Below are 50842 nucleotides of genomic sequence, written 5' to 3'. Positions count from 1 at the left end.
CTTTTAACTCAGATTAATTAATTTAATTAATTAATTCACACATAATTTTTTACCCACCTTAAATTTTTATTAAATATCCAAAGTTTTATTGGTGAGATAATTTAAATTAATTATTAAAATCTAGATTAAAATTTTCGAATTTATACTTTTAAGTTCATAACATTTAGTAATTTACGTATAAATAAAATTTTAATATAAATCGATATTTTATTTGAAAAATAAACGTTAATTAAATACAAATCAGAAGATAAAAAAAAAGGTTTATTTAGATGTTAAAGAAAAAGCACAGACTTATTTAAATGAAACAGTGTTTTTTTCATATTTAAACTGTATCAAATTATTCAGTTTAAAGTTTACATTTTCCTTTTCATATTTTCAAATTACTATTTGTTTTTTATAAAATAAAATAAGAGTATGGGCATCTTAGACGAGGGGATATCACGTGTTTCTAGTCAAGGAAGTGCTGAAATCACACGTTTTTTGCCATAAAAAGAGTAGATAGAAGATTTTATTTTCTGCCTTTATTTTATTTATAACTGATTTAAGAAACATTTGGATTTTGAATTCAAGATTCTTCTTTTTAAATGGCTTGAACCTTTACTGTTTGAATGCAACTTTCTTTTAATGTCTTGAAACCTCTTCCTGCAATCTTGAACCCTAGGGCTTGTGTCTCCAGTTTTGGACACTTGCGAAAATCATTTTGTTTTATTTTCTTTTAAGTTTTTTTTTTAAAGAGATGCCAACACTTGGACAACATGGAAAACACTTTTTTGACTTTTCAGATTTAGTGAGTGTATTTAAGGAATTTCTTTTTTAGAATAAATTATTTTTTTACTTCTGATATTATTATAAAATTATAAATGATGTAATAAAAATTATCACAATGGTGTGTTTTAAATAAGAGATTTGGGGTAATAACGGTGTTAAATGTTTTTATTATAGTTGCATTATTTGTTTTTAATATACTCTCATGCAAATGTGCATATTAAATTTTTATTTTGTATGTATATAAAAAATGAATATATCAATTTATTTTTATATTAAATAAATATTGTATATGTAACATATAAACATAAAATAATATTTTATTAATAATGGTAATAGTTATTTATAAAAATTAAATCAAATTTAAATATCATATATAAAATTATATAAAATCAAAATTTATGTATAAAATTACACATTGAATTAAAATTTATGTTTTTTTTTTAATTTCTTTAAGATGAAAGAAAGAAAAGTTGCTGAAAACTTTAAATACAAATATAAGACATATATTAAAACTATTGTATAATCGTATGCAAACATAGCTAAAAAAATTCGCATACAGACAAACTTATAGTATAATATTTATTTACTAAACAAATCGAATTTTTATAGTGCTTTCTTTTTAAAATTTATGAGATTTAATAATATTAGAAACAAATACTGCTATTCAAATTTAATTCCAATTTTCCATTGCCCTTGGACTAGTCCGATCGAAGAAAGAAAGCTCTAAAAGACAAAAGAAAATAAAGATCGATGGTGTAGAATGTTACAAGGTTACAGTAGGTCTGGAAGCACCAGAACTTGACAGACAAAATGTTACAACAAAACGGACAACTTAAAAAAAAAAAGTAATATTTTTAAATATTTGGATCAGATTCATTCTCCAAGAGGGGGAATGGTTTAGAACATTAAATCAGCTTTCTTCTTCATCTTAAAAAGACTGATCCAACACTTTCCGGGGAAGTCATCATTGCTACACATTTGAACTGTCATGATAGAAAGAAAGAAAAACCAAATTTATTAGAATGATGGTCAAAATAATACATGCATGTATCATTGAATAAAATTTTGGCTTCCAAATAATATCATGTGAATACAGAAATTATGTTATTCGTTTTTTCATTTTCTTAAAGTAACCATGTACAAGATTTGTAGCTCATACATCCACACATGGATAGGAATATAAACTCTTCAAAATATATGAAAATTGAAAGAAAAAAATAAGTATATTTATCTTAGATAAACTTGTTCATAAAACTTAAACTTATAATTCAATCCACTTAAATAATCCATATCATTATTTTAAAAACAATAAAATGTTTAAAATAAGAAAACGGTTCACTTACATCAGTATAAAATTAAAGTAATTTTAGACCCTTTCGTATCCCTTTATACAATTAATATTTTAATGATCCAACCGTTATATTTTATATTTCATTTATATGTCAATTTGATGTAAATTAAAATTTTCTAACTATTTTTTTTACATAAATAACTTTCAATCGTTCAATAAATATTAATATATCAGCTGTTTTAGATCAATATGATAGAGATATAGGATCGATTCAAAATTTTAAATACATGACAAGTACAATTATATTGATAAATTGAACGGTTGGATTATTAAAATATTAATAGTAAATTTTACACATATATAAGTGGATGCCTCCCCTAAAAAATATATTATTTTATATTCATATTCATATATTTTATAATTAAATTTAAAATAAAAATATTTTTTTTAAATTATAAATTTTAAAATTGAGCCAGCCCCCAGCCCGGCCCAATCCACCACAGGTCTAATCTTGGATACAAACCAAGTTGCATGCATAAAATTTTACCTTCTGTTGCCTATACTTCTCGCGTATAGCATTCAGGGAGCAACCATTAGTGTTGAGCTGCAGATCTTCCAATGCAAGAACCGTATTTTTCAGCTCTGATGCTTTATAACTAGTGTAATGCTCCAGGGTTGGGTTCTGCTTAAAGAAAAAAAGACAGAAAATGTCTCCTTCAGAAACTCTATAATCATGTAAAGATGAAAAAGATAACTTAATGAGGGATCAACTATTGCATACCCATGGATGGTCTGATTGATTGAGAGTCCATCTGGCAAGGAAAACAGCAGATGCAGCGATGTTTGAAGGTAAGAACTTTAAGAAGCTGTACTCAAGAAGAGTCAACTCTGCTAAATACTTGGCTAAGAACTCTAGTTCTAAACAAGGAACCTGTACATCAAGTTGATGGAAACATAAATCAGGTTTTTCTCATATTACTTTTTTCAAGTTTTATAGAGAAATGTAGATACTGATTTCCCAGATATAATACCTTGTAACTTGCTTGTGCTGCTTGAATGAATCTCCTGGAAAAACAAAAAATTAGGCTTATGGTTTACTTAATTATTTGGTGGTATTCAAAGTAGAGTTAGAAGATGGTGTTAGTTACCTGAGAAATGTTTTTGTGGTTGGAACTGACAACTGAAAATACAAGAAGTTTAGAACTTTGCTCTCCATTTTCAGCACCTATCATGCAATTAGAATCAGGAACCTTGCAGCCATGTTACTCGGATATGGATATATTTTCGGCAGAGGTATTTCATATATGGAGGGTAATATATATTCCCATATTCATGTCTGAATGAGATGTCGGAATACCACCAAATACATAGAATGTAACAAATATACAGCATGTAAGGAACCGTTTTTAGAATTTTAGGGAATTCCTCGTAAAATGACTCAATCTAAACCATAGACCAGAGCGGCTTTTATTTTTAATTACATGAATGAATAAAAGTGTTATTGAGACTAAGAAATGTGTTGAGAGTTGGGCATAATTTACAAGGAGGCCTTATAGAGTTAAACTTACATGAGGAATAGACCTCACCAGTGGTTAGCTTTTCCACAAGGCAAGTTCCTTTGGGAATACTTGTGGTTTCCTAACAAACAAAAAAATCCTCTGCAAGTTGTTTAGTTTTGCAGTAAGATTTTAATGCCAGAGTAATTGTTATTTAGTTATGTCCTTCCACAAAATACAATGTCCTTTTGGCGAACTTAGATCCATCATGCTACCTTCTATTTGAAAGAAAGAGTGCCCAAAAGTTACAGAACTGTTGAGATGCGCTCAGAATACCAAGATGAGAATTTTCCAGCATCGACTAAAATGAAAGTGTTAACTATTTGTTAATGTGCAGTATAATGACTAAAGCTCTGAAGGAGGTCTTAAGAAGGTTGATTTGATGGGAGTCAAGGGAAGTCTAGAAGTCTAGAATAACGAGGATTGACATTTTCAAAATGTCTTTAAATTTTGAATTTTTGTTTTTATCTCATTTATTTTTAAATCTAATTTTCTGATTCTATCTTTTGTTTTAACATTTGATTTTTTTTTATCCTATTAGTTGTTGAGGACTCTGATTACTCCCTAGATGTATATCCCAACTTATGTCAATCAATACAGAATTCACTCACTCACATTTTTACTTTACTCTTTACATTAAGCATGTGGTCTAAGAAGCAGAAAATGATGGCAAAGCACAAGTCAATGACTGCTATTTGCAAGATTAAGCAACTAAAGAAGATTATACCTCTTCTCTTGTGTAGGTATTATCAGTGATGAAGCAAAATTCTTCCACTCTTGGTGCACAAATCTCTTCATACTTTCTTCAAACCATAAAAGAAAAGCAGTCAGAATCCCTAAAGAAAGACTCCGAGAGATAATAATAACCAATGATGCAAATGTTAGCAAACTCATTCAAGTGTTGGGTGCGTGTATGAACCTCAACAGATATGTAACTTTTCAACCTACCAGAGATCCAAAGAGAAAAATAAAATCTCCCTTTCTCACGCATGCATATCCAAGATAGAATTGAGTACACACGAGAGAGACCAGATTCATTAATGTTGTTGACATCATCATGATCAACAGTTACTATCGTCAGAACAGATTTATAAAACGTAGTTCTTTGCTGATAAGAATTGTACTAATGATATTTGAATTTTTGTGAAACTTATTCCATTATGTACTAGGAGCAGAAGCAAACTAAAGAACTTACGAGGCAATTAGCATGCAAGCAACGCCAAGTAGCTGGAGCCTTTGTTTTTCTATAAAATTGTGAGAAAGAAAACGATCAATGAGGCTCACGGTGAGGTAAAGCGTGTCTGGGACTAACTTATATTCTTCAGAAACCTGAAACCGTATGAAAAACAATAAATAGCAAGCACTTCAACTAGACCAAAATTTAGCTCATCCTAACAATAGTGGGAAAAAAACCAACTCTTTATACACTCAAGCACATCTTATCCAGCGTTCAAGAAGGGGAGATGCAGCCATATTGACTTACCTCAACTAACCAGTCAACCAAAATTCCTCGCATGCTTGGGGTAATATCCCGCTGCAACTGTTCCATATAATTTGTTGAGGGTCTTTGGTTAAGCTGCAGAGAGTACAATCTCAAGAAATAAGCATCAACTATTTTGCTGGTAGAGCAAAACTTTGCGAGCTAAGCGACATTCCTTCTTTGTAAAAACAGATGTACAAGTGTTTTCCAAAATAAGATAGATTAGTAATATTTTAATAATGAAAAAAGGCAGCAGCTTCAAATAAAATTTACTGAATAATAAGATAGAATAGTGTTCACCATGAAACTAGAGTGCTATTACCAGAAAGTATGGCAATCACATTTGGCATTAAGTGAATGAAAATTGCACCACCAACCTCAGTAACACGCATGTTATTGTATATGTCTGGGGCATACAAGCCACATGCTTGAGGATCTTTTAGGTTGGAATCAATATCCACGACATCTTTCGAGGCTCCTAGTTTCTTGCAAGCCTCGTTTTGATCTGCATTATCCAATCAAAGGCAACATTTTTAGGGGCTAACTGCCAACGTGACTTCTACACAGCCATACATACAATGAGGTTATCCACTCTACTAATACCAGTCTCATATTAGCCAGTTTAGTATTTATCATGAAACTCATAAAAATGCCCAATTTTCACAAAAGGGTTCCGTCCGTTAACATGAATGAACATTTTGATCCAAAAACAGAATAGTTTTTCTTATTGCCTGTTAACCTTAGAGCAGTGTTGACACCTTATTCTTCCAAAACGGAGGTAAGACATTTCTTAGATACCCGATGGTTTTATTTTCAAATAGAGGTATGCCATTACATGGAGAATTTTAAATAGAGCACAAACCTATTTTCTGATGGCTTTGCTCTTCAACATCCATTGCGGAAATATGTTTTGGAGGCATTGCATCTGCAGTAGCACGTTCTTTTGCACAACACTTAGATTCCAGTAATTCTCTTTCCTCCGGTATTACTGGTAAAGTGATTTCTTGCGTTTCCACCATCCTTATTTTCGATAAGGAATCAGCTAATTTAGCTTTCACATCCTCTTCAGCTGATGGGATTTCCATGGCAATATCCTCAAACATTTCTGTGTTCTTCTCATTATGGTCTGTAATGGTCTGCTTGGTGATCTGTCAACCAGCAATATCAACAGGCACTCTTAGTTTGGATTGCACGTAGTAAGCAAAGAGTATTTTGTTGCTAGGAGAATAAATAGAAGAAAAAATCATTCCTCCACTTGTGGCCGTTATCAGGATGAAGTGATGGACTTAATCTTCTCAGTTGTTTAATATGTATATTAATCGAGCATATAATATTTTGTACACTGAAAATTTTCTGACTGAACTCCATGACAACAAAAAAAGGAAGAAATTTGATTTTCTCACCCGATTTTTAGTTGCATTTGTGCAGTCCATGTACAAAGTGTCATCGCCGACATTGGTTACATTTTTAAGCACTGCCCTTCTTTTAGGCTGAAGGCCAACAGTAGCAGGCACAGAAGCCTTGTTCTCATCTGATGCTGCTCTTTTGGAGTTCAATCGAAGAACACGTTTCTGTTCCTGTTTGAAAGATGGTTTTGAGGAGGAGCATATTCCTCCAGCCGCCCGCAAGGCTTTATACCTTGCTCGCGTAATTCTTCCTGTAGGCTCTTCAACTTCTTCGGTAGGTTCATTTTCTTTATTCATACTTGCTTGCCTTTTCCCAGAGCGATGTATGATTTTCAAATTGAAAAGTTTGTCATTGAACCTGCATTCTAACACCAAATTGTTGTCAAATAGTGAGAAGAATGAGCACATTAGAAAATAACTTTTTTTTTTAAAAAGCAAAAACTATGACTTCAATTAGTCTATATTTATATTCCTTTTTTTGAATAAGCCATGTTTATATTTCTAATTTTTTCTCCGGTACAAAATATATATATAATATATCGACCCCAAAACCCTTATATAATACATAAAGCACTTCTTACGGACAGTAGAAATATGAATTTCTCAAGGATTTAAATTGGCGCCGCAACATGATTTACTGTTGGTATTTTGCAGTTTTGGCTCTCTTTCCGTCACCGATATTCCTATAAACCTATGATTCATGAGAGGCCGCCATTTTCCATTTTCATAAAACTTATCGATCCAAAAAACCTTAGCTTCATGCATAAAGTTGCTACTTGTTTTTGAGACTAGAGATTTTTTTTCCTGGAGGATTTAAAGAGGAGTTGCAACATAATGTTACTGTGTGTGTTGCAGTTTTGCTCTTTCTCCGGTACCGATTTGTATAAATGAAGACCTAAAGCGTCTTAAGAAATCGCTATTTTCTATTTTCACAGATTTGAATTTGAGACCTTTAAAAATCCAAATCAAGATAAGATTTAAGCTACGAATCTTTTGCAATAACATCCTGATAAAAGAATGAATCATTGTGCAATTCAAAGTTCAAAATGACGGTGCCATTTGAACAATCATATTTTCTCAATACATGAATTAGAAAAATTCCATAGCTGATTTTTGTTTTAAGGTAGCAAAACAGAGGATTCATGCATTTTCTTCATTTTCTTTATGGTAATAAAGAAACCAGAAACTCAAAAACCTAATTCTTAAACAAGTACATTTTATCATATCTTTTCTTCAAAAAATCAGCAACTCATGTCCAAGCAAAACCAAGCAAAAAGAAAAACTAAATATTCATGACAAAACACGTAATGCAAATTGAAATTCGACTACAATTCAATATTAAAAATGAAAAAAAAAACGAAACTCGTATTCGAAGATACAGAGACGAGCTTACTTACTTGTGCTTCGACGAACTCCGAGATCGAAAACGAAGAGGTTCGGATAGGTCGAGAGAGGAACTTTAAAAAAAAATTCTCACTTTGTTTGTATGCTTTTATTTGTATTTCCTTTTTTCGTATTATCTCAGAGAAAAGGGAAAAGCGATACGTGAGTGAGCTGTTGTTTTCACAGAGTGTGCTTGATATAAAAGGAGAGAGGAGAGCGTAGGAGCTTGAGCGGGACACTGCTACAGTTTAAACTTCTTTAAATTTCTTTTGTTATTTCCACTCCTTTCTTCCATCTTCCACGCATTATTTTTTGACTTTTTGATTCTTTTGAGTTTTGACCCATGTGTAATTTTTCTTTTTAGGTAATTATTTTTTGGTTGCCTGTCTTTGTACAGTAGTAAATTATGAAATCTGATTTGTATTTCCTCCGCCATGCAATTTCAAAAATAAAATTAAAAATCAATGGATTTTTTTTAATTTTGCTACAAAAATAATTTTAAAAAGCATAAAATTGTGCTAAATAATTTTAAAGCTTTGGTAAGTGAAGATTTCAAATCTTTATAGTCCTTTTTTATGTTCTTTTTAAATTTAGAAAAAAAAATTAAACAGATTCTTAGTTCTCAAATTCCAATTGATGTAAAGAAAATGGTATTTTAATCAATAAGGAAATCTAATGAAATATTGTATTCTCTTACATATTAATACAGTAATTTTTTCTAAAAGCTTTTTTTTTTTTAGAAATTTCCATATTGGATCTAATTAATACAATTAACTAATTTTTTATTCTTCATATTTATTTTAAAGTTATTTTTAAAGTTTTTAAGTCAATTTTTTTAAAAGACATTTTCTTTTTAAGTAATTACATATCGGATTTGATTAATACAATTAACTCATTCAATTTTTTTTATTCTTCATGTCTGTTTTATAGTTTATGTTCAAGGTTTCAAGCCAACTTTTAAAAGGCATTTTCTTTTTAAGTAATTACATATCGGATCCGATTAATACAATTAACTCATTCAATTTTTTTATTATTCATGTCTATTTTATAGTTCTAGTTCATATTCAAGGTTTCAATTCAATTTTTTTAAAAGGCATCTTCTTTTTTAAGTAATTACATATCGGATATGATTAATACAATTAACTCATTCAATTTTTACATTCTTCAGCCTATTTTATAGTTCATATTCAATGTTTCAATTCAATTTTTTTAAAAGGCATTTTCTTTTTTAAGTAATTACATATTGGATCCGATTAATAGAATTATCTCATTCAATTTTTTTTATTCTTCAGGTCTATTTTATAGTTCATATTCAAGGTTTTAAGTCAATTTTTTTAAAAGGCATTTTCTTTTTTAAGTAATTACATATTGGATTAGATTAATACAATTATCTCATTCAATTTTTTTTCATGTCTATTTTATAGTTCATGTTCAGGATTTGAAATTGTCCTTTTCAATAACATAATCTCTAATATTCAAACATACATTTTCTCTTAAAAGGTGTATTACCATTACATATTGGATTAGATTAATACAATTATCTCATTCAATTTTTTTTCATGTCTATTTTATAGTTCATGTTCAGGATTTGAAATTGTCCTTTTCAATAACATAATCTCTAATATTCAAACATACATTTTCTCTTAAAAGGTGTATTACTATTCCACTCAACACTTGCAACTATATATAAAACATGTATAGATATGTTAAAATAAATTTGTAGCAATAATATAAAAGGTACCGTCAGGGCGAAGCTAGAATTTTCTTTTAGGGGTTCAAAATTACATTTTAATTTTTACTATAGTAAAAATATAATTTCGTCATTTTAATAACTTATATATTTATAAATTTTAAAGGATTAAATTAATTTTTTATTATTTTAAGAGAGCAAAATATAATATTATATTTACTAATTTAAATTTTTAAAAAAATTTAAAAGACCTAAATAAAAAAATTATTTTAGGGGATGAGCCCTACCAACCCCTTAGCTGCACCTCTAAGTGTCGTTATATTTTAATAGTTGAAAATATAACTATTTTGTAGTAAATAAATTAATTTATTGCTATAAATTATGAAAGATCAACAGATATTTCGACTAATGTTTGAAGGTTTTTTTGGTTGCGTACAATCAAATATCAAATGTTGAGCAGAAAATAATAAGAAGAAAAAGTAACGTAAGTTTAAGGTTAAAGATTGTAACATCTCAATAAAAAAAGGTTAAAGACTAATTAAACTCTTTTACTAAAGTAAAATCTAGATTTACTCGTGTACTGTAGATTTTACGTGACTTTGAAGTTTGGGATCTGAGAAACGAGGGAAAAGCTTGCTTAAATTCAAAATCAAAAATAAAATACCCGTGTTCTTGCTTCCTTTGATTTGTTGATTTGATAAAAAGGAACTCTGAAAAAACGGTGATTCTTACCAATGTCAAAATCAAAATCATTTCAGTGCTAGATGCTTTTGCCTCTTCTTTGCGGGTACTTTTTTTCCCAACTTAAATAATTGAATAAAATTCTAATAGAATAATAATATTTTTGTGTTTAGTTGAATAGAATGATATTATAATAGCATAAGGAAAAAAATTAAAATGACTATAAATCCCCTTAGCAGAATTTTTTACGTAAATGATTATTGTTATTGTTAATAAATTTTAATAAAATTATTATTAAAAATAATTTAATAAAAATTATAAATAATTTAACTATATTTTAACAAAATTATTATTAAATATAATTTAATAAAATTCTTAATATAATTATTATTATATGAATTAAAAAATCATAATATTTAATACTATAAAAATAATATATAATCTACTTTACTATTTTTAAACTGCAATACATATTTAATGTGCTAAAATATCATCAGTGAAACAAATAATTTAATTATTCTACAATAAAAAACAAAATATTAGAAGTAATAAATAACTTGAGAATTATATTTCACATCCAAACATAATATTCATATATTAACAAAAACTTACATTATTTCATTAGTATATATGTCATAATCCATATGTTATAAAATATTACAACATTGTAATGACATTTTATCATGTCATTATACCATCAAAATATTACAAACACAAAAAGTTACCAAAATATTATCAATACAACCATGATTTTTAATGGTCGGCAAGAAATCTTCTGACCCATTCCAATCGCACAGAAGAAGATAAACTAAAGAAAATGAGCATTTAGGTTTGATGATCTGGGATTTTGCTCAATGCGCGGTAGAGCTCATCCTCAGTTAAACCTTCAACTTCACATAATGTTGGATATAATGTTAGAGCTCTTTCTTGAATGGTCATTTCTGTCTTTTGTTGAATTAGCACTTCGGAGGCAATACTCCTACTAATTTCAACGCCAACAGTCTGTATGTTTTTCGCCAATAAAGTGGCAGCATCATGAAATGAAGTAGAAGAAATATGATCACTTGCATCAGAAATCTTTTTTTTCTTATTTGAAAATGTAAAATCACATTGGTTTCTAGCTGGTTGCGGTTGTGTAGCTGAAAGATCCATGTCATCCAAAGAAACATCAGCTTCGCATCCATAGAAATCGTTTCTCTCTTCATGAATATTTGTAGTAGCTACACCCTCAACATCTATTTCTTCAATAATATTAGCGGTTGTTTTAGCATCTTTCCCAGTGTTTCGATCTTTTGAGTAGATGGCAGTAAGTTGGTCATAATAAGGGAAACTACGATGTTTGAGTTGACCGGCTTTTTTATGACTCTATAAAAATGAAGAATTCATATTAGATATAAGTTTGGTTAAAATAAGATAATAAAGACTTGAAATAATTCTTACATTTATATATGAGTTCCACACCGCATCTTCAGCAACAACAAGCTGCCTATGCTCATCCCAACCAAAATCGCTATTATTTTTTCCACTAAGCATGTCATAAACGATTGACCAATCCCTTTTCAATGTCCTAACCCTCGATTCAAGATTAGGTTTAGCCTTCAACATGGCATTGGGTAAAACTTTTTCTAACATTTTTTCCAACTCATTTAAATAACTGGCTTTGAATCCCGTATTAGTGTTGAAGGTTCCAACATTGTGTAAGTCGACCATACAGGCAACCAACGCAGCATCTTCTTTTAGAACCCATTTTCTTTTGGTTCCTTGAGAATTTTGGGAAGAAACACTTAATTGTGAAAAACTTGACATAACTATCTTAAGAAAAAAAACAAATTAAAATTAAGTTCAATATTATGAATCAAAATGTCAACACTTTATAAAATTATAACACATGATGAATCAAAAGAAAATAAATTATAATTTAACAAGTCTAGTACAATACAAAAAACAATTCAAACACCACCAAAGTTTCATAAACTAGATACATGAAATAACATAAACAAATTAACGTTTACTATTTTTACCCTTAACCTAACTAATTTTTAGATGTTTGCCATTCATTAAACATTTGGTTGGCTAGTTCCATCCTCTAAGTAGCTCATGCATCCGATGGATGAATATTTACGATATTTGGTTCATCGTCATCTATCACGTTACTAGGTAATCCTTCTCCTTCTCCGCTTCAACAAGATCAAGACTCATATAGGTTCGAATAAAATTATGGAGCAAACAACATGCAATAATGATTCTATTGTGCACCCTCACAGCATAGAATGATGGACTCCTAAGTATTCCCCATTAAGCTTTAATAACCCAAAGCATCTTTCAATAACATTACGTGATGAAGCATGTTTCAAATTGAAAAATTATTCCGGAGTACTTGGTTGGTAACCCTGACGCCACTCATTCAAATGATATATTTGTCCTCTAAAAGGTGCAAGAAATCCCTCACAATTCGTGTATCTAGCATCAACTAGATAATAACAACCTATAAAAAAACTATTTGTCATGGTTAAATTCCCAAAAAAGTATAATCTTAAAAATTAATTCAAAATCCTCTAATTTTGCACTTTACCATGAGGAACTTTTAGTCCATGTTTCCTACTAATGGCATTTCGAAGAACCTGTCTATCAGCAACAGAACCTTCCCAACCAGGAAGAACATAAACAAAATATATATCAGGTGTACAAACACCTAACATATTTGTTGCTATGTCACTTTTTCGAGCTCAATATCTATGTTTATCAACTGTTGGAACCCTAATCTTGATGTGGGTTCCATCTAAAGCACCTAAGCAATTCTACATCACATGTATAAAACCTTGAGTTAGGATACTATATTTAAATCTAAATCAACTAAATTATGTACAAGTTATATATAGAACTCACTCTAATACCTTGAACCATTTCCACATTGGGTCTGTAGAATTAGCTGTAATTGGCTTTGCCTTTTTAAATAACACATCTTGTAAGCTTATGACAGCATTTAAAACATTGTGAAATGATCTGCTAACAGTTTCCTCAGACCTATTAAAGTGATGCTTGATAACTCGATTTTTAAGGTGATGAGAAATGATATGTAAAAACATTGCCACTTGCTCGTCAACAAGCATGTTCCTTGACGACTTCAATTCCCCTGAAGTTTGTAACATCTCACATAGTTAAAAAAAAAGTAATTCTATTCATCCTAACTTGTTCAATACTGTAATGACCCATTTTCAGTAAGTCGGAATAGTGGTTTCGTAACCACAAATCCGAGCTAGAAAGAAAATTTATTTTAATATTGTGGTATGGTCTATATTATGATAGGAAGGTTGCATGAAAATTTTGATAATAAAAATTTATTGATTATATGGTAAAATTTATTTAAATGGATTAAATAAAAAAATGCATTTCCGGGACTCCGTTTCGATAAATAGGATTCATAAATATTTATAAAGTTAGTTGTGTGTCTAATTATGTTTTGACTAGGTGAATTTGATTTAATTCGAAGTAATTAGGAAAAAGGGATTAGATTGAAATAAGTGTGAAAGTTTAATTATAAATTAAAGAAAGTAAAAAGAACTAAATAGGGAAATATACCATTGTTATAAATTTAGGCGGTTTAACATTGAAAAATCTAAGATGTTTTTTAATTTAAAATATATATTATATTATATTTACTTAATTAATAAGTATGTTATTTTATTATATAATATAATATAATATTATATTATTATATATATAAAACAAAAGAAAGAATAGAAAGAATAAAGAACAAAATCGAAACAGAGGAGAAACAGGGGAGAAAGAAAGAAAGAAAAAGTAAAGAAAGAAATTTAGGGTTTTTAAGGTTCAATTTCAAATTGGTAAGTCAAATTAAGTCATTTTCTTGAAATTTTTGAGTTTTTATGATTCTAAAACAAAATACTATTAGGTATATGCTGAAATTTTGAAAGTTAGTAGATTTTTTTATGTAGTTTATATTGAATTAGTGGATGAATTAGAGATTGAATTGATGGAAATTCAAACTAGGATTGGGAAAAGGATTAAATTGTGAAATAAGTTATAAGTTTAATGTAATGAGGATTAAATTGTAAGAATTTTGAAATTAGGGTTTATTAGTGAAAATTTGAGAGTTAAGTTAAGTTATAAGTAGAATTTAAGTAAAAATAAGGTATAGATTGTGATAGAAATCGAAATAATTTTAGTTATGAATTAAATTGAAATATGAGCTAAGGTAAGAAATTATGAAATGATTATATCATATATGTTTATTTTTATTGAATAATATAGGAAAGTCATTTGATTGTTTTTTTTCTAATATATAAATGTTATATGTTTTATATGAAATTGAAGAGAAAGAAAAGAAAGGAGAGGACCTAATTGAAGAAAAAGGAAAAGAGAAGGCTAAGGAGTGAAGGAATACATCATCTCAACCTTTTTGTTGTAAGTACTACAAGATTATTATTTTTTAAATTATTTTATTTAAATGCCTATATTATAGTATAGAATTATTTAGAAATAAAATAGAATAAAGTAAAATAAAAGATTATGGAACTATGAAATTTGTAAAGAAATTATAGATGGAAAATATAAGATGGTATATTGTTTAAACATTAAGTAAATATTCTGACAAAAGTATATATATATGTGAAAATGATGTGATAATTGTGAATTGTGAATTGTGCACTAAATTGTAATGATGGAGAAATGAGAAATCTTTTTTCGAAATAATTCTATAAAGTATTTAAATGAATGAGATTCAGTTTTAATGTCCAAGTAGATGGAATTTAGAACTACTAGGATATTAGTGGCATGTCATTAAGGAACTTTAGCGCGCTCTCTGATTATTAGCACGTTGGTGCTTTTTGATATTTAGCACGTTAGTGCTCTTTGTTTAGCACATCTGTGCTCTCTGTATGATACTTTAGTGCTCTCTGTTCATTAGTGCATAATAATGCACCTCTGTATTTGTTTCGTATATCCGGTGTGTTCTATAAAATCTACTTTGGGCTAAGATTATGATTTGTGGACAAAAGCGAATCATTAATGTGTTAAGGTAAGTTTTATGAAGTTTATATGTATGTAAATATGTAATAACAAACTGAGTTTGAAATATTTTATTTAGATTTATTTATCTGTTTATTCTTGTAGTGCTTACTAAGCTTTCACCGGCTTAACGCGTTTAATTTTAATGCGTAGGTACAGTTTGACTCTAAGAGGTAAAGTCAGATTAGAAGATCTCTCATCTCATCACATCTTCAAGAGCTTCAAAAGTAGTTACCATATTTTGAATTAAAATGACATGTACATAGGCAGTCAATTATGTTCCCATGTATTATGAACTAAAATATAAACTCTTGAACTTCTATCTATTTTGAGGTGCTTGAAATATTTTGGTATATATATGAAATGAGTTAATGAAACTATACGTATGTTTGCAAATATGGTTGGTAAGTTAAAATACTATGTATAAATGTTTTAATTGAACAATATCTAGCTATAATCGTTTTGACACTAAATGTAATAGTCTTATATCGGGTCTGTATGATTAGACCAGGTATAGGGTTGTTACAAATACAAGTCTCGTCACTAGCATATACAAGTCTTTTTACATAATCTCGTTTTGCATAAAAATCTAAAATATATGATCTAATCCTTACTCTATAAGTATGTAGGCTATGGATGACACCCAATGTAACTAAGAACCAACTCGCAACTGTACACATTTCCAACCATATTGTCAATGCAAGATCAATTCTTTTACGCCTCACACATTGTACTATTAAAGGCAAACGAGCCATTACTGCAAGATATTAAAGTGTTACATATCTTCAAATAGTAGTAAAAGGGTCACATTTCTCCAATACTAATTTCAATAACAGTAAAATAAAATCAAAGAATTTAATTGCCAAAGAACTTACAATGATTCAGTGAATACAAGACGCTCAACTGTGGGTGGAGGAAGCAATCAAACAAGCCAAAGAAGAAGAGGAAACAATAACACACTATCAAAGAAAAATGAACAATACAGATTAAAAATCTTTACAAAGCACAAAGTAGAAATTACAACTATCTTTGCAAGTAAAAAATCTTGAAATTCATTTCTGTATCAATCACCTAAAAAAGAAAGAAAATAAAAGAATGTGTTTTTGTGAATTTAATTAATTGATGACTGACGTTTAATAATTATTTTTAAAAAAATACGCATTTGATTAATATCAATTTAATAATTTTTATGAGAAAAGAAAATAAGGTCTTAATTTCTTTTATTTTGTATTAACTCAATTCGATTATAAGTATATAGTGTGTTAAATATATTAAAAATTATGTATTTTAAAATATTCAATTATTATTTTTATTTAAATAAAATCTAAAACTCCATATACATTACATTCTTACCATAACATGATTTGTTTGTAGCATTTTACTTTATTTATTTTTTCTGTTTCGTTTGTTGAGATAATTTTTATAGTGTTAATTACAATTTTTAATCAAACAATATAAGTAGTTATAATTTTTAATCAAACAATATAAGTAATATAAAACATTGTTTGAAGACCAAAATTAAATATAACATAAATTAAAGATATCGAAAATAAAAATAGTTTAATAATATATTAAAAGATTAAAATAATTTTAAATGAAACATATCAAAAATAAAAACATATCGAAATTTAAATATAACCAAAATGTTCTTGTTTAAAATAAAAAGATCAAATCCGAATTGTAAATGTAGTTTAACATGTATATATTGTCTTTCCCGTATTATTAGAAAAGAGTAATGGTATCATCATTCCAGTGGAGATATTGGTTTTTGTCCCTTTTCCTTGTTCATTTTTGTTGTTGTTGTTGACTCTTGGCATTTGGCAGCCTACGAGGGTGTGCTGCTCTTTACCTTGGCAGCCTCCTTTTCCATTAACAAGTTTCATCTTTCCAAAGTTGAACACATAACCAACTTATAATAAAGACATTGGGAGGGTATTGTTACCTTAGCACACCATTAAGTGATATTTTTCCCCTTCTTGTTGCTACCTTCAACCTACAATGATAACCAATAAATTAATTTCTTTTAGGAGTTACAGAGGATGATCAAATAGGTTCACAGATCCCTTACTTTAATGATGAATGACTCGATGTGCATAAACAAATGACTCAGCATTCTACCACTTAAAAGATTATTTGTTCAATGAGTGGATAGATTTACTTTAAAACTAGTTTCTATTGTTGAAAGATGCATAGAACACAAACATAAATCACTTTGAAGTTCTTACTTATAACTACATGCAATGAATGGAATGTTACTATAGAGGCTGGTCTATACTAGAAGCACCCTTTTATTGAATATGGGAACAAAATATGAACCATATACTAAAATTGAATAGGATGATTAATCTTTTCGTCTATCATGAACACACGAAAGCATAGATGTAAACTTTTATTTTATTTTATCACTTCTAGACATTGAGATAACCTGGAATAACGCTAATAAATTAAATCCTAAGTCCTAATTATAAAAGTAATTAGAAAAGTATTTCATCCAGTATTGGAAAAGTAAAGCTTTGATGATAAAGGGTGATCAGTGCTGTAAATTTGCTTAAAGCTGCTACTATGATGGTTTTACGGAAGAAATACCAAGAACAGATATATAAAGATATCGACAAGAGGCAAAAGAATCACGTAAGTTACGGATTAAATCTACTTTATGCAGTTGAGATTTACAATAACATGCATTATCTCAAGCCTTTGATATAAGAAATTATGAACTTCGCCATCTCTTTACCTTCAAACAATCAAATCGATAAGAAAATATTATCAAACTTTCAGGACAGTACTATAAAAAATCTACTATACATGTTAAAGATCCAGATCAAGAAATAGTGATCGGCATACCTAAATCCCATACTTGAAATTTGATGTTATTGTACTGCACTGTTTCGGCATACCTCCCTCTCACACGCTGAGCCAGCAAGGGCCCACTCAGCCCTTTCCCAAGCCGATTGGTTGTTCGATTCTCTCTCGTCCCAAGCAACCTTAATGCCCCCACTCGGCACGCAACTTGGGTAAGAAAAAAAAAAGACAGACAGGAAAATGAAAGGAACAGCAGAAGGAAAAATGTTTATCTGACCTTGGATGAAGGGGAGGAATGCCGGAGTCGAAGGAAGCAAGAAATGGCTGCCGTTTGAGTGTTTTTGAAGTTATAATTTGTGAGGATAAAATAGGGTTCATATGGCAACGAATGGGTAAACAGTGAAGAGGGAAGGGAATATAAATCCCCAAATATCTTTGCTTAAGCCCGGAATAGAATACATCCGTAATAGGGTATTCCCTTGAACCAAACATCTGTTTAAGTGGGCTTGCAGAATAGGCTTGTAATTGGAAGGTAATGGTTACCTTCAACCAAACATCCCCTAAGGCTAGATTATTTGATGGATTTGATATCGATTTATTTTAGATTTAAAATTTTTTTTGGATATAATTAATCTGGCATGATTAATTATTTATTTTTATTTAAATATAAAATTTTGATATATTTTTTATTTTATTTTATGTAGGTATTAAAACATTTATGTAAGTTTTTTTTACTTGGATTTATATTTAACTATAAATAAATTTATTAAATGTTTGGATATAATTACTCGTTGATTCAAATCAATTCTATTAAAAATCATTAAAATTTATAAAAATAAAAATAAAGTCAATTCAATTAAAATTTTTAGTTAATTCAATTTATTTATACCAGTTTGTGATTCAACTGGTTCAATACCGTTTTTTAAATTTATACCCTATTAGATTTTTAATTTAAGTAGTTCGATTCAAATATCATTGTTACAAATAAATTTTTATATTTATTTTTAAAATCTTAAATGATATTATTTAATTAATTTACATTGTAATAAGTGAATAAATATAAATATTTTTATTATAAAATATAAACTTAATAAATATAACATTTTTTTATTAATGGGATTTTAATGCAACAAACCTAAAGAGCAGACCAAATAAAACAGTTGACTTTAAACACAACAATGATGGAGATTTTAATTTCAAAGAGCAAATAATTTGGACTTCCAAAAGAAGAGAAAAATTACAGCAGTAATAATGAAAACTTATACTATATTTATTTATTTATTATTCACTTTTTGGAGGAGTAGGCATATCTGAAAAAGAAAGATTTATTACTACTAATAATTTTAACAAGCGGTGGCAACAGGCATGCGTTTAAAATGAGATAAACCATAATTTAAGGGAAATTACATGGTCCCCGCTCGCTCCACCTATTAATTTAAGAGATCAACTATCATCCAAGTACTTATATTAGGATTTCAATCATATTTTATTTCTTTATTTGAAAAAATTAAATTAAATTTTATATATTAAATTAATATATATATCATTGTCTAGCTATTTCATTCATTTATGTGTGGTAAAAGTTTTTGATTGAATTAGAGACACGGGTCAATTGAATATCAATTTAGTTAAAAAAAATATAAACACATGAAATAAGATTTGAACACATGTTCTTTTACAAAGTAAATTGTATTATTTTTATTGTTAAAAAACTATTTATTGTGCAATAGCATGAGGCGCACGTGTAAGTATTTTGTGATTCTATCAATCACGTTAGTTTTTAACAATAGATTTTAATGAAATTTTTAACAGAATGACTAACTTGCTATTTAATCTAACATACAAAAAATAATTTGTCCATTTCTAAATAAAGGGAACAAAATGTAATTTAACTTCTAATATAATGATTTCGTAATGTATTTAATTCCATATTTTTAAAAAGTAAGATTTAAGTAATTTAATTTTTGAATCCATATTCTTAAAAAGTAAGATTTAAATAATTTAATTTTGAATCCTAAAATTTAAAAATCAATTAATTTAAAACAAAAAACAAGTATTAAGCAATATACACATGAAGCTGTAGACAAAGGGAAAACACAGAGTTGATTTATGTTGGTTCATTTATGAGTGCTTGTTGGAAAAAAGCGACTGAATAATTAATAAGTTCAAAGTGACTCTCAACTACTTCCATTTTCAAACAAAGGGAAGCTTTCAACCATTTATGTCTCCCTCTCTTTTTTTCTTTTGGCTATTTAAAGCAAAACCCTTTTTATGACCACAACTTGTGCCAGTCCTAATCAATCTATTTTTTCAAACTCTATAGCTTCCAAATTCCTATCCATCAATAATTTAGCCCCCAAAATAACTACTTTAGGGAAATTAACTTTTAGTTTTTACTTTTTAAATGATTTGGATGGTACCTCAATTGGCATGAGTTTTGTTGTTAATGTAGGAGAAATGGGTCTGAGTGCGTTGAAACGTATTATTCTCCTATTTATGAGTTGAGAAAGAGTTATGAGTACTTCTAAACCTTATATACAAATAAATAAATAAAATCAAAACATATAATGAAATTACACATAAAAATTAAATGGTTTCGTGGTCTCCCAAACATTGCATTGAAACATACATTAATGGTTTGTTTGGGATTGTTTGTTGAGTGCTAAAAGTAGTTAAGTTGCTAAAGCAAATTTAAACAATTTAGGTTTCAAATGAAAAATTGCTTTTAGAATCAAATGGTGAAGTCGGAGATCTTTTAATTTTTGGAGTTTGAAATGTAAAAATATCATTTCAACTTTATTAAATTTCTTAAATTGCATAACTACTTAGATTTAATGCTCGCTCTAGTGAATATCTTGAGAAATAAAAAAAAGTTATTATCAAATTAATAGCAACTATAATATTACTATATCTAATATACGACTAATATACTTAAATTAAATTACATAAATATCATTTAAATTAATTTTAATAGTAATTGTTATTATATGATTTTTTTTAGTTTTCAATATCACATTTTAACTGTTAATCATAATATTTTACAATAACATTAAAACACCTAAAATTAACAATTCACATATTTAAAAAATATAATTTTTAAAAAATACTTTTTTCTATGGTAACAATAATGTCAAAGTAGCCCTAAGTAGAGGAGTGGAGAGTGTGCTTGTCTCTTGTGATTCATGTGCAAAATGAAATAAAAACCCAGTACATACTATAGTTGCTTTTTGACACCGTTGTCCAAGTGGCGCTGCCATTGTACCTATGAGTTCATAGTTGTGGGGTAAGGGGTCCACTGATTCAAGGCTCCCCCTTTTGGATCGCTAACATAAATTTTTGAATCTTGAAAAGTTGACACTTGATATTGTACAACAATGAACAAAAAAGCTGATTATGCTGGGCTGTGATTGGATGGGTTTAGATCTCTTGTTTGTTTCAAACTATAATTCATTGCTATTTCGTTTTACTTTTGGGAAGCTTCCCCCGTTGAAATTTGAAATGGGTTTAAATTGATGATACCTTACTGACAGTGTGTTTTCAGGATGTGATTTTCTAAATCATTCAACTGTTTATTTATTTTAATCACGCATTTTATTTATAGCTTTTTGAAACAACAAATTCCCATATATTATAACTTTTTCTTTATTTCAAAGCAATAAATTTCATTCTTGTAGTTCTCAAGTCTTATATGAATCAAAAGACTATATTACAACACAATTAATTATTTATTTAAAAATTTAAAATTTAAAATTCATCGTAACTAATTGACTTGTATAATTTCTCAATATAATTTTTTTTTAAGTTTTAATGTACAAGTTTGTTCTTGGTGGCATATGTGTATTCGTTACCATATGAGATTTCATTTCAAGATAATGTAACGAGTGTTAGGTGGGGAAAGAATATAATTCTTTGTTTGGTTGACATTGCTGGATCATTTGAACTCTAATTAGCTTCGTTGTCGTGTGCATATTACTTAGGACGTCTCCTGTGTAAAATATGATTCGATTTTGAAAACTGCATATCATATTTTGCGTAAGTGTCCCTTTGCGAGGGAGGTATGGATGTCCTTGTGAGTTGATAACATGCAATTCGATTTCTTAGCTGTTCTTTTCTAATAGTGGTTGGTACATAATTGTCGATTCGAGGAGTTGTCGAGTTTCTTGTTTCCACGGGGTACAATGTTTTTAGTTATTTTGTGGGGTTTACAGAAGCATTAGAACAAGTGAAATTTTCAAGGAATATTGGATTCACCACAACAAGTGCCAGCATATGCACAAAATTTCGCTTGAGATATTGAATGAGTGTGATTATCCCTAGTTTTGCGTATCCATCGGGGTCCTCACTGGGTTGCTTGGAAGCTTCCTCCGCTAGGTTATTTTTTGTTGTATAGTGATGGGGCAGTAAGGGCTAGCACGAGATTAGCTTCTATAGGCACGTTGTTGCGGAATGTTGTAGGTGTGTGGGTTCAAGGGTTCAAGGTGATGATTGGTGTTATCGATGGTTTGTAGGTAGAGTTACGAGATGTTCAGGAAGGTTTGCAGTTGACTAAGAATTTGGAGATTATTCAACTGATTATGGAACTAGACACACTTTGAGTGATGAATATATCATCTCGACCTTTTAAGGTTAACCATCTTTTGGAAACTCTAATGAATGATTGTTTAGTCTTAGTACGAAAGGACTGGGCGATGGATGTCCGTCGGAAAGGGAATCAATGTCCTGATCACCTTGCTAATTTAGCTCAAGCGGAAGCTAGTGCTAGTGTGTATTGATCTAATCTACCTTTAAGTTTATGACCGCTCTTGCACGAGAATTCCGGAAGGGGTAGTGATATGCGTATGTAGGTTTTTTTCTTTTTTCTGTTGTAAAAAAAACTTACATAATTTCTTAATTCTATATATAAATAGTTACACTGAAATCAAATTATTAAAAAACTTCAACACAAGCCATCCCGTCGTTCAAACTCAGATTGGGCCAGGCTCAAGTTAGGCTCAAAAGCACATCTCGGTTAAACAAAATAAATAAGTAGTTGAGTTCTTGAAAAAAAATCAGATAGTAGTTGGGCTGGGCTGGATCGAGATAGTTATTCGGTCCATAAGCAGCTGTATCCAAACATAAGTCTGCATAATAGTGTGTAAATATGCAAAATTGCAAAGAAAGTCAAAATCATTTAAATAATTAGAAGTTAACTGCTAGGATTATTCAAATTACAACCAACATTTGAATACGGCGAAGGCGCCAACAGCACCAAAAGGAGCAAACTTTTCTGGTGACAACAATAATATATTATTTTCTTTCCCAATTATAACCAAATAGCAAGGTAGCCTTCGACAAGCATGAAGAAGGTCTTCCAAAGCTTAAGGGTGCACTGGTTAATTGAATGATAAAATTTCTGCATGTTAATGTACTATCCCAATACATTGCACAGCACTGAAGATGCTTTGATATGAAAGTTTATGGCTCTACAATGCCTTACTTTCTAGAGAATCATCTATATAAGCCATACTTGATAAATTGCTGAATCACGTTATTTGCATTTTTTGTGCCTTTCCCACTTCAATAAAATGAGACTTAGAAACTACATTTCAAAATGTTTTCCTTGCTTCATGCTGATGCTTATGGTAAGGGTAAGTCATAGGACTTAGTTTCCTTTAGTTTCTTTCATTATGTACCACCCCAAAACATGTTACCATGATTAGATACTATTATAACCATTTGCTTTCTTCTCTGTGTAAAAACTTTGGTTTGGCCCCATTACATGCTAGTCAAGTCTCTTTTATTTTTTTTGGCCCTATATAGCCAACATAGTTTACTAATGTTACACTAGACTTATCAATTCATATATTTTCATAGGTTATATTGTGTTTAAGATGTTTCATATTTATATGATTTTTTTGCCAGCTAAGTCACAATTGTTGAAGTTAATATCACGAACAAAAGTTCAGGCATTATGTAATCCATCCTCTCCTTAATTTGTAATATTTGACAAGTTAATCATTTGTTTATATAGATTTTGACATATTTATATATTCGTCTCGTATTTTTTATATTTTATTTTGTGTCACATTTTCAACTTGACGGGGGACCTATTATGTAGTGTATATGGACCCTTTGAATGGGAAAGGTTCTTTGAGCATAAGAATTGTTGTTTTCTTTCACAAACTTTGTCCCAACAAAAAGAGAACCTGACCTGACTACTCATTTTATTTGACAGGTTTTTGTTATTTACTATTTAAGGTCAAATAATTTTTATTCAGTTATCTTACAGTAAAGCTGCCGGTAATTGGGCGTACACGAAGCTGGTTTTGCTTTGCATTTACATTGTGCCTTTGACAGATTATGCATTTTTACTTTGTATCAAGTGTCGTTTTCTGTCATGCAATGTGCAAAATGCAGGAAAACAGTAAGGCCAAACTTCGTTGTGCGATATTTTACGGAGACATGGTTATATATATTCTTTTTCAAATTTTTGATGTACTCGGACCTCGTAAAAGATCGTGTTATCATATCAATATCTAAATACTATAGATTGGGTACAGGAGTCGCACAACGGCTAAAAGGGATTTGAATTAGAAATTTTTAAGAGGTTAAAATATAATTTTATTATGTATTAATTTATGATTTTATAATTTTGAAAAAAAGATTAAACAGACTTTTTTTCATTTTGCGTGACCAAAATGTAATTTTGTCATATATAAATTTAATAATATAATATTTTTTAAATGGGCTTAAATGCAGTTTTTCACTTTTGGAGGGCCAGACCCTGCTTGTCCTCCTTTGCATTTGCCTCTGCCCCCCCCAGATTTTGGGAAAAAATCATTGTAACCTTTAAATTTTTGAAAATTTTAGTTAATCCCCCAAATTTTTAGAAATTCTGAGGTTTCCAATAGTTTTAAAATTTTAAATTACACCCTCCAAAATTTTTAAAATTTCTCATTAATCAGCTCACAATATTTAAAAAATTTAATTAAACCCTCCAATTTTTTAAATTTTTTTTTATTTTTTTGCAATTCTTACTAATCACTTAAAATATTAGACCCAAATTTTTTTGAAAATTTTAATTTGATCTCTTGAAATCTTTAAGTAAGTTTCCGGGAATATAATCGCGAGTTCCACCACTGAATATGAGACATTAACACTTAAAAAATGAAGAGTCTACATAATACTAATGAATTAGAGAGTCATATTTCCTTATTTGGTGCTACATTCTCTACATTAAGTTAGTAATTTATTTAGCAAAAAAATCAAAGTGTACTATTTTGGATCTAGTACTCGGAAAGTTTCATAATGTACAGAATTTTTTTTTTAATTTTCTTTTTGAAACATTGAGTGCTTATAATATTCTAGCCAAAGTTCACAACTCCTTCACAGTATGCCGATTAAATTTTAATTTGTTTTAATTTAAAAAAATTATTATTAAGTAATTATTATAATATTTACTACTTATTTAATTTTAAAATTTAATTGGCGTCCTGCGAAGGAGTTGTTAACTTTGAGGTGTTATGTGATTTGGAATGAATTGATTTCCTTAAAGTAAATCATTAAAACTTCACGTACAGGTGCAATTTTGGGTGTAACAGCCCAATTTTCAGTAGTGTCAGAACAGTGATTTGAGATCACTAAATTCGATGAAGAAGTTAGAAATATTTTTGAATTAGTGAATTTTGTGATTTAAAAGAAATTATTAGGTAAATTGGGTCGAAAACGAGGTATCGAGACCTCGATATTATAAACTGAGCCGTAAATATTTTTATAAATATTTACGGAGTGTCAATAGGATAATATTAAAGTTTCGTTAAGAAATTTTAATGTTTCGATAGTTAATTATGAAAAAGGATTAAATTGCAATAGGGATAAAAGTTTAATTATAGATTAAAGAAAAGTTAAAAGGACCAAATAGGCAATTATGCCTTTCTCCAAAGTTGAGGCGGCATAAGTATAAAAATCTGAGATTTTTATGTGTTAAAAAATATTATATTATAGTAATGATTATGTTTTTATATTATATTATTATTAATATATTATATTATATTATATATATACATAAAACAAAAGAAAGAATAGAAAAAAAAGAAAGAAAAGAAACAGAATAGAAGAGACGAAACAGAGAAAGAAACAGAGAGCAAAACGGGCAGAGAAGGAAGGAAAGAAAGAAAGAAAGAAAGAAAAAGAAAAAGGGAAATTTAAGGTTTTAAGGTTCCAAGCTCAATTGGTAAGTCAAATTAAGTCTTTTTCTTATAATTTTTGAGTTTTTGGAATCCTAGAGATAATACTACTTGATTTATGTTGATATTTTGAAAGTTAGTAGATTGTTAGACATGAGTTATGTTGAATTAATTGATGAACTAGAGGTTAAAATGATTGAATTTTAAGTTAGAAGTTAGTAAAAGATTGATTTGTAAAATAAAATATAAGTTTTGAATTGATAGGGCTTAAATTGGAAAAAAAATACCAATATTCATAAGTATATGTTAGAGTGTGATTTTGATATTGCCATAGAAGGGAAAAATGATCAGCATGTCATAAAACATAAGAAAATAGGATGAAGTTTAATTTACGAGCCTTGGGGCAAAAGTGCAAATATGTGAAAGTTTAGGGGTAAAAATATAATTTTGCAAAAGTTTGGGTCAAGGACTGTTTTAATAAATTTGAATATTAAATAAGTTAAATTTGCTATTATAGATCAAGAAGAACGAAATTCGGGAGTAGATCGGGGAAAAGAAAAAGTAAAGGACTAAATTGTAAAGTTTAGTCACATTTTGTATCAAGGTAAGTTTACAGTAAATAAATGCAATATTCTTTTATTTTACATTATTATTGTCAATTTCCAGCATTTATATATTTATGTTATGAAAATATTTAAAGTCGAATTTAAGGTGAAGTGACAGAGGAAAAGTGTTAGAAAGCTCCGGTTGAACCCTAGGAATGTTAGGATATTAGGGTTGACAGGACAGAACAGAAATGAGCCATGTAAGTCCATATTAGAAATATGGCTTTGGAGACAGGATTGAGCCATGTAAGTCCATATTATATATGGCATTGGAGACAGGAATAATTCATGTAAGTCCATGTTAAAGACATGGCATTGGCAGGATATTGATAGACAGGAACGACCCTAGTATCCTTAGTATTCCGAGTGGTTCAACGGGTCAGGGTACGAGTTAAATTACAGTGAATTAACAGCAAAGAAAAAGTAGATTATATTTATGAAAACGGAAAGGTCAGGTAAGAAAGAAGGTAAGGGAATAAAGAAGAAGATAGAAATTGAGAAGTAAAGAAATTTATGATGTTAGATGATATTATGCATAATTATCCATTATGTTGAATGTTGTGATTTATTTGCTTGTAAGCTTACTAAGCCTAGTGCTTAATCTCTTTATTTTCTTCTTCTTATAGTACTTATCTAGCCACTCGGGGATCGAAGGAAACGTCGGAGGCCGATCACACTATCAAAGAAATAACTCGGTATAATTAGACGTTTTGTTTTGTGTATGGCATGTATAGAAACTTAGCTACTTTTGGTATAATATGAGTAATGAGTGATGTGTAAGTAGTTGATGATGTATGGTTATTAAAATGATTAAGGATGAAGGTGTTTGTTGTTATGAAAGATTAGGTGATAAATTATGCATGGAAATCATAAAAGGATAAAATTTTGCAAAGAAACAGAATTCAGGCAGCACAGTGACGTGAATTTGAAAAATCACCCAAGATAGTATAAAATGAATTAGAGGGTGAATGATATATGGAATTAAAGCTTGTTGAGTCTATTTTCATGGAAAAATAACGGTGTAGGAAAAAAAATTTATATTTTAAGATATGTGAATTTTAGTAAGATAAGGTCAGAACTGTTTTTGGAGTCCCCTAATCTGAGTTTAGAAAATAATTACAAATTGTACAAAAATGGTTATGAGTTGAAATTTACATGCTTAGATTCCTTAATGAGTCTATTTACTATAGAAACAAGTAAGAACTTCATATGAAAATCCTATAGCGAGAAAACTTATTTTTAGTGACTAGAGGTCAGGGCAGTCTGGTGGTGACACAGGGGAGATTTTAACTAATAAACTGTACTAATTTGCTGAACAAAAAAATTCTAAAAATTTTATGGTGAGTAGATATATGAGTCTAGTTTCAGGGAAAATTTACGGGATTAAATTTCGAGTTCTTTAGCTCAAGTTATAATTAATTTAGTAACTGCTGCGCGACTAGACAGATTTGCTGCGAATAATGAAATAAATTTTCAAACCTAGTTTTTATGCTCCGAACTGGTAAGATAAGCCAAGTAATGCCTCGTGCTCGACTCCAGAAACGGTCTCGGGTAAGGGGTGTTACATTGGATATGTGATACACCATGCTGGTGGGGTCTTAAAAGGAATCTGGTCCAGTCAAACACTTTGGCAAAGCATATTATGGTCCATACAGGATTTTTTTTAAAAATAAAAATAAAATTATAAACTTTGATATTTGATTTCACAATTTTATTTATAAGAATAATTATATAAATCAGTTTGAGTTAAATCTTGAATTAATTTGTATCCTTGAAGAGAGGCAAATTAAGAAAAATAATTTATTAAAAATAAAACTTCCTATGAAACAACATTTCACTTTAAAGAAAACATTAACCATTTTAAAAAAGTAAATAAAGATAATGATAAATCTAACTTGATAAGAAAGTTTCTTCCTTTTTTACAGTGAGAGGAAGTACAAAGTTTTTAGCTTAGATTTTATGCTTCATAATTATTGAAAGATTTCGGATCCATCTTCTAGTAGTCGCAATATTTTATCCACCAACAATATCTTTTATACATTATTAATAAATTAAATAACATATTTTATTGAAATATTAAAAAATATAAATAATTTTATTTAAATAAAATGAAAATATCTGTCTACTAACAATATAAAAATTTAACACTCCTATATATCACTGTTTTTTAAAATAATGTATTTTAAGCAATTTGAGCTTAAAGAAAGGGTTAGTTTATAATACAAACCAACCTAAAAAGAGAACCTACGGATAAAATTTAATCGTAGATGTGAATACTTTTTTTTGTCGATGGTATATACTGTTCATTATTATAACTTAGCAATACCATTTCGATGCTATTGTCATGTCCGCCTATCGCCACCAAGTTACAAAAGCAAGCACAACTAGCCACTGAGCTAGTTGAATAGAAGATGAAAATAAGGAGGAGGCAAACCATCAAGTGTGGATTTAGCCCCCTCCCCCCCAAACTCAGATTTAATGTGTTGACACTAAGCCTTCATCCTTTTCCCACACGGTAACGAATTCGAGTGGTGAAGGCAACCACAACCACCCATAAGCTCGACTACAAAACAAGCAGAAAAACGCTTAAGATGAATCCCAAGAAAGTAAGGGAAATACAGAACCGGCAAAAAGCGTGATGAGGTCTTAGACTGCCTCCTGTTCCAAGGTTGAAATTAGAAGAAAACAATTGACAAAAATTAGTGACGATCGACTACGTAACCGACAACTAAAGTTTTAAAAAAATCTAAGGGTGGGTTTGAATGGGCGGTTGGGTGCGGTGCGGTGCGTTTAACTTACTTTTTGTCTCACGCTACAGTATCTAATTTTACCGCCACCGCTGTTTTTATACTAATCGCAAGTAAACGTACCGCCCATCCAAACCCACTCTAAGAGAGAAAATCTGAAACTATTTACCATAGGCTTGTGATATTGTGGGCACCCACAAATAAAAGACCTATGTAGCATACTTCAGTTATGCTATTATTTTTGAAAGGGAATTTGTTTATTACAGTTAAAGAAATTTAAAAATTATGTTCAACTGTGAAAAAGGGGTTGATGTAATAATTTGTCCACGGGACAACTTTCAAGTTCCAAGAAATTAATGAAACGGATATTCCCTTTAGTTATGACGTACTCCAAAGATCTAAAACACAATTAATATTTGAACACACGCTGACAAATAACATTCATTATTAACTTTCTAAAAAATCCAATCTAACTTTAATTAATTGCTTCATTACTCACCAATAATATTATTCTTTTATGCTAACACAATTAATTTACTTGCTAAAATTCAAACACTGTCTTTTAAGGTTAAAACTCCTTTTACTCTTCGTAATTTAATTAATCTTTTTAATTTAATGATTAACCTCACTTTAATACTTTTATGAATATCGTCGTTGGGGTGATTGACACAATTCTCCAATCCAATCAAATAATTAATGCATTATATATTTTTTAAATATTATTGTCAATGTTATATTGAATTTAGTGTCACTATTTATTTTTTTACTTTTTTATAATTTAAATAAGAGATAATAAATAAATTATAATTGGTATGATTTACATATGCTTTCGAAATGGGTTGATTATTTATTTACATCAAATTATAGAGAAAAATTTTAAAAATTAAAATATACTTTAAGTAAAATTTTCAAAACTAAATCGGTAGTCGAGCTAGTCAGGTTATGGATTCACATGGTTTGATTGAATAAATCAATAAAAAATATTTAAAAAATTAGTTCAATCAGATTTTTTTACCTTGGTTCAATCCATATTGGTTTGCGAGTGTCACTCTCTAAATTAACACCCTAATTGATTCAAACAACCGCGATTCTAAATCTTTACACTTCATGCATTTAGAATTCAGTCCTACTTTTATTTTCAAGAATTTAATTCATCTAATTTTTGGATTTATAAATTTACTTTCAAATTATATACATAATCATGTAACATTTTAATTGAAAAATTAACGATATTAACTATTTGAATTAATTAATTAATTATAAAAATATTAAACTAATTAATAACATTATAAACACATAGAAACCAAATTATATTAGACATTAAAATATAAGGATTAAATATCACATCTAAGCGTATTTGAAAGATCAAAACTGAAAATGATCTAAATGTAAAAAAAAAAAAACATGATTAGTATGTACCATATATGAGCAAGAGAAAAGTCTTTTAAACTTTACTTAGATTCAAGCCCTTTTATCACCTATTGTTCCTCTCATAAGTGTGTAAGGATTAAATTATATTTATTCGTATTAACACTTATCATTAGTATTAATAATTAAAATCATTAATTCAACGAATAATTCAATTCAAATTAAGTCGTCATACGCTTAATTTATTTAAGTGAAATTTAAACTTAAAATTTCAAAGTTGTCATGCAATATAAATATATTATTAAATATTATGAAAATATAACAAAGGTAAATAGAGTAATTACATTTTAAGCACAAAAATATCATGGATATATTCTTTATTAGATTCTTCTAAATTTAAGTTTAAGAATGTATAAAATTTTGTAGGATAAGTTGAAATTTATATTAAATTATTCTAATTTTAAATAATCAATCATGCATTATAATTGTATTTTGTAAACTCCTAACAAATACACTCACAAAATATCAATTTTGTACTCAGCTTTCTTCAAAGAAAAATTACTATTTGTGCGAAACACTAACAGTAATTTAAATAAACTTTTAATAATTAAATATATATTTATATATGTAAGAAGAAACTGGGAAGAAGGAAAAAACCCAACATTAAGACAAAGATCAATCCCCCAATAAAAACTGAGAGAACACAATAAAAAAAAGAAAGAAAAACTTTTGCTTTTTAATGCTCACTTTCTCTCTCTCTTCAGTCCTCATAAAAGGCCTTTGGTTCTGAGTGTCTCACACTCTCTGTCTTTTCCCCTTTTTTTATTATCTTTTTTCTTTAAAAATCGAGCTCTCTTTTCTCAGTTTCCCTTTCTCTTTTTGACAAAGAGAGAGAGAAGCTAGGCTATGGTGGAGGAGCAACAACTGCAGATGAATGATGATGATGATGTGGAGTCTATAATGGTGATGATGATGATGATGAAGATGGAATGGTTGCTGTTCTGAAAATGGCTGAACAAAGCAAAACTACCAACACCAACAATGCCAACACTACAAACACCCCAACTCATCTGCAACACCAACAAGTAAAACCAGCAGCAATGTTTCACGATTTCCTGGGAATGAAACCTTCTAATTCCTCTGTCGTTTTAGCCCCTAAAGCCACTGATGCAAGGTTTTCAGAGGCTTCACCGTCTCCTTCAGCCTCCGTCGCCGCTTCTTCCGGTGGTGGTGGTGCTGGCCGTGGACCCATCTCTTCCACCTCCGATCTGGGTTCTGGTTAGTTTCACTATTTTCCCCTTAAAGATTCTCTCTCTCTCTCTCTCTCTTTTTGCTTCATTTTCTTATATGCTAAAAGTGTAAATGGGGTTGTTTTGCTGAACTTGTGAGTAAATTTCACTAGGGTTTGGCTCATTAGGGAATGATGGAATAGGAAATTATGAATTTTGCAGTTTGATGGGTAGTTTTTGATTTTGGGTTTTGGACTCTGCTTGATTCTTCACATGTTCGATTTAGCTATTACAACAGGAAGTCTTTAGTCTTATGTTAAGGGTTGGTGTCTTTTATGATGGATTAGTTTCTTTGTGAGGTCAGCAGCCAATGGAGTTGGTAGCTCCTTCCGTAGGTCATCCCTACTGTCTCCATGCTTATATTTTCTCTGAATATTTTACTTTGAGCCAGACAGCTTTAAAAATAAGTGGTTGTAGTTTCATTTTCAGTGGAGAATTTTGTTGTTCTCTGATTTGTCTTACCTTTTGAAGGTAGGTTAAGCCTTTATGGTGTTTGATGACCGATGATTATGCTTTCTGTGTGATTCCTTGATTTGGTTCCTAATGTTGTTAGTTATTTGTTGTACATTTTGCTTGTAATAATATGCATTTTATATCGGCATGTCCACATTCCTAATCTTCAAGCTTGTTACATTTGCTCGTCATGTAATTGGGATTCAATCAATATAAAAGTTTGATCCATTTTCTCATCAATTAGTAGAAAGGCAGGCTGGTAATCATCTTGAGGGGATTCCATACTATGGTCCAAGGAGTGAAATATCCGGGCCAGATAAAAACAACAGTTTGGCTGGAAGTAAGAGAAGTTTTTCAGATTCGGCCTTTATGGGTCATGAATCTCTTGAGAGCTTGCATTTGATGAAGGTATATCATCTATATTGTATCTTATCTTGTTTTACTTCTTTTTTCTCAAAGTGAAAGTGAAGCTTTAGTTGTTATTAGTCGTTCATATGTACTAAATAATTTTCTTTATTGTTTGTATTTCAGATGCTTCGCAATGGGGCTGGAGGAGAGCGGCCTAGAAGGTCCAACGAGGACGAAGTATTCCTTGGTATGAAGTCAATGAGGCCTTCTTCTACATCTCTTATATTGCAGCCTCCCGCTGGTAGCAGACTTGAAGGTAATGCTTCCAAATGGGAACGGTCTGTCCCCTCAGCAGTACAGTATGCTTCTCGTGGTGGTCACTTTGTGCCTTTTGTGCATCAAGTATCTTCAAACAGGTTCAAGGATACAACTGTTGGTCCTTCTGTTATCTCTCAAGCAGCTGCCGATGAAGGATCTAGAACTGGAATTAAAGGCCCTGGAATTTTGAGTTCTATTAATGCTAGCGGTGTTCCCACTGAAAAGGGTTCATCTGCGATAGTGCCAAGTGGGGGCAGGCCTAAGACTGGGGCTCATAATTCACATCCCGAGCCTTTAGTTCCTCCGAGGTGAATATAATATAATCTTTGTTTCTTGCTTTTGATTGTTGTGCTCTGCAAAGAAAAAAAAACAGAATAAATTCAATGCTCTTTTCTTTGTTACAGTCGACAGGGATTAACATCTGCCAGCCGACAAATGACTATATTTTATGGTGGTCAGGCTCACGTCTTTGATGATGTGCACCCGAACAAGGTCAGTTTCCTATTGTTTGCTAATGGACCTCAAGTTTTTTAATATCAATTGTTTCTCGACAAGCTTTCTTATCAACTTCTTTCTGATTCAAGTATTTTATCTAATTGAACATTCAGCCCTATATCAGCTAAGCTAAGTTGATATTGTAATTACGTTATATAATCCATGAATTTCAAATGCAACTAGGTTTCAAATGCATAAGATAACCATTGAGCTTAACACCATGCATATTATAACCCGAGATTAGACCTACGTCCTTATTCATGGATATTAGAACTTAGAAGTTTCCTTAATATTTGATACGTCATCATGTGTTGTGAAACATCAGATGAGATTGCCATATGGATTCTTCTGATATCAATACGTCTTGGAGAATAGGAGGAATGAACATGTGATGTGCTCCTTCAAATATGTTGTCAATTCTCTAGCTGGGTTAGGGGGACATATTGTGGTCAACTTGTCCAAATAACGGAATCCTATTTTTAAAGCTACATAAGAGGGGCCTGTCATCACCTTTGATTATGATGTCCTTTACTCTAGGAAATGGAGCTACCATTATCCCTTGGATGGATAACACATACTTACCATTAAAGCTAGTTTAGAAGATAGCACGTGGTTGCGGCATAAAGGTGCTCAATTGCACTGTACCACAGGTCCATTGGCTTCAAAATGAAGCCTTAGAAAATAGGACCGTGTTATTTGGGTTCTACAAGTGCAAATTTAACTATCTGGGATTTAATAATGTGGGTACTACTGGATGACATGATGTTATAAATATAGTTCTTTCGATAAGAAATAACTAGTTTGATTACTGAGAAACTGAAGATTGTGAGACATAGGAATCTGTAATCACTGTTCTGAGCTCCAGTCCAAGCAACATTTCTCGGGTGTGTCAGCTATGGGAACAGTTTTATGTCTGATAGCTATGGAATCTTAGAAGATATCATTCGAGAATTTCATTTTCACATCAATATCGTGTCTGGTATTTTGTTTCTTAATATGCATTTCTGGTCATGACAACTATATGCTGCATGGTCATTTCAGGCAGATGTAATAATGGCATTGGCTGGATCAAATGGAGGATCTTGGTCGACAACCTACTCTACTAAATCTGCTGTGAGGACAGGGGAAAATTATGCACCCGGCGGAGAACCTGAAGCAGTAGGAAGCATTGCTTTCTCACGTGAACTTCGGGGAAAGATGGCTGTTACTGATAATGCAAGTCAAGCAACTGGTTCCGGTGAACGAATGCCGATACAAACAGGTGATCCTTCTAAACTGGTATCCATTTTCGTTGGTATGGTTACTTGTTTCCCAAGCATGACATGCAATCGTGTCGTATCATTTGTCCAACCCCGAATGAATTGCTTTTTCGAATTAGGATTGAAATACAAATTGTGCAATTGTAGGGGTTCCTCAAGGCACAATTGTTATGGCTAGAGATGGAAGAAACCTGGAAGCTGGTACTGAAGATAAAAGAGAGGTATAAAGTTTAAGCAAAGTTTTCGGAATAGCTTCAAATCCAGATATTACAGAAATTGCAGATTTCCAACCTGCTATCATCTCTACTTATTAGGAATAGTCCCATCCATTTCATGTCTCTGTCATTAATGCTTAAAACTTTTTCGAATTTTTAACTTAATTTCTGGGTAGAGCAGCATATAAGAACAGCTTCTGAGTCGAATAGCAATGAACCCCCTGCGTTTGCGTAATCGACGAAGTCCATGAAATCGGTATCCTTGAAAACTCGAGGTTGTTCCTCGTCAACCATCTCTTTTGCTGCTTTGATGATCGTACCTTTCACCGGAACCGCGAATGTTCCCAAAGAATATCGATATTCGTTTCTCCTCGACATTACCCTATGATTTGCTGCATGCATTCTTCCATTACTCCACGCCTGCAATTTAATTTGGAAATTCAACATTAGTAAATTAGGTAAAATAACCATGGAGGCCCCTATGCCAAGAGATAGATTGCATTTTACCGCTTTTAAATTAGTTACTATACATTAGGTTAAAGATCTTTTTTGTTAAAAAATTTATCAATTTCTACTAAAAAGTTGCATCACATATAGCTCATGTTGACATATATGGATCAAACTTTAATTGTAAAAATAGATGAAATTTTAACATTTGTTCTTTAATCTAATTTATAGAGTAAAATTTGACTTATAATACAAGAGTTTTTATGATCCTTTACCCTTAATTTTGTCTTATTGGCTCTAATAATTTTGAATCATTCAAATAGTCATAAAATTTTAACTATTGAACTCACATTTTAAAATTTTGTTAAATATTTTGCAATTGTTTATTGATGTTTAAAAGAAAAAAGAATCTGCCACCTGAAATACTTGTAGAACTTACTAATTTAGCTATTCTTTAATATAAAAACTAATGGCATTAAAAGTATAGTATTATAAAATCATTATAATGATGATAAGATTTAACAAGAAATCATAATATGGTTCTAATGATTTTTAAAGAAAAGTATGGTGGGAATCTACAATGTGTACGTACACGACTGGGTGGGTTTATATATAAACGGTCCAAAGCGGAAACCGAAGGGAATAAATAAATGATTTGAGTATATGTCTAGAATTTAAGCTCTCATACTTTTTTCCTCTCAAAACTCCTTTAATTTTAAAAAAGTATTGTTTTTTTCCTAAATTTATACTTAATTTTTAAGTAAATTATACAATTAGTCATTCAATTATTAGCATGTTTTTGTTTTGGTCAACAAACTACAAAAAGTTTCATTGTAATTATTAAAATTATCATTTGTTTCTGTTAATTGGTATAATTACATAATTGTTCTTCTATACTTTTACATTTTATCAATTGAATTGTAATTTTATTCATTGAGTTACATCCTGAAAACTTTCTTACTGTTATTGAAAAGTCGCAGTGCATTAATGTTATTACATTAAGAAGATCTCCATAGATGAAGACGAAAGTACCGGGTGGCATACACAACTTAACCCACTCTCCATCCTTGGTTTCAATTTCAAGCAAAGTAGAGCACTCTATGAGCCGATACCACATTCGTATACTCTCCCGACGGAGGCGCTGAATATTTCATCACCCGCCGCAGTTGATAATCTTTCATCAACTACTCACGTTTCTCTCCCAAACCATAACCATCAATGATCGTCAAACCAATCACATGGTTCAACTCCTCCATCTCCTACAGGCTACATCAGAGCAGTAATCGTTTCGCTAACGGGAAAAAAAATCAAATTAGATCTTGATCGGCTAATTTTGATCCATTTGAAGAGAAGTGTTTGGTTTAACAGAAGTGATTATGGTGATGAATCTGCATTAAGTTGGGCGAAGCTTTTGACGAGTTACAACTGGAGGCATCTTCGAGTCCGAAGCTCTCGTAGAAAGGAAGGAAATCACCGCCTGGTTCGTAGTAGCCATGTAAAGGCTTTGATTTAACGTTTTGTTTCTTCGTCTCCAATGGAAGATTAAAAGGTTGCCGTATCAGAGAAAACAATTCGTGTTGGAGATGGGATGAAATCTTATGGTAAACCACCTGGAAGCAGCCATGATTCTCACAAGCTTCTCGTACTGACTTGCACAAACTTCGCCATTCATCGCTTCCTCCATCTAGATCTTTTGAATTTGTTGGCAACTCGATGATCGGAATCCCAAAATGAGAATCTGAACTCATTTTTCTACTCATTTCTGCTAATAAAAATTGAGGTAGATTTTCTTCTTCTTTTTCTGTTCCTATGGATCCTTGACTTTCAAAAGGGCCTTGTAGAACCTTTATCTTGTCCAAAATCTAACAATTTCTTATTTATGTAATATAAATCCAATCAATTAGAGTTGGAACTCTATAAAGCAGAAAGAGATTAAAATTAGAATATACTACATAAGTGCTAAATTTATAATGAATTTAAAATTAAAAAAATTTAGCATAACACGAAAAATAATGTATATGAATAAATTTATTGAAATCTATGTAAAAAATTATTCATACGCCAAAATTTTTCTTAAATATAATATATATTGAATGAGTATGATTATTGATAAAACAACATGAAGATACATGGTATGAAAAAATGTGAATTTTGGTAATTGTGTTGATGCATTCGTAGTTTTTTTATACCACATTTATATTTGTGTTTTTTCGTGGGTTTAGAATATTATAAACATATTGTTAATAATTTGTTTTATATACATTTTTATGTGTTTTTGTTATTTTTGTTTTATATTGTGTTTTGCATAAGTCATCATAGAAACTCTATCTAGACACTAATTTGTGTGATCATATTATATTATATTATGTCAAATGTATCGTACTAATATTTGTAATAATTTGTAATTTATTAGATTAAAATAGTTTTAATATGATCTCATCAATAATATTTTGGTAATGTTTTACTTGTTTGTTTGTCCAATGTTACATGTATTTTTTTTTGTCTGTGTCCTAAAAAAATGTTATCTAATTACAAATAAGTATTTTTATGAATATGTATTAAAAAAAACGGCTTCTATAACTAAAAAGAAACCATAAGGACTTATATGAATAAACTATTATAGTTTATAGACATTTTTAATATATAACCATTAACCAATTCATGTTCTCTTTACACTTTACCCCCTATCATTTTAAAAATTTCCAATCACATAAAATTGAAGCCTTTCGCTAATAACTAAACTCATTCTTTCTTTTTTTTATAAATCAAATTTACAAATACAAATATTTCGTTAAGACATTTCACTAGAAAATTAGTTGATTTGGAACTTGACTATACAGTGAAAACTACCAACGTCACGTATCTCGACGTAGACCGTTAACTTATAGGGAAAGTAGTCACCATCCTTTCTAATCATACTCAACTTGTTCCTAAATTATTATATTTCTTCAACATTAAAATAGTTATATTTTTTTAAAAAAATCAATATTTTATATGTATAATTAAATTAAAATTAATTCTTTATATATGTAACTGTCCTAAATTAAAGTTCAAATATCATGTTAGAATGATATTTAAATTATAAAATTAAAAAGTATCCCTTTTTTCTCATATTTTATGACAATTTATCTCTTCTTTTTATTTTTTGCATTAATAAAGAAATTAACAAAATATCCACCCTTCTGAGAAGTCCTAAATATTTTATTGGCCCAAAAGTTCATTTTTAAGTGATAGATCCGGCCCAAATATACCGATTTTCTTTCTACTAGAGGTAAAGAAATGCAAATCACGTTTTCAAAAAAAAAGTGGCTTTCACAAACATAATTTAATAATTTTTTACCGTAACCATTATAATTTTCACCATGGCAAATTACACTTATAATCATGGAGTAAATTCTTTTCTATCACTCAAATATAAAAAAAAATTATAAAATAATCATTTAATTATTTAAATTTTTTATTATCAAGCATTAAATAACATATAAAAACTAACGTGATAATTCCTAAATTTGATATAATAACAAATTTAAATTGTAATAGCCTAATTTTTAGTAGTGTCAGAATAGTCATTTGAGATCACTAAATCCGATGAAAAAAAAGTTAAAAAAGTTTACTAATTAATAATTATAAGTTAAGCATGATTTTAGAAATATTTCTAAAATTAGTGAATTTTGTGATTTAAAATAAATTATTAGATAAATTGGGTCAAAAACAAGGCATCGAGACCTTGATATTATAAATTGAGCCTTAAATATTTTTATAAATATTTACGGAGTGTCATTAGGGTAGTATTAAAGTTTCGTTAAGAAAGTTTAATGTTTCGATGGTTAACTGATTAAAAAGGACCAAATTAAAAAAAATATTCTCGGGACTCCGTTCCGGTAAATCGAACTCTTAAATATTTATTATAAATATTTACGAAGTTAGTTGTGTAGTTAATTAGGTGAATTTGACTTAATTAAAAGTTATTGTGAAAAAAGGACTAAATTGAAATAAGGGTGAAAGTTGAATAATAGATTAAAAAAGTTAAAAGGACTAAATGGGGAATTATGCCATCCGCCTAAATTGAGGTGACATAACGAAAGAAATATCTGAGATATTTTAGTTAATATATATTATATTTATTTACTTAATAAATAAGTATTATATTAATTATATTATTATATTATATTATTATATATATAAAAGAAAAGAAATAAAAGATAGAAAAAGAGAATAGAAACAGAATAACAAAACGAAAACAGGGGAGAAAGGGAAAAAAAAGAAACGGGAAGGAAAGAAGGAAAATTTGGGGTTTCAAGGTTCAAAGTTAATTTGGTAAGTCAATTTAACCCATTTTCTTGTAATTTTTGAGTTTTTATGAAACTAGAACAAAATACTATTAAGTATGAGCTGAAATTTTGAAAGATAGTAGATTTTTAGACATGAGTTATGTTGAATTAATTGATGAATTAGGGGTTAAATTGAGTGAATTTCAAGTTAGAAGTTAGTAAAGGGTTGATTTGTAAAATAAAACATAAGTTTTGAATAGTAGGGACTAAATTGAGAGAATTTCAAAATTAGGGATTTATGGTGAAATTGAATAGTTAAAATGAGTTTATAGTAAGAATTAAGAGAGAATATGGAGTTAGATTGGGAAAATAAAATTAGTAATGATAAGGGATTAAATTAGAATTTAAGTAAATTTAGGTATAAATAGAAATATTTTGATGAAATTTTGTATTAATGATTTTTAATTGTTTAATTACGTAGCTAATGTCGTGCAAGAGTCATTGTCCGAGAAAGGAAAGGAGAAGGTGGACAATGAGTGATTCGAGAAAATTTCGATTTGTATTACAATAATTTGAATTTATTTATTTTCAATTGTTAAATTTCAATTAAAGTACATGGTAAGTGAAATTGAGGTGAGTATTAAAATATTGCATTGAATAAAAGTGAATGAAATGAATTGAATCGAAGTGAAATTATGTGAACTGTTTCTTGATTAAAAAGTGAAAAGTGAAAAGTGAATTTGAATTGAATTGTGATTGAATCGAAAGTGAATTTGAAATAAAAAAATGATTTGAATACCCTATTAACTAGTCGGGCTGAGTCGGATATAGTTGGCATGCCATAGGATTGGAAGTGTTCATGGATACTTCGACCTTGAGTCGATGAGACACTGGGTGTCATACTGTTACTTCCAATAGATTCGATGAGGTACTACTGGCTACCAACTTTCTTCAGCTCTGCCGATGAGACACTGGGTGTCACTTTATTGCTTCGAACTATCCGATGAGGCACTAGGTGCCATTCTGGTGTGTTTGGTTGGATCCGTGTATCCGCCAAGGTCCCAGTCTTGTTAATAGGGGTAAATAATTGAAATGAGAATATTTGAATAAGTGTGATTGATTGAGCTATGGAAAGAAATAAATGAGAATGTGAAATTGAGAATTGATATGTGAATTGAAAATTGAGATATGAGATTTGAAGATATGAGCCCAAAGTTCATGATGTGCTTAAGAATAAATTTTTGTTATATGATATTAATGAGTACAAATTGCAATAGAATTGATATTGAATATAATGATAAATTGAATGAATTGTATATGAATTGAAATGAACTATTGGAATGGGATGTGAAAAATCCAATAGAATTGAGATAGTGAAATAAGGTATGAGTGCAATTAAATACAAGATTTGAAATATTGCTTATTGTTATTAATTATCAAGTTGATTTAAAGTATGATATAATTAATGAATAATTGTAGACATAAATTAAATGTATATAATTTATCGATAAATGTTATAAATTTGAATTATGGTAATACCACTGAGTATTCTAATACTCAGCATACGGCTGTTTCCGTGCGCAGGTTAGTAGAAAACTAGTGTTCGGTCCAACATCCAGAGCAATCCCGACCTCAAAGAAATTTTAGTGATGTACCTTTCTTTTGATAACGTGGCATGTACCTAAGTGATGTATATGTTAAGTATAAGAGTTTTGTAATTGTGGTTGTAGAATGATGTTTAAATTGGTTATAAGGATGAAATGGAACTAATATGACATATTTGATACAAGTATGTTATATCTGTTATTTATTTGTGAACTAGATATAAGTTATCTGATATATCCGGTAATGCTCCGTAACCCTATTCCGACTACAGTTTAGGGTTAAGGAGTGTTACATAACTATAGAACATTTATAAAAAAAAATTATTTTTACTTCAAATTTGTATTTTAAAATTGAAGTTGAGTCAAAGTTTACATTACAAATTAAATGGATTAGGTTGATTTTGAATTTGAGAAATTAAAAAAAAATAGAAATTATGTTGTTGTATTAGTGTTTTGTTTTGGGGGCATCGAGAAGTCTCTCTCTTAGGATATCAGGGTAATTTTCATCTCACATCTCATGTCAGCTAAGGTGTAAGGTCCAAGCAGGTGTAAGTGTTAAGGGGCTAGATCTTTCACCTCACGATCCGTGCGGCATTAGGCGATCCGTTTGTCCAAACTCGCCTAAGTTAACCATTACTCAAGTGAGGATTCTTGTAAAAGTCTTTCAAGGCACCAATTTATATAGCAGAAGTAAACTTATGCCAAAAGAAGCCACAAAGAACAATAGAAAGCCATAAAAAAGAACACACATAAGGTATTTGAGTAAATGCTCTTAGAATTCTATTACTCTTAAGAAGTCAACATATAATGGAATGCCTTTCAAGTGAGGGGGAGGCTCCTTATTTATAGTTGAGCCCCCCCAAATCGACGGACAATATTAATTTACATCGACGGATGAGATTAACCATATCCCTTAATTTTAGGGATTTATAATATATGTCATATCAAATCTAATATAATCTTTACGAGATATGATTCTTATTAATCTTCTAAGATTAGTTAATATAATAGCCTAAGTTGTCATATCGTCATTATTAGGCCAACTAGGCTTTAATCTGATAAGCTTCTCCAACAGTTCTTTAAATTAGACCAATTCTCGTGGACTAAATGATCCACATCTTATCGACAGACCTCCATGGGGCGTATCTTATACTATGGTCACGACGGGTTTTGCACTTTAACCCTTTACATAAGTAAGAAGTGAGAGGAAGTGGGCCCAATATGAATGTTATCACCCAAAACAAAAGGTTTTTCAGCACCGATGATCATCCATGGGACAACTGAATCATATTATTTCATCATCATCTCATCAATATCCAAAGAAAGATCATAAAACTGTTATATCCAGTAAGTGAATATTGTGTTCTGCATCCTGCACATTTTTATTTTATTTTTTTAAATAAATAAAGTAACTGTACTTTTTTTAAGTTTTCAAGAGAATGCCAATTTGGCATGCATGCACAACCATCAGTCTTCGATTAGTACATTTGCATGCCATGTCATGCCAATCTATACTTGCATTGTATAGATACGCCCCTGCCTCGATCCCCGAGCCCCCTTTTCCCCCACCCTCCACAGGTTTCGCGTCCCATACACGCGCCACCCTGTTGATTTCGCTCTCTGAAATCCCAGTTGAAGAGAGTGGGCCAGTAAAAGACGGTCGACTGGACAATACGTCGAGCAGGTGGGGAGCATGCAAAATATGGATATCCAAAAAAACGACACAATCGAGAAAAATTTTTAAAAAACTTTGTTTGTTTGATCATCAAAACCATGCAAAATGTGCCTTCTTCTCACTTCTCACTGCTCACTGCAACAATGGTCAGTGAGAGAAAATATTTTTTAAAATAAAGAGTGACGTGAGAATCTGAATAGCGTAACGCATGCCTTTTGAAATCGTGTGATAGTGATATTCGAATTGAATGCTCTTCCCCAAAATCCAAATCCCCCCACCTTCCATTTTAACTCTCCCTTTGGACTTTTGCCTTTTTTGTTTTTCCCACGTCCTATAGACGTTGTTCCTACACTTCTCTCTCTCACACACTGTAAAATTGTGTTGTGGCGGCAGAGAAGAAAAAAAAAAAGGGGCGTTGTTTGCATCAGCAATCAACAATCAACCAAGAGATTGTTACGTGGAGAGCAATGAACGGAGAGAAGCAGAGCTGTCAATCCGTTTTTCTGATATATAAAAATGAATAGCCAATTCGTACAATGTCGTCGATGGAAGGGAAGGGAAGGCGTCAGATCGCCCCATCATTGTCTCAATTATCAGCGTGGAGGAGAAAGAGAAAAAAAGAAGAAGCAAACAGTCAGCATATATATATATATAAGAATGTATGTATAGAAAGGAGAGAGTGAATAGGCGTGTGTTCAAAAGTTCCGTTTAATTAATATTACAATCAAATTAAAACTTCAAACAAATTTCCAACGTTAATTGACCTAAAATTTTTAAAACTCTATTAATGGATTAAATTTTTTTCTGTTAATTCTAACAATTAATAGAATTTTTTTTGCATATTTCCTTCTTTTATTTTTTATTTATGTAGTTTTATTTTACTTTTTTCAAATAATTTTAGTTTTGATAATTCTTTTTTAAGTCCATTATAAAAATTATCTCTATTAAATCCATTATTTTTTTTATTTTAAGCTTATATAATGCATTCAACCTATTTAATATTAATAATAATTGTAGTTAATGGAATAGTTCAGTTAAATTAATCAATTTTAATCGAATTAATTGGTAATCAAAATTTTTAAGAAATTAACAGAACTAAATTCAATAGTTAATCGAATAATTGAACTAATTTGATTTGATTGATTGAATTAAATAAAAAAGAAAGCAAAATATTGATTGAAAAATTGGAGAGAGATTAGATGCAAACAAAGGTTTGTGTTATATAGTGTGTACTAGGCGTTGTGGGTACTTACTATATCTACAGTGTTGAAGTGTTCAGTAACACCAATTGCCTTCTCTTTGCTGCTCAGTCCTCTCGTGTCTTTATCTCTAAAACCCTCAATTGTCTTGTTTTGTACTTGCACATGATTTATTGCTTGAACAATGAACCATGTTTATGCTTTAAATTATTTGTATGTATTTTTAAGATTTTTTTTTAAAAAATGATTAAAATATCTTTTATTTTCATTTTTACTCTTAAAAAGGATTAAATATTTTGGGATTTATGATTGTGTAATATTCAAACATAATTTCTCTCCTCACCTATAATTTATGGGTATTTTAAATTTTCTTTAATAAATATAGATACCAACTCTCTTTTAAATATATGATACTGATAAGCTATGCAATTACCATTCAAGCCTTGATTCAATGACAAGTTTGATGTCGGATTCGAGATCTAATAATTTTATTGAATTTGTTGTAATGTTAATCTAATTTTCATTTGAAGGTTATAATTAATTACCAATAAACAAATATATATACATACTAAACACTTTTAATTAGATAAAGTACAATAACAATCTTTTAAAAAAAATCTACTCAATAATGAAGGGGCACACCATCTAAGACCTAATATGTTATAAAAGCTTAGTAGCAAGAAGGTCGGTCCATCCGTTTACATAATTTATTAAAGCAAATTTAGGTTCTATAATTAAAATAATAGTGATATTATTAATAGCTGTAGAGATAACTTTTGGTGCCTTTTACTTTCTTCGCATGCTTATTTGAACTTTTCTTCCTAGCTTCAAAGAAACCTAGGATTTGTTCTGATCGATCACTTACAAAATTAATTTTTTATTTCAGAAAAAAATGTTGGAATTTACACATTGGAAATCATTTAGAAGTTGACAAAAAAATATTTCAAGTTTAAATGATATTGATAAAAATAAAAGGGGGTTGCCAAGCAACTTTGTTCTTTGCATATTAAACTTGCTTCCAATTCGCCAATATTTTCATTGACCATTGACTTGGGATTTTCCCACAAGAGCCGGAGATATAACTTTTCATTCTCTTGTATATATTTGAATAGATTTAGCAATTTGCATAGCACGTGATTAAATTGTTTATTATATCATAATTGTGTTTATGTTTTTTCATATATTCATGATAAAGTAAATTTTTTTATAAATTAAAATAATCATTTCTAGTGACAACTTTTGTAGTAAAAATTGAAAGTACATTCTATTTTATTTATGAAATTATTTTATACAAACTTACATCATCAAACTAACCTAATAAAGAGGTAGAAAAGATGGATGTAACCCCCCCCCTCCCTTTCCTAACAAAATTGATGCATTTACAATGTTCAACAAAAGCCACAAAATTAAAAAACAAAAAAAAAACAAACAAACAAACAAGAAAGTCACCGGCGGTAAGTTCTCTTTTTACTTTTTTACTATGTTTTGGACCACGTTTCTTTGAGGAAGATAATTAAAATTGCTGTCGTTACACTCTTTGATTGTCCTCCATTGTTCACCAATGTCTTTAGCAATGCTAACGGCGTCAGAAGCCGTTCCTAGAAGCCCTCTTCTTGTAAACCCAACTGTGTACAATCCCTTCTCCGCTTTCCAGCCGTTAGGAAACGGCGATTTTGGCATGCCATCTTTGGTGAAAAATTCACATCCCTATATTTCCAAAAAAAGGTAAAAAAAAAAAGAGTTATAACCATATAGTTTATCAATACTGGTACCAATTAATTAAAAAAAAAGTGGAAAAAGAATCATAAGAACAAGAACCCATTTATATATTCCCATCCCTATACATATACAATACAATGTATTTCTTTTCTTGAAAATTAATAAAATATAATATATTTTAAATGATTTTGTGCATGCATGTTAAAACTAAAAATAATAAGCATATTAATTATTTACTTTGAGCCAAGTAGGCACGCTGCTTTTGTATCCAGTAGCCAATATTATTGAATCAATCTCCTTTTCTTGTCCATCCACGAACTTAGCTCCATTTCTTGTTATCTCTTTAACACCTTCCACCACCTGAAAATGTGTAATAAAATCAACCATGGCACCCCAAAAATAAATGGTGATTGAAACATGAGGGAGGGTCTCTCATACCTTGATTTTACCAGATTTTATCTGTGATAATGCGCCGACATCGAGGACCGGAGTCTTTCCCGTGACGTTCTTGAGCTCGATAGGTCCCGTTTTCGGCCTACGAAGGCCTATTTGGTCAGTGTTACCCAAAGTGAAATTGGCTAGCAGCAAAAGCAATTTATCCACTAGTTTTAAAGGGAACCATTTGACAAGTGCCATTGCTATCCCAAATGTTGAGAAACCAAACATTTCCCTCGGTAATACATGCACCTATGTAAGAAAAATAAAAACAGATAAATAACATGAGGGACAATGAATATATAATCTAATGCGTTACAGGTTTGGGACATTAAATGAACTTACTGTGTTTCTAACAACCATGTGAGGGATAACATTGAATCGACAAAGGTCCAAACAGACTTCCATGCCGGAATTACCACATCCAATAACCAAAACCCTTTGGTTTTTAAACACAGAACCAGACTTGTATAAACTGGTATGAACAACTCGACCTTTAAACCTGTCGATACCAGGGATATCTGGTATTACAGGCTCAGCATTTTCACCGGTGGCAACAATGAGCCATCTTGAAATGTATTCAAAGTCTTGAGTTTTAACCCTCCAAAACCCCAAAACATGATCAAATTCGGCTTTTATTACAGCCTGGTTGAACCTAGGTTTGATTGAGAAATGTGAAGCATAGGTTTCCATATAAGAGATGAACTGGTGTTTGGTTGGGTACTTTGGGAAATTATGAGGGAAACCAAGGAGTGGTAACTCACAAAACTGTTTGGGAAGATGGAGTTTAAGGCGATCATAGGTTCGATGTTGCCATAAAGAAGCAATGCAGTCGCTTTTCTCAAGGATAAGAGAAGGTACGCTTTGTTGTTTAAGGCAAGCGGATGTTGCTAGACCAGATGGTCCTGCACCTACGATGATAGGCCCATGAACCAAAACACAGTTCGATTCATTTCGATGATGATGATGGTGATGCTGTTCTTCGCCTTTGTAAGAACCCATGTTTTGAAACAATCCCAAGAAAAAGGAAACGATATTGGAAAAATCAAGAAAAGTGTACCCCCAAAAAAAGAAGGAGAAGAAAGATAGTGAAAGAAAAAAAGCTTAAAAGGATACTGAGAGAACAAAAAAAAAGAAGGAAAAAAAAACCTCTGTAGTTTTCTTTTTTACTTCCCCTGTTCTTTTCACTCTGTAAAGCTCTGTTTTCTCAATTCATAAAAATCCCATGTAGCTGAGGTGGGATTTTAAAAGGTAGTCGAAAAGCACTCAAGAGAGAGAAACAATGACGAGTCAATGGAAAGAGAAAAAAATTGGGGGGGGGGGAGGAGAGGAGGATCATAACTCAGGGGTTTTAATCCAGGGAAAATAGAACATAGAAAAAGCAAAGAAAAGAAGAGATAATGTGCATTTTCAATTTTATGATTGTAAGTAGTAATTAATTTTAGCAGGGCAGCAAGAGAAAGGGAGGGAAATAAGGGTATTAATGGAGGCGTGAAGGTTAAGGAAAAGGATTTGTTCTGTTTCTCAAGGTTGTTTTCTTCTCAGCTTTTGAGTTCTATCTGCATTGTTTTTGTTTTTGTTTTTTTTTAAATTTCTTGCTGCAATTCAAGTAAGGCAAATAGAGCAATAATCCACTGTATTACAATGAATAAGTTTACGGTACCTGCGCACACTAAAATTCAAATTTTTAGTACACTTGCTTGTAGGCTTCGGATTATGTTTTCTCTTTGTGTAAACAACTTTATAATATGGTTTTTTAGACATGTGCTATATAACTTTTTTTTTATCTTATAAAATAATTAAATTATAAATTTGTATTTAATATACTAACAGGCTTTTTTTTAAATAAGATATATGGTAGTCTTTTAATTATGCTTGTGAAAAAATTCCACTAATTGTGTATCAAATAATAAATATGTATGAAAATTCCACAAGTAGGTTAAGGGTTTGGTAAATATATTATAAGATGTAATAAAAAATTTTAAAAAATATTTAAATAAATATAATACTTATCACATCCTTAACTCATTTATGAGGTTTAAAAAAGTTTACAAACAATATATATAATTACTTAATATTTATTACTTTTTAAGATCTTAATGTTACCTATAAATAGTTTTTAAATCTTTTCTTAATTGAGTTGATAGCTAATTAACTAATGATACTAGCTCAACTAATGTGTTAATAATAGTATATATATTTATGGATATCAATATATAAACCCTTACAAGTTTATTGCCAATGAGAGATTAGTTCAATTTGAGACTTAACATGTATGTCTCCTGTAAAGCCCAAAATCTGCCCGGGCCCAAAAAAAATACAAATGACCCAAAATTTAAACCCAAACAAATCAAAACCCTAAAGCCCAAATGGCCCAAAATCTAAAACATTTTTCAGCAAAATTTCAGCAGCAAACCCTAGGCGCCACATGCCTGCCTCTAGCCTCTGTCGCCGCCTGCCATGCCTCTAGCGCACGCCGGCCTACTCGCACGCCTCAGCCTTGGTCACCACGCTCCACGCGTCTGACACTCCTATACCCTGCAAACACAAACAAGAAGAAACAGCAGCAACAACAGAGGCCAAGTAGCAGAAGAAACAAGAGCAAAAAGACAAAAAAATAGAAAATAAAAGTCTTGTAACTTGGCTTTAAAAGCCAGAACCTGGATTGAAATTTCAGCTTCTTTTTTTTTTTGGAGAAAAGCTTTTTACACACACATCAGTAAAAAAAATCAAGAAAGGTTGATTTTAGTCTCTACTTGTTCGGTTTCTTTTTGTTCAATTTATATTTTTTATCTTTTTATTTTCATTACAAACCCATTTTAAATAGAAAAATCAATAAAAAGAAAACAAAAAGAGGAGAACCTTACCCGAACGCCCCGTGGTCGGCCATCGAAATTCTCCTCTCCGTCGCTGAAGTCGATTTCAAGAGAGAAAAATAGGCCTTTCTTTCATATATCATTTTTTTGAGGGGGGTTTTGAGGAGGCTCGGTTTTCAAACTCTTTAAACGAAGGTGAAAAACCCTCCTTTTCACTTGCCTTCAACCACCATCCATGGTGGCCTTAACGGCGGTGGCGATGATGGGTATGAAGCCCTAGCCAAAAAGAGAGAAATGGGGGAGAAAAGGGGAAGGAGAGAAAGCAAAAAGCTTTCTATTTTCTTAAAAAAAAAGGGCTGGAAACAAAAAATAAAAAAATGGGGTTTTAAGTTTTCTTTTAAAAAAGGAAGCCTACACTTTAACCCGTTTATCAGGCCTAATATGTGCCTTTTAATTGAAAATGGGGGAATTGTGCATTAGGTCCTTCCCATTTGCGCAAACATTCAATCATGCCTCATTTATTTCATTTCTTTTTAATTTGGCTTTGACACTTATGTATATTAGCATTTCGGTCCCATTTCTTTTTATTTTATTATTTTCGCCCCAAATTTCTGTCTAGAGTTCAAATTAGCCCCTTTTCGTCCTTTTCTTTTATATTTTCTTTTATTATTTAACATTATGGTATTATAATTGTATTTTATTTTCTTGCATATTATTTACTATTATTATTATCACCTTCATTCCATTATTATTATTGCTATTGCTTTTTTTTGTTGTTTATATTTTTATTTATATTATTATTAGTATCATTATTATTATTATTATTATCTCCATTACTATTATTATTATTATTATTATTATTATTATTCTCTTGTTATATTACTATTATTGTTATATTATCACTATTTTTCTTACTATTATTATTACTACAACTATTATTACTATGATTATATTTTCTTTTTATACCCATTTGCTTATTACCTCATTGATTTTATATCATTACTATTATAATAATTATTATCATTACTTTTCATCGTTATATATGTATTTTTTTTCTTTTCTCTGTTTTATTACTATTATTAATATCATTATTAATATTATTTTTATTTCTATTTTTATTTTTATTAACATATTTTTTTACCATATTATTATTTCCTTTTTTATACATATCATTATTGATATTAACATATACTATTATTATTAATGTACTATTATTTTCTATTTATTACTATTATATTTATTACTATTATTAATATATATTTTTCTTTTCTTTAGTGCTATCACTATTATTATATTATTTGTCTTATTAATGTACTGTTACTATTTCCA

At 30.1% G+C, this 50842-nt stretch overlaps 5 protein-coding genes and 1 long non-coding RNA gene across 17 annotated transcripts; 1 reads left to right on the top strand and 5 right to left on the bottom strand.

Annotated features, from left to right (window-relative positions):
- Positions 1-1410: 1410 nt before the first annotated feature.
- On the bottom strand, positions 1411-8112 carry LOC107907303 (cyclin-A2-2). 4 transcript variants are annotated; one of them, XM_016834631.2, is made up of 12 exons: positions 7899-8112; positions 6499-6859; positions 5958-6243; positions 5473-5600; positions 5099-5191; positions 4811-4944; positions 4343-4418; positions 3208-3284; positions 3091-3124; positions 2841-2990; positions 2607-2741; positions 1411-1751 (listed from the first exon to the last, which is right to left on the bottom strand). In XM_016834631.2, the coding sequence occupies exons 2-12, from the start codon at positions 6796-6798 to the stop codon at positions 1692-1694; spliced, it is 1473 nt and encodes a 490-aa protein (XP_016690120.1). In that variant the 5' UTR covers positions 6799-6859; positions 7899-8112; the 3' UTR covers positions 1411-1691. The 4 variants fall into 4 exon arrangements, with proteins under 4 accessions (XP_016690120.1, XP_016690121.1, XP_040948940.1 ...); XM_016834632.2 differs by having other exon boundaries at positions 6499-6866; positions 7895-8063; XM_041093006.1 differs by having other exon boundaries at positions 7895-8063.
- Positions 8113-11000: 2888 nt separating this feature from the next.
- On the bottom strand, positions 11001-12048 carry LOC121217427 (uncharacterized). Its single transcript, XM_041093005.1, has 2 exons — positions 11696-12048; positions 11001-11620 (listed from the first exon to the last, which is right to left on the bottom strand). The coding sequence occupies exons 1-2, from the start codon at positions 11963-11965 to the stop codon at positions 11081-11083; spliced, it is 810 nt and encodes a 269-aa protein (XP_040948939.1). The 5' UTR covers positions 11966-12048; the 3' UTR covers positions 11001-11080.
- A 3640-nt stretch (positions 12049-15688) lies between these two features.
- Positions 15689-18627, bottom strand: LOC107907302 (uncharacterized). Of its 2 annotated transcripts, none has more exons than XR_005913528.1 (3): positions 18128-18627; positions 16159-17276; positions 15689-16040 (listed from the first exon to the last, which is right to left on the bottom strand). XR_005913528.1 is itself a non-coding variant. In XM_041093004.1 (3 exons), exons 1-3 carry the CDS (start codon positions 18575-18577, stop codon positions 17272-17274), a joined length of 360 nt encoding a protein of 119 aa, XP_040948938.1. In that variant the 5' UTR covers positions 18578-18592; the 3' UTR covers positions 16895-17271. The 2 variants fall into 2 exon arrangements, 1 of the variants encoding a protein (XP_040948938.1); XM_041093004.1 differs by lacking the exon at positions 15689-16040 and having other exon boundaries at positions 16895-17276; positions 18128-18267; positions 18363-18592.
- A 13063-nt stretch (positions 18628-31690) lies between these two features.
- LOC107907301 (protein TIFY 8) lies at positions 31691-37587 on the top strand. 8 transcript variants are annotated; one of them, XM_041093003.1, is made up of 8 exons: positions 31692-32248; positions 32960-33120; positions 33244-33376; positions 33464-33686; positions 33783-33870; positions 34915-35134; positions 35280-35353; positions 35529-36044. In XM_041093003.1, the coding sequence occupies exons 1-8, from the start codon at positions 31960-31962 to the stop codon at positions 35580-35582; spliced, it is 1242 nt and encodes a 413-aa protein (XP_040948937.1). In that variant the 5' UTR covers positions 31692-31959; the 3' UTR covers positions 35583-36044. The 8 variants fall into 8 exon arrangements, with proteins under 8 accessions (XP_016690113.1, XP_040948937.1, XP_016690118.1 ...); XM_016834629.2 differs by having other exon boundaries at positions 32957-33120; XM_041093002.1 differs by lacking the exon at positions 35529-36044 and adding an exon at positions 36775-37587 and having other exon boundaries at positions 33244-33686.
- An 8200-nt stretch (positions 37588-45787) lies between these two features.
- Positions 45788-48223, bottom strand: LOC121217425 (probable indole-3-pyruvate monooxygenase YUCCA4). Its single transcript, XM_041093001.1, has 4 exons — positions 47043-48223; positions 46701-46949; positions 46500-46622; positions 45788-46250 (listed from the first exon to the last, which is right to left on the bottom strand). Exons 1-4 carry the CDS (start codon positions 47697-47699, stop codon positions 46011-46013), a joined length of 1269 nt encoding a protein of 422 aa, XP_040948935.1. The 5' UTR covers positions 47700-48223; the 3' UTR covers positions 45788-46010.
- Positions 48224-48914: 691 nt separating this feature from the next.
- On the bottom strand, positions 48915-50139 carry LOC121217424 (uncharacterized). Its single transcript, XR_005913525.1, has 2 exons — positions 49565-50139; positions 48915-49235 (listed from the first exon to the last, which is right to left on the bottom strand). It is a non-coding gene; the product is annotated as an uncharacterized lncRNA (long non-coding RNA).
- Positions 50140-50842: the final 703 nt, after the last annotated feature.

Source organism: Gossypium hirsutum, chromosome D05 (assembly GCF_007990345.1).
Source record: "Gossypium hirsutum isolate 1008001.06 chromosome D05, Gossypium_hirsutum_v2.1, whole genome shotgun sequence".
In the NCBI taxonomy this organism is placed as follows: domain Eukaryota; kingdom Viridiplantae; phylum Streptophyta; class Magnoliopsida; order Malvales; family Malvaceae; genus Gossypium; species Gossypium hirsutum.
Note: the sequence above shows the minus strand (reverse complement) of the source record. Positions and strands in the feature narration are given on the sequence as shown.

Coding starts and splice junctions, on each gene's coding strand:
- LOC107907302 (XM_041093004.1), bottom strand. CDS start 18,577: ATGTTTGGTTCAAGGGAATACCCTATTACGGATGTATTCTATTCCGGG. Junction 18,268..18,362: donor ATTCCTCCCCTTCATCCAAG/GTCAGATAAACA, acceptor GGGGGCATTAAG/GTTGCTTGGGACGAGAGAGA.
- LOC121217427 (XM_041093005.1), bottom strand. CDS start 11,965: ATGGTCGACTTACACAATGTTGGAACCTTCAACACTAATACGGGATTC. Junction 11,621..11,695: donor TGTGGAACTCATATATAAAT/GTAAGAATTATT, acceptor TCATTTTTATAG/AGTCATAAAAAAGCCGGTCA.
- LOC107907303 (XM_016834631.2), bottom strand. CDS start 6,798: ATGAATAAAGAAAATGAACCTACCGAAGAAGTTGAAGAGCCTACAGGA. Junction 5,192..5,472: donor ATAACATGCGTGTTACTGAG/GTTGGTGGTGCA, acceptor TACTCTCTGCAG/CTTAACCAAAGACCCTCAAC. Junction 4,945..5,098: donor TGGTTGACTGGTTAGTTGAG/GTAAGTCAATAT, acceptor ATACGGTTTCAG/GTTTCTGAAGAATATAAGTT.
- LOC107907301 (XM_016834620.2), top strand. CDS start 31,960: ATGGTTGCTGTTCTGAAAATGGCTGAACAAAGCAAAACTACCAACACC. Junction 33,121..33,243: donor AGAGCTTGCATTTGATGAAG/GTATATCATCTA, acceptor TTTGTATTTCAG/ATGCTTCGCAATGGGGCTGG. Junction 35,354..35,528: donor GTACTGAAGATAAAAGAGAG/GTATAAAGTTTA, acceptor TGGGTAGAGCAG/CATATAAGAACAGCTTCTGA.
- LOC121217425 (XM_041093001.1), bottom strand. CDS start 47,699: ATGGGTTCTTACAAAGGCGAAGAACAGCATCACCATCATCATCATCGA. Junction 46,623..46,700: donor TAAAATCTGGTAAAATCAAG/GTATGAGAGACC, acceptor ACACATTTTCAG/GTGGTGGAAGGTGTTAAAGA. Junction 46,251..46,499: donor GCGTGCCTACTTGGCTCAAA/GTAAATAATTAA, acceptor TTGGAAATATAG/GGATGTGAATTTTTCACCAA.